The sequence below is a fragment of the Gossypium raimondii genome, chromosome 2 (genome assembly GCF_025698545.1).
Source record: "Gossypium raimondii isolate GPD5lz chromosome 2, ASM2569854v1, whole genome shotgun sequence".
NCBI classification, from domain to species: domain Eukaryota; kingdom Viridiplantae; phylum Streptophyta; class Magnoliopsida; order Malvales; family Malvaceae; genus Gossypium; species Gossypium raimondii.
Genome location: NC_068566.1, coordinates 21,813,124 through 21,885,212, shown reverse-complemented (window position 1 = coordinate 21,885,212; position 72,089 = coordinate 21,813,124). Strand labels below are relative to the sequence as shown.

The 72,089-nt window shown below is 33.0% G+C and overlaps 2 protein-coding genes across 2 annotated transcripts; one reads left to right on the top strand and one right to left on the bottom strand.

The window, feature by feature from the left end:
- Window positions 1–43,345: 43,345 nt before the first annotated feature.
- LOC105789611 (uncharacterized) lies at window positions 43,346–44,575 on the bottom strand. Its single transcript, XM_012616983.1, has 3 exons — window positions 44,513–44,575; window positions 43,854–44,419; window positions 43,346–43,793 (listed from the first exon to the last, which is right to left on the bottom strand). The coding sequence occupies exons 1-3, from the start codon at window positions 44,573–44,575 to the stop codon at window positions 43,346–43,348; spliced, it is 1,077 nt and encodes a 358-aa protein (XP_012472437.1).
- A 6,167-nt stretch (window positions 44,576–50,742) lies between these two features.
- On the top strand, window positions 50,743–53,308 carry LOC105788343 (calcium-binding protein CBP). Its single transcript, XM_012615200.2, has 5 exons — window positions 50,743–51,278; window positions 52,363–52,409; window positions 52,507–52,682; window positions 52,787–52,805; window positions 52,896–53,308. Exons 1-5 carry the CDS (start codon window positions 50,798–50,800, stop codon window positions 52,998–53,000), a joined length of 828 nt encoding a protein of 275 aa, XP_012470654.1. The 5' UTR covers window positions 50,743–50,797; the 3' UTR covers window positions 53,001–53,308.
- The last annotated feature ends 18,781 nt before the right edge of the window (window positions 53,309–72,089 follow it).

Below are 72,089 nucleotides of genomic sequence, written 5' to 3'. Positions count from 1 at the left end.
CTCACAATTTCTGATCGGAATGAACATCGGCCTAAAGCTAAGTTTGAATTTAGTGAAGTATGGATTTAATCATGCTTGGGTTAGCTATGGATTGGATTTGAATGAAAATGGTGGAAATTAGGAAGGAAAGCGAATTGGAAAGCAATTAAACAAATTTTGTAAAAACAAGGAAATGAAAATGGAATTGCTATAGCTATTCATGCATGAATTTGGAAAGGAATAAACTAATTCTTATTTAATCCAAATGAAATCAAGTGTTAAGTGTCTTTCAAGCTACCTTAAAGCTCTAATTATATACATATCACTTACTAAATTTTGCTTAACCACCCAACACATATTTAATATTTAATAAAAAAATAAAATCAGATTTTTTTCTAATTTTGGCTTTTACAAAGTCAAAAGAAATCTGATGAATCCTTGACTATTTCCATATTTTTTATTTGGCCCCATTTTATTGATTATGCAGTAAATTGGTCATTTTCTGCTCATTTTTAACTCATAGCATCCCAAATGCATCCCTGACAAGATTAAAATATAAAATTACTAATTTAGCAGGGATCAATTCAATAATTAACTAATTAAACACAAAAAAATCATACAAGTTTAACATGTTATCAAATCCCCCTACTTAGTGCATGCTTGCCCTCAAGCATATTTTACTTTCATACATTAGAAATTATTCAATAACTTATTAAAAATCAAACCTCTTTTTTGCATCCATAATCAATGTAAACAACATAGGCAAAAAATAAATAAATGCTCAAAGTACCTAGTTTGATAAAGATGTGTCATAAAACTAAAACATGTGAACTAAATCATTTCACTAATTTGAGTTTGTACCAAAAATTTGCAAGGTATTATCCTCAAATAATCATGCAGTAATAATTTTTTATTTTTTTATTTTTTATATATAGACGTGGTCAAACCTTTTTACCCGAACTAGGATGACAACCCAAGCACCTTACCCCGGTTATTCAGTCCAAATAGTGCTTTTTTAAAGCTCGGTTAGTGGAATGTTTGTAAGTTTTCAATTTGTCCCTCAAACCTTTTTACGCGAGATGAGTTGACAACCCAAGCACCTCATCCCGGTTACTAAATTCAGTCATTTTTTTGAAACCTTCACTCGTAACTTGAGCCTTTATTTATTTATTTTTCATTTTATTTATTTATGTACAAGCAAACATTTTTTTCCAAACAATCAATTTTTTATGAAACATCTAGTTACATATATCAACTTTAAAACACACATGTCGATTAATCTTGATACTTGAACACTTTAATTCAAAAATTAGCCAATTGTCCAAATTGACTAAGTAATGAGATTAAAGGCTCAATGTCAAACAAACTATCGAATAAATCTAGCATAAGATTGAACATATGCAGAAAAGCAGCATGTAGCAAAAATCGATCAATCGCATACTTACCATTTCATGCTTGCCCCCTACTTAATCTATGCTTGTCCTCAAGCATGTTTTATATGCAATAAAGTTCAGTAACTCAAACAACAAGCAAAGAGAAATGTTAAGAATACTGCCCATGTGTTTCTAATGATGTTGTCGGCTTTGGGAAATAATTGGCAGAATTTAGCATGGCGTGCCCACGCCACCATCAGTATCTGATTTTGGGAAAATTGACAACCTCCATTATGCACCTGAAAATAACTCATTAACCTAATTAAATAATAATTTGGTTATTATTCATTTTATTTTCAATTCAAATTAAACTAAAATTCAAAAAATTTAATAAATTAAAAATAAATTTGGGTTGCCTCCAAAAAAACGCTTTTGTTTAACGTCGTTAGCTCGACGACCTTAAATGTTACTCGTTTGGCTCATTGAGAATTAATTTTTCCATCTCGTGCACTTGGATGTTATTGCAGAAAGGTTTTGACCTTTGCCCACTGTCCTTGAAGCCATTCCCGGATTCCCCTATCATTAATGGATTGAGGCATCTTTGAGCTTTTCCATTCATCTTTGCATTTTTCTCTATTGGAATCCTTGTACGTTCTAGAAACAGTTTGAACTCTAATTTTGAGGCTTTTATGACAGCTTCACGTATTGGTTTTTTTTATCATCGATAATTCCTCTTGCTTAACATCGAGATCTACATTCCTGCAAGGCACGATTTGTAACTTATCTTTGGGATGTCCCATATCCTCATAAATATTAAACCTAACCACTTCACCGTCAAATTTCATGGTGAGTGTTCCACTCCAAACATCAATTTCTGTTCCCGTTGTATTCAAGAATGGTCTCCCAAGAAGTATGTCAAATGACTTGGCCGAGTTGTCATCCTCTATGTTGATAATGTAGAAGTCTGTAGGAAAGATCAGTTCGTTTACCTTAACAAGAACATCCTCCAGCAGTCCTTCCCGATGCACTACAGATCTATCTGCAAGCTAAATAATTACACCTATTTCTTTCAAAGGACCTACATTAAGTAGTTTATAAATTGACAAAGGCATAACACTAATTGATGAGCCTAAGTCACACATGGCTTTTTTAATACCGACACTACTTATTTTGCAACATATGGAAAACATACCTTGGTCCTTAAATTTAGGTGGTATTTTTCTTTGAAAAACGACGAAGACATTTTCTCCGACACTCACCTTTTCATTGCCCAAGAGCTTCCTCTTACTTGTGCATAATTCTTTTAAGAATTTTGCATACCATAGAATTTTCTTAAACGCATCAAGAAGAGGTATGTTGATTTCTACCTTTCGAAAGGTGTCAAGGATTTCCTTCTCTTCTCGCTCCTTCTTGCATTAGACAAGTCTTCTAGGAAACGGATGCGGTACTGCAAATGATTTTTGTTATGCTGACTCCACTAGAGCCTCTATGTCAAGTTTCTTGTCATCTCAACCAGCGTCATGGGCACAAATCGTGCTAGGTACGGGCTCTAAAACCTTCCCACTCCTCAACATCATAGCACTTACATTGTGTCAAGGATTAGGCTCAATTTGGGATGATAGCTTACCTTGGGACTCCAAATGGCTAACCGTGAGTGCAAGCTTGCTCACCTACTTATCTAACTCCTGTAAATGCATGTCAATTTTTTGCTGGAACTTCTTAGTACTATTGGCTAGCCTTTCCACTATGGCTTCCAAAGATGACTTTAGGGTGGTAATTGTTGATTCAGAGGTGGCCTTTGTTGGTAAGGTTGATTGAACCGAGGATTTGACCTATAACTTAGATTTGGGTGATCTTTCCACCCCACATTATATGAGTTTGAGTAGAGGTCATATTGCCTTTGGGGCGGTCTTGGAAATTTTCTGAAAACATTTGCTTGTTCTATCGAATCCTCATGTAAAATTGGGCATGAGTTTTTCGGGTGGCCTGGCTTATCACAAATTCTGCTGTAAGCAAATTTTGTAAAACTTATCAATTTTTTCTTCTAAAGATAGAGAACTTAACCCATGAACTGTCTCGTGGGTTCTCTAACCGGTCGAAATTGCTTAGAGAAAGTAGCCATTTTCGATATCAACTCCCGTGCTCTTTGAGGAGTCAAGTTAATAAGTGCCCCTCCACTTGTAGCATCTATCATTTTCATTTCCATCGGGAGCAACCTTTCATAGAAATACTGCAAGAGTCACTATTCAGTTAGTCGATGTTATGGGCAACTTGCAGATAACATTTTGTACCACTCCTAATAATTGTAGAGCGATTCAGTCTCCTTCTGACAGATTCCTACGATGTCCTTCCTTAGTTTGACCACTCGAGCTGCAAGAAAGAACCCGTCAGGAAACAAACAAGACATCTTAGACCATGTGTTGATAGATCCCGAGGGTAAATAAAGTAGCCACTCTGTAGCAGAGTGAGCCAATGAGAAAGGAAAAGTACGAAGTTTGATTTGGTATTCGATTACTCCCTGAGGCTTTGTGCTTGTGCACACCATATGGAATTTTTTTGAGCTGGTGTGCGAATTTTCATCCTGTGGTCCACGGAAGGTGGGTAGTAAATGAATCAAACCCGACTTCAACTCGAATGACGTTCCTCCCGCAGGATAGGTTATACATAAGGGTTGTTGTTCATCCGGTGCTACTGCGAGTTAGCGTATAGTATGTTTGGCCATCTCATTTGGTTCGTCAAATGAAAAAATTTCCTTGGTGTAAGATAAGGTTTCGAATCCAAGATTTGGTCGTCTACCGCGTCGAATGGATTCTCTTCACAGTTATCGGGCCAACTTCTCAATTTTTGGTTCAAACTCTAGAGTTTTCGGTTCTAATCTGGTCATAAGGTAGACAAACAAAAATTAGAAAAATATCTCCAATCCTCGGCAACGGTGCCAAAATTTGATGAGCATCGAAACCACCAAAAATAATTCCTATAATTAAAATAACTCTAAATAGTAGTAAAGAGTGGTAGTAGGGTGATGTCCACAGGGATTGATATTATAATCAACTTTTTAACTTGTGATCAGAATTTCTATTGTGTCAAAAATTGTGGCAACAATCGTGCCTACGACTCTAAACGGACCTGCTAAAAAATAAAGAAATAAATCAGGGAAATTTTGAAATGTTTAGAAATTTAAAAATTGAAACAGCATAAATAAACAGTTAAATAAATTGGAAATAAATGAAATTGGGAAATAAATTTTGATTTTGTAAACAGAGATAATAAGCATTATCCTTAGACTCAGTGGATTCTGGATTTAGAATCGATCCTCGAAAATTAGTTTTCTCCTCCAAACAATAAGCTAGTTATAGCAGTTAAAAAAGTCGAAACCGGCAATTCTTCCTCTCATAGCTGGTCCCGATACGACCTGCAAACCAACCCTTACCGATTACCTAACCGAGGTACACGCGTTCCCAATTCAAGATTCCGATAGCCTTGCGCTCTAAAGAAACCAACTCGGATTAACAGCCTCAACCGCGTGGGTCGTTAGACCTGATAACTTCTCCCTTGATTTGTTCTCGAAGATCTGAATACAGCACAATCGACTCATTTCTCCAACTGTCCGCAAACACGATTCCAACCCAACGCACTTTTTGACTTGAAATTGAGTTAACTTTAAGGGATGAGTTGTCAATCCTGATACTTAAGAAAAATGTGAATATCGATTGGAAGGTTTTTAGTACAAATACGTACCTCACAATTCTCAACCGAAATAAACACCAGCCTAAAGCAAAGTTGGAATTTAATCATACTTTGGTTGGCTATGGATTGGATTTGAATGAAAATGGTGGAAAATTAGGAAGGGAAGGGACTTGGAAAGCAATTAAACGAATTTTTTAAAAACAAGGAACTGAAAATGGAATTGTTGTAGCTATTCACGCATGAATTTGGAAAGGAAATAAAATAATTCTTATTTAATCCAAATGAAACCAAGTGTCAAGTGTATTCCGAGCTACCTTAATGCCTTATTTATATACATATCACGTACTAAATTTTGCTTAACCACCCAACACATAATTAATATTTAATAAAAAATAAAATTAGATTTTTTTCTAATTTTGGCTTTTACAAAGTCAAAAGAAATCTGAGTCCTTGGTTATTTCCACAGTTTTTATTCAGCCCCACTTTATTGATTGTGCTGTAAATTGATCCTTTTTTGCTCGTTTTTAACTCATACCATCTCAATTGCATCCCTAACAAGATTAAAACATAAAATTACTAATTTAGCTTGGATCAATTCAAGAAGTAATTGATTAAGCACAAAAAATCATGCAAATTTAACATGTTATCCACTGATGGACGTCGAAACCGCCAAAAATAATTCCTACAATTAAAATAACTCTAAATAGTAGTAAAGAGTGGTAGTAGGGTCGAGTCCATAGGTATTGGTATTATAATCAACTTTTGCATTTAACTTGTTATAAAAAATTTTGTCACGTCGATAATCGTGGCAACAGTCGTGCCCATGACTCCAAACAGACCTAATGAAAAATAAAGAAATAAATCAGGGGAGTTTTGAAATGTTTAGAAATTAAATAATTGAAACAACATAAATAAACAATTAAATAAATTGGAAATAAATTAAATTGGGAAATAAATTCAGATTTTGTAAATAGAGATAATAAGCCTTAGCCCTAGACTCGGTGGATTTCAGATTTAGAATTGAACCTCGAAAATTAATTTTCTCCAAACAATAAGCTGGTTATAACAGTTAAGAACATCCCGACCACCAATTCTTCCTCTCGTAGCTAGTCTCGGTATGATCTGCAAACCATCCCTTACAAATTTTCTAGCCGAGATACACGCGTTCACGATTCAAGATTCTGGTAGCCTTGCACTCTAAAGAACCCAAATCAGATTAACATCCTCAACCGCGTGGGTCGTTTAAACCCAATCACTTATCCCTTGATTTGTTCTCAGAGATTCGAATACAGCACAGTCGACTCATTTCCCCAACTATCCGCAAACACGACTCCAACCCAACGCGCTTTTTGATTTGAAATTGAGTAACTTTAAGGGATGAGTTGTCAATCCCGATACTTAGGAAAAATGTGAATACCGATTGGAAGGTTTTTTTAGTACAGATATGTATCTCACAATTTTCAACCGGAAAGAACACCAGCCTAAAGTAGAGTTGGAATTTAATCATACTTTGGTTGGCTATGGATTGGATTTGAATGAAAATGGTGGAAATTGGGAAGGGAAGGGACTTGGAAAGCGATTAAACGAATTTTTTTAAAAACAAGGAACTGAAAATGGAATTGTTGTAGCTATTCACGCATGAATTTGGAAAGGAAATAAAATAATTCTTATTTAATCCAAATGAAATCAAGTGTCAAGTGTCTTCCAAGCTACCTTAAAGCCTTATTTATATACATATCATGTACTAAATTTTTCTCAACCACCCAACACATAATTAATATTTAATAAAAAAGAAAATCAGATTTCTTCTAATTTTGGCTTTTACACAGTCAAAAGAAATCTATGAGTCTTTGGCTATTTTCATAGTTTTTATTCGGCCCCACTTTATTGATTGTGCTGTGAATTGGTTTTTTTATGCTCGTTTTTAACTCATAGCATCCCAATTGCATCCCTAATAAGATTAAAACATAAATTACTAATTTAGCAGGGATCAATTCAAGAATTAATCGATTAAACATAAAAAAAGTCAAGCAATTTTAACATGTTATCAGCAACATGGTCGTGTGATCTAAGTTAGTGAGTTACACGGTTTAAAACATGGGCTGAGACACGGTTGTGTGTCCACTGTTTTTAAATTTTTTTATAATTTTCCTGAAATTTTCTAATTTGTTTCAAATTAGTCCCTTAGGGTTTTAAGATGATTTGTTTAGTCCTTTAAGCTCGATTAAAGCCTCGTAAATGGAAGTTATTATTGTAATTTAATTATTTTGTTTCAGGGTTACCATTGACTCCAAAAGGAAAAGATTCGATTTGGTTTATTTTTGACAGGTTAACGAAATCAGCTCATTTTATACCTGTTTGGACTGACTATTCACTTGAGAAATTGGTTGAATTATATGTTTTAGGAATTGTGAGATTGCGCGACATGCCATTATCAATTATATCAAATGTGATCCAAGGTTTACTTCTAGATTTTAGGGTAAGCTACACCAGGATTTATGCTCTAAATTGATTTTTAGTACCACTTTTCATCCGCAAACAGATAGTCAGTCTAAGCAAGTAATACAAATTTTGGAAGATATGTTGCCTTGTTGTATTATTGAGTTCGAAGGTAATTGGGTACAATATTTTTCGTTAGTTGAATTTGTGTATAATAACAGCTAGCAGTCGAGCATAAAAATGGCTCCATATGAGGTTTTATATGGACGTAAATGTAGAAGTCCGTTATTTTGGTCTGAAATGAATGAAAAAAAGTTAACTGCATTTGATGGTCAGAAATCCTATGCCGATTTGAAGCATAAAGATATAGAATTTTCAGTTGGTGAGAAAGTGTTCTTGAAAGTCTCACATTGGAAGAAAGTGTTGCGTTTCAGAAAAAAAAGGAAAGCTCAATCCCAGATTTAACAGGCTATACAAAGGTCTAGAAAGAATCAAACTCGTAGCATATTGCTTTGCATTAGCTCCGAAACTTGACAGAATTCATAAAGTTTTTCATGTTCTGATGCTTCGACGTTACCATTCTGATCCATTGCATGTGAAGATTTGAGTTATTATGAAGAGCCTAAGAAGATTATAGGTCAGAAAATAAAATAGTTGAGAAATAAATCTGTACCGTTAATCAAAGTATTATGGCGTCGACATGGGGTAGAAGAAGCTACGTGGGAAACAAAAGAAATTAAGAAATTCCAATATCCAAACCTTTTCTCTAGGAAGATTTTCGGGGACGAAAATATCTTTAGGGGGAGAGTTGTAATATCTCATTTTTTAGTGGTGTCAAAAATAGTGGTTTCAGGACCACAATTCTGACAAAAAAATTCCCTAATTTATAGGTATTTAATGTTTTTAGGATCATGTGATTGTCGTATTAGGATTTGGTTAGTTTATTTTATTGTTTAATTAGTTAATTAAAGAAACAAGACTAAACTGTAAAAGTTGTAAAATTTAGTTATAATTGAATTATAGTGATTAAATGGTGTAAATCACATAAGTGGAATGGTTTAATTGGAAATTATACCATTCTTATTTAATATGGACGGTTTACGGATAGAATTTAGTTAAAATATATGTTTAATTAAAAGGTAATTTTGTAATTTAATAAATTTAACTTAAGAAAAAAATTAAAGTAAAACATTCATCTTCTTCCTTAGTGGATTTTTCCACTGAAAATTGAATGGTAAAACACATTGAAGGGTTTTGGAGGTTCGTCTAGCTAGTAACACTTGCATGGCAAGAATTTTTGACCTGTTTCTTGTAATTTTTATGTTTTTTAGATCATTGCATCTAGGTCCAGCTAACTTGTATCTCAGTTTTTGAAACTATGAAAGATTTTGGGTTTTTTCATTGATGAATCATTGATATGTTTTATGTTAAATGATGGATATGAGATATTTTTGTTGATTTGGATTAGTTTGTAAAGTAATTTTGATAATTTTTAGATAAATGACTAATTTGATGAAATGTTAAAATTGACATGAAATTTTTGTGAATTCTTAATAAATATGGATTTTCCTAGTATGCAAATGAATTCGCTAGTATGGGTATTTGTGAAATTTTGTTAAAATTTGGAATGTTGGGTTTAGGGACTAATTTGTTAGAAATGTAAATGTTTAGGAAAATATGAAATAATGAAAACTTAAGGGTCTTATGCATCGAATTGAGTTTGTAATGTATGTGAATTTAATAAATTAAATTTAATTACTATATAGATCAAGAACTGAGTCAAAAAGACTAATCGTGGAAAGGAGAAAATTACGGAGTAGTCCCTACGAGTTAACCAGAAGCGAATTGTAAGTAAGTTCACAGTATAGATAAATATATTTATATATTATATAACTTGTGATATTATGATTTGATTATACTGTATTCAAATTGAATTTTGATATTAAATTAAACTTGCAAAATGTTGACAATTAAGTACAAACGAGAAGTGATTGTTCTGCAGTTGATGTATAGTAGGGTTAGTTGTTATTGAAATGAATGTAATTAATTTATAGCATGTGTATGAATACGATATTGTGGAAGTGCCTCTGATATTATAATGTTAAGAAGTTTGCTAAGTGCTTATTTGAATGTAGTAATCGATTATGATACGATTGGCATGCCAATTGGGTTGACTGCGTGCTTGTACAGGTTTTCACTTCGGTGCCTCTATTTGCACTTTGGTGCCTCTGTCTGCACTTCGGTGCCTCCATTATGCATCATTGATGCCTTTGGTGTGGTGTAGCTTCCCGAGTATCCAATTCATGTTACTATAGTTCATCGGGCTATGAATCCATTGTCTTAAAACTCATTTATTTTTCAACTTTGTTGGGTAATTATATTACTACTAAATGATAAATGTTGCTATGAAGTTCTTTTTTACTAATGTTGATAATTGTATTGAGAAATTATGGATGATGATTTGGTTATGACCTTTGGAAGGTATCATTTATGATGTAAATGATTACACTAATATGGTGTGATCTTGCATTTTGGATATCAGGAATTAGAAACTTATCTTCTTATTTAACTATATTACTTGAGGTAAGTTAAATGGTATATATGTTATGAAATTACTAGGCTTCTTAAGCTTATTCGCTTCTTTTGTGTCTCTTTTATGGTTGGTATTTTGTTGACTGACTGGACGAATTGATTTGGAGCTCACACTATCCAATTTTCTCGGTAGCTTTTGTTTATCATTTTGGAATGTGGCATGTATATAAGTGGCTTGTGGTTAATATGTAAAATGTTATGTTGTGATGGTATTTTTAGTTAAGTGGTTGGTTTTGAATAGGATAATCCTTAATGTTAAGAATTAGGTGTTGGAACTTTGGAATGGTACGCTTGTTGTGTATGTTTATATTTTGTCCAAAATTTGATGGTTTAAGCATGGATGGTTGTAATGTTCAAGCTCCTTTTTAGTTGGATAATTTGGTTTATTGATTGTTGATTGTGGTGTGTTTGAATGACGTATTGGTTTAGATCTTATGGATTGAATGTAATAGTATATTTTTAGTGTGTTGGTATGTGTTTTGGTCATATTAAGGCTAATGGGGTTGATGTGTCTTGATGTACAAGTTTTAAGCCTAATTTTGCTTGTTTTAGGAGTTACACGTCCTGGGACACAGGTTATCACATAACTATATGACATTTTAAATTCAGGTGCAGGATCCATACGGTCTGGCACACGAACTGCGACACAACCATGTGACCCAACTTCAAATACACACATAGTTTGACACATGAACTGCAACATAGCCATGTGGCCCTATTTTGAATACCCATACGGGCAGACACAAGGGCTAGGACATGACCATGTGTCCAAACTTCGAATGTTCACACGGTCTGGGCTATGTCACATGGCCATGTGACCCCTACTTTCTGAAATTTTAATGTTTTTTTTCCAAAATGTTTTGATTTGTTTTGAATTGATCTTAGTTTGATCTTAAACTATTTTTACGGCCTCATAGGCTCAATTTAAGGCATACAAGTATATTTTTGCTATGATTAGATTCAAATGTTATATGTTAGTACATATTTGTATAATTAAGTCTGTAGTGAAGTCAAATGTTTTGTTTTGCTTGGTAACACTCCGTATTCCTAATCCGACAACAGAGACGGGATAAGGGTGTTACAAACTGAATTGAATTGAATTGATTGTTATACCTAATGACTAAATTGAATGTTTATGAAAAATATATATTGTTCAAATGTGAAATTGAGTTTGTAATGCGATAATTTAATGTTGCCATATGTAAATTTATATGTCTATGATGAAAATAAATGTGAAATGAGATATTGTTTGCTAATGAAAAATTAAATGGGAACCTTATTAACTATTTGGGAAAAGTCGGATATAGTCGACATGCCATAGGATAGGAAGAGTTCAGGGAGTACTCAACTACAAGTCGATGAGGCACTGGGTGCGAATTTGCTTCGGTTTAACCGATGAGACATTAAGTGTCAACTTATTTATAGTGCGTGGCATGATTATTTGATTCGGATTTATTCGATGAGGCATTGAGTGCCAAACTGGTGTGTTGGTTGGATGTGTGTATCCATCAGAGTCCGAATCATGTTAATAGGAAAATTAAATGGTAGATAATTGTTATTGAACTGGACAATGTTGGGAAATGGAAATGAAATGTGGAATGGAACATGAAATGATGGATTGAACTATGAATATTAATTGTACGTAATCAATGAACTTTTGAAATGAGAAATTGAGATGAAATGAACCATTATATTAGTTGAGTTAGCAAATGACTATGTGAATTAACCTTTTGCATTTGTATATTGCATATCATCTTTATTAAATTTATGCATAATTATGACTTATATTATGTTTTAAATGTTTAGATTATAGAAATAGTTATACTCAACGTATGGTTTTGCTTTCTTGTGCTCAGGTTAGGTACTTAACGGTTTGATTGTTGACTCAACATCCAGTGACAATCCCGAAATCAAGTGTTAGTGATGTGTTCATTTTGGTCTTGGCATGTGATGTGATTCCGGTCACATCATGTGTTTCGAATCGAATGACTCAAAATTGTCCCAAGTGCGAGGGGCCCAATGTTAAAATGAAATTTGTCAAGCGGGTGTTTTATTTGATATTCTCATGTTTGATGCCTTGATATGTCATGTGTCAAGTTATTTCATTAATCCACAGATTTTATCATACATTATATGTTTAAGTGTTTGATATGTTATTTTATTTTTATGCATGATAATGTGTAAAGTTTGATCATTATTTTATGCGTGTGAAGTGTGTGACATTTTATGTTGTCGTTTTTATCTTAAGTCATGTTATTTAGGCGTGAGTTACTTATAACATGTTGCTTGATTAAGTCATTCGTTCATATGTGGTTATGTGCGTGTGCATCTAGAGTTTAAGTCGAGTGTCTGGTGTCTTAGCTGATTGTGAATTTGATTGTTGCAAATGGTTGATGCCTATTTATATGTGTAGGTGACCATTTGTATGGACCATTGAGTGACCATTCATCTTACCAAATTCATGCACCAAGGAAGCTCCTAGAACCTTCAAGATCAGGTTTCATTGTAGGTGTATTTTAACTGTCAAATGGTGCTCAAGTTCATGTCCCATGCATTTATTAAGATGGAAGGATTCATTAACGTCCAAGGGGGGAAGTGCTACAGAAATTTAGCAAATTGAATTGTTAATATGCATGCAAAAAAGGGAGGACAAATTTACAAGATACATGCTACAAATTCATGAACAAGCCAATCATTAATGGACGTAATTAAGGGGATGCATGTGCCATGCAAGAATCATTCGGCTAAGGGGGGATGGAAAGAATTAATCACCGAACATTTAAGGAACATGGAGTTTTCTTCTCAACTAAGCAAGCATGAATGCACCAAGGGAAACAATATGTCTATTCGGCCAAAGAATGCACCCACCTTTAAAGACATGAACTAAAATGAATATTTGTGTGTGAACATGATTATGGTGTGTGTGAACACCATTAGACACCGAATTCAAATAGGCATTTTAGAGTCTATAAATAACTTCGTAATTGAACATTTGAGTAAGACCATTTTAATACAAAAACTCTATTTGTGAGATTCTTCTCTCCAAGGTTCTTAATCGAACTTAATTCAAACTTATCAAACTTTCACGAGTTTGTGGCATTCACCAATTGCCTTATCATCCCATAACCCATCCTAGGCTATAGCGACTTCGATTATACCAAGGTTCGAGTATCTGTGAAGTTTAAGCGAGTCGAGTTTGTAACATCCCGATTTTGGGCCTAGTCGAAACAGTGGTTTCGGGACCACAAATCCGATGAGGAAAATTTTATTTTTACTATATTTTTATGGCCTACAATTTCACAGAATAATTTTGTGAAAATTTCGTTCAAAAATTTCGACGTTTAGGCACTCAATTTAGTCAAAAGGACTAAATTGTAAAAAGTGTAAAAGTTGAGTTCATCATGTTAGAGGTTTCCAATTGTTATGAAATTTTAAATTGGAGGTCTTTGTATGGTAATTAGACCATTGGTTAAGTTATGGACAAAAATGGACATGAGATAAGTGAAATAGGAAATTTTTAATTAGGGGTATTTTGGTAATTTGGTAATTAAAATGAATTAAAAGGGAAAAAGATGGCAAATTGTGCTCATCTTCTTCATTTTGCCGAAATTAGCAAGGGGGGAAGCCATAGTTAGGGTTTTCAAGCTTCCAAGATCCATAATCAAGAAGAATGAAATCCGGAGTTAGACCGGGGAAAGAAAAAGGTTGAATACTAAAGTGCTAGATTTGATCATATTTTGTACCGAGGTAAGTTTACGGTAAATAAATGCAATATTTTGATAATTTTTATTAATGCTGATATTTTTCAACAATTATGTATTTATTTCATGAAAATATCTAATGTTGACTTAAGTATGGGATGACAGAGAATCAGTGATAAAAGCCCCGTTGAAACATTCGAAATGTATTGGATACAAATGTCATGACATTAAGGGAATAAGATCCCATGTAAGACCATGTCTGGGACATGGCATTGGCATCATTGAGATTATGAGATGTCCCATGTAAGACCATGTCTAGGACATGGCGTTGGCACCGAGATGAGAGGTCCCATGTAACACCATGTCTGGGACATGGCTTTGGCACCGAGATGAGAGGTCCCCCATAAGACCATGTCTGGGATATGGCATGGGCACCGATATGAGAACTCCCATGTAAGACCATATCTGGGATATAGCATTGGTAGTACAGAAAACATTCCATGTAAGACTATGTCTAGGACATAGCTTTGGCATGTATTATTAGATAAGAGACCTGAGTATCCTTAGTATTCCAAGTGACTCAATGGGATAGTAAATAGATCATGTTACATGAAAGTTTAGATAAAAGCATAATAATAAATTTAGGTAAGTTATAAGGATTAAGAATATCTCAGTTACCAGTTGAGAAAGAAATTTCAGCAAGGAAGGAGTAAGTTATAATCATGAGTTATTTAAGTAAGCAAGTAAGTAAACAAATAAGTGAGTAAGTAAAAAAGTGTGTAAAGATTCTAATGTTTGATGAAATTTATGAGTATGATTATTTATGATAAATGTTGTTATTTATTTGCTTGTAAACTTACTAAGTTTTATGCTTCTTTTATTTTCCTTCTTTTATAGTATTGCAAAGCTAATTTGGGGATCTTAAAGACGTCGGAGAGCGCTCACACTATCAACAACTCGATATTTTATGATGTTCAATGTTTGAGCTATGGCATGATAGGGACTTAGTCATTTTGAATGTATGTCCTTATGATATTGCTAAAGGATGATGTGTAAGTATGTGATAATGTTTAGCTATTAAAATGGCTAAGGAAGAATATTTTTGGTATCATGAATGCCTAGGTGATAGTTTACACCTAGAAATTATGAAAGAGTAAAAATTTGCAATGAAATACTTTTGGGACAACAGTAGTGACGTGACTTTGAAAAATCACCAAGGATAGTATAAAACGAATTAGAGAGTGAATGAGATATGTAATTAAATCTTATTGAGTCTATTTTCACACGAGAGAAACGGTGTAGGAAAAGAAACTTTATATTAGGAGATATTTGAATTTTAGTGAGACAGAGTTAGAGTTGTTTTTGAAGTCCCCTATTCTAACTTCATAAAATCATTAAAAATTGTACAGAAATAATTATGATTCATAATTTATATTTCTAGAATCCTTAGTGAGTCTATTTTCAAAAGAAACAAACTAGAACATTATATGAATTTTGTTCAATAAGATAACTGGTTTTTAGTATAGAGAGGTCGAACTGTCAAGTAGAGAAATAGGGGAGAATTTAACTAATAAACTGTACAAATTGGCTAATCCAAAAATTCTAGAAATTTTATAGTAAGAAGATATTTGAGTCTAGTTTGAATCAAAATTTACGGATCTTAATATCAAGTTTTGTAACTCGAGTTATAATTAAATTAGTGACAGCTTTACTATGAATAGTGACATAAGTTATTTTTGATTTGTTTAAGTATTCGAAAAATTTTTAGTGTTTCTGATTTGGACCCAAATTTTTTCCATTCCATGTTTTAGGGTCTCGAGGGTCATTTTTAAGGACATGTTGATTGAATGTGAGCGAATTAATTTTAAAAGCAAATATTTATGCTCCGAACTGGTAAGTTAAATCAGATAACACCTCGTGCTCGACTCCGGCAACGGTCTCGGGTAAAGGGTGTTACTTTTATTGGTATCATGTATTTTGATAGTGTGACAACTCTTGATGATTTTAAAATGTTTTCTTTTATAGTTATGGATCCCAAACGAGCTGGTACAGATGATGTAGAGAGTAACTCGCCCGCTCCTGCAGAAGGGACGGTGCCATAAGATGTTAGTGAAAGGCCCGTTACAGTTAATCAGCGGGAGGGACTCGAGAAACCTTCTTCCAAGCTATGAATGAATGGTTTGTCGAGTTTGTTTGTATGAATCCGGCTGTTAGACCTCTACCCCTTCATGATTTTCAGATCCCCCATGTAGCTCCCCCAATTACAGGTACAAGTACAGTTATAAAAGAAAGGCCACCAGTTGATAAGATCAGAAAAGAAGGGGCTGAAGAGTGTCAGGCTACTAAAGATGATGATGCAGAGAGAGCAGAATTTTGGCTCGAGAATACTATTAGAGTCTTTGATGAGTTATCCTGTACACCTTAGGAATGCATGAAGTGTGTTGTTTCACTTCTCAGAGATTCAACCTATCATTGGTGGAAGACTCTTGTATCAGTTGTACCGAGTGAGAGAGTTACTTGGGATTTCTTTCAAGAGGAGTTCCGTAAAAATTATATCAGTCAGAGGTTTATTGACCAGAAAAGAAAAGAATTCCTTGAGTTAAAGCAGTGTAAGATGACTGTTACTGAGTATGAACGTGAATTTGTCAGACTTAGCAAGTATGCTCGAGAGTGTGTATGTACAGAAGCTATTATGTGCAAAAGATTTGAAGATGGGCTCAATGATGATATCCGACTGTCAGTCGGTGTTCTAGAGATAAAAGAGTTTATTGTTCTAGTTGAGAGAGCCTGTAAGGCAGAAGATTTGTTAAAACCAAAAGAGAAGGGCAAAGTTGAAATTGAAGTGCAAGACACGAAGAAAAGGAAAATGAGCAGATCATTTCAGTCTACATCCAAGAGGCCTAGAGAGTTCTCTAGTGGATCACATTTTTCAGCCAGGTATTCTAGCCGAAACAGAGGCAGAAGATTTGATGGTCCAAGAGCTCACACTACTACAGTCGCAAGTACGGGTAGTACTCGACCACCTAGGCCAGAATGTGCCCAATGTGGTAGACGTCATCCTGGAGAGTGTAGAGCAAATAATAATTCTTGCTCTAGATGTGGTGCACCAGATCACTATATTCGGGATTGTCCTGAAACAGTTAAAAGAGAAGTAATACCGAGTACGAGATCGGGAAATGCTCCTACTAGAGGCAGACCACAGAGGAATCTGGGAGTTGGAGCAAGTAACAGGGGTATGTCCAGAGACTCAGCAGCTAGATCAAATGTTAGAACACCCGCAATGACTTATGCTATTTGCGCTCGTGAAGAGGCATCCTCCCCCGATGTGATTACGGGTACATTTTCTCTCTATGATACTAGTGTTATTGCTTTGATTGATCCGGGTTCGACCCATTCCTATGTTTGTATGAGATTGATGCCTAGTATGAACATGCCCATAGAATCTACCGAATTTATGATTAAAGTATCGAATCCATTAGGCCAGTATGTGTTAGTAGACAAAGTATGTAAAAATTGTCCTTTGATGATTAGAGGTCACTGTTTTCTGGTTAATCTCATGCTATTGCCATTTGATGAGTTTGATGTGATTCTTGGTATGGATTGGTTGACTGCCCATGATGTGATAGTGAATTGTGGAAAGAAATACATTGAGTTGAAATGTGAAAATGGTGATATTATCCGGGTTGATTCAGATGAGTCAGATGGTTCTCTCACTATGATTTCTGTTATGTCTACTCAGAAATGTTTGAGAAAAGGGTGTGAAGTTTATCTTGCTTTTGTATTGAACACTAGAGATCCAGAGATGAAAATTGAATCAGTGTCAGTAGGTTGTGAGTTTTTCGATGTGTTTCCGAAAGAATTGCCAGGTTTGCCTCCTATTAGAGAAGTTGAGTTTGGTATTGAGTTGATTCCGGGTATCGCTCCTATTTCTATTGCTCCTTATAGAATGGCCCTGTTGGAATTGAAAGAGTTGAAAGCTCAGTTGTAGGAATTAACTGATAAAGTTTTTGTAAGGCCTAGTTGTTCTCCGTAGGGTGCACCAGTGCTTTTTGTGAAAAAAAAATGGTTCGATGAGGTTGTGTATAGATTATCGACAGCTTAATAAAGTCACAATAAAGAATAAATATCTACTGCCTAGAATTGATGATCTGTTTGACCAATTGAAGGGAGTCACTGTGTTCTCCAAGATAGATTTGAGATCTGGTTATTATCAGTTGCGAGTTAAAGAGTCGGATGTTTCAAAACTGCTTTCCGGACTAGGTATGGTCACTATGAGTTTCTTGTGATGTCATTTGGCTTGCCTAATGCTCCTGCCATATTTATGGATTTAATGAACCGAATCTTTCGACCATACTTGGACAAGTTTGTAGTTGTGTTTATTGATGATATTCTGATTTATTCTCCTGATGAGACCGAATATGCCGAACATTTGAGAACAGTTTCTCAGGTGATGGTATTAAAGTAAGTTTTGGCTTTGAGAAGTCGGATTCCTTGGACATATTTTCTCAGGTGATGGTATTAAAGTTGATCCGAGTAAAATTTCAGCAAATTTTGAGTGGAAACCACCCAAAAATGTGTCAGAGGTTAGAAGTTTTCTTGGATTAGCTGGTTATTACAGACGATTTGTAAAGGGATTTTCCATGATAGCTACCCCATTGACAAGTTTGTTACAGAAAGATGTTAAGTTTGAATGGACTGAAAAATGTCAGAAGAGTTTTGACAAGTTAAAGGCATTGTTTACTGAAGCTCCTGTTTTAGTACAGCCAGAACCAGGTAAAGAATTTGTGATTTACAGTGATGCATCCTTGAATGGATTGGGTTGTGTACCTATACAGGAAGATAAAGTAATAGCATATGCTTCCAGACAGTTAAAGCCACATGAGAAAAATTACCCGACACACGATTTAGAGCTAGCTGCCATTGTATTTGCGTTGAAGATCTGGAGACATTACTTGTACGGTGAGAAGTGATGAATATTCACTGACCATAAAAGTTTGAATTACTTGATGACTTAGAAAAATTTGAATTTGAGGAAAAGAAGATGGCTAGAATTGATTAAAGATTATGAGCTAGTGATCGATTATCACCCGGGTAAGGCAAACGTTGTTGCTGATGCCTTGAGTAGAAAGTCTTTATTTACATTGAGAGCTTTGAATACTAGTTTGGCTTTATCAGATGACGGTTCTATTTTAGCTGAGTTGAGAGCTAAACCAATGTTTCTTGAAGAAATCTGTAAAGCTCAGAAAGATGACAATGAGTTGCAAGCTAAAAGAGCTCAATGCGAATATGGTGTAGAGTCTGATTTTCAGATTGGTTCTGATGGTTGTTTGATGTTCAGAAATAGAATATTTGTACCGAAGAATGATGAGCTTATTCGAAAGCTCTTACAGGAAGCACATAACAGTTCTTTATCTATTCACCCAGGTAGTACAAATATGTATAATGATGTGAAGAAAATATACTGGTGGGCAAGAATGAAAAGAGATATTTCAGAATTTGTTTCTAGATGCTTGATCTGTCAGCAGGTAAAAGTCGAACATCAGGTACCTTTAGGTTTATTGCAGCCTGTGTTAGTTCCTGAATGGAAATGGGACCGAGTTACTATGGATTTTGTGACAGGGTTACCGTTGACACCGAAAAAGAAAGATGCAGTATGGGTTGTGATTGATAAGCTCACGAAGTCGGCTCATTTTATCCTGGTTCGTATGGATTATTCACTTGACAAGTTGACTAGGTTGTATATTTCAGAGATAGTTAGAGTATATGGAGTACCGTTATCGTTTATCTCAGATAGAGATCTGAGATTTACTTCGCGATTTTGGAAGAAATTGCAGGAAGCTTTGGGCACAAAGTTAAGTTTTAGTATAGCTTTCCATCCTCAGGTCGATGGTCAGTCAGAGAGAGTTATTTAGGTACTTGAGGATATGCTCAAATGTTGTGTTTTAGAGTTTCAAGGTAGTTGGGAGAAATATTTGTCGTTGGTAGAGTTTGCCTATAATAATAGTTATCAGTCGAGTTTGAAGATGGCACCTTATGAAGCTTTGTATGGACGTAAGCGTCGTACACCTTTGTATTGGACAGAGCTTAAGGAAAATCAAATTTACGGAGTTGATCTAGTCAAAGAAACAGAAGAGAAAGTAAAAGTCATCAGAGATTGTTTGAAAGCAGCTTCGGATAGACAAAAATCTTATACAGATTTGAAAAGAAAAGAGATTGAGTTTCAAGTTGGTGATATAGTATTTTTTAAAGCATCCCCGTGGAAGAAAATTCTTAGATTTGGCAAGAAAGGCAAACTAAGTCCACGTTTTATTGGACCGTTTGATGTGACTGAAAGAGTTGGGCCGTTAACATATCGGTTAGCTTTGCCGACTGAGTTAGAGAAGATTCATGATGTGTTCTATGTGTCTATGTTATGTCGTTATTGTTCAGATCCGTCACATGTGATTTCTTAGACAGAGGTTGAGATTCAGCCAAACATGACTTACGCTGAAGAATCGGTAAAGATTTTAGCTCGAGAGACAATGCAACTAAGGAACAAAAGTATTGCACTTGTGAAATTATTATGGAATAGGAATGGGATAGACGAGGCTACATGGGAGCCCGAAGAGGCTATGCGAAAACAGTACCCAAATCTCTTCACAGGTAAGATTTTCAAGGACGAAAATCCCTAAAAGGGGGAGAAATATAACATCCCGATTTTGGGCCTAGTCGGAATAGTGGTTTCGGGACCACAAATCCAATGAGGAAAAATTTATTTTTACTATTTTTTTATGGCCTAAAATTTCACAGAATGATTTCGTGAAAATTTCGTTAAAAAATTTCGACGTTTGGGCACTCAATTTAGTCAAAAGGACTAAATTGTTATGAAATTTTAAATTGGAGGTCTTTATATGGTAATTAGACCATTGGATAAGTTATGGACAAAAATGGACATGAGATAAGTGAAATAGGAAATTTTTAAGTTAGGGGCATTTTGGTAATTTGGTAATTAAAATGAATTAAAAGGGAAAAAGATGGCAAATTGTGCTCATCTTCTTCATTTGGTCGAAATTAGCAAAGGAGGAAGCCATAGGTAGGGTTTTCAAGCTTCCAAGCTCCATAATCAAGAAGAATGAAATCCGAAGTTAGACCGGGGAAAGAAAAAGGTTGAAGACTAAAGTGCTAAATTTGATCATATTTTGTACCAGTTTACGGTAAATAAATGCAATATTTTGATAATTGTTATTAATGCTGTTATTTTTCAGCAATTATGTATTTATTTCATGAAAATATCTAATGTTGACTTAAGTATGAGATGACAGAGAATCAATGATAAAAGCCTCGTTGAAACATTGGGAATGTATTGGATACAAATGTCATGACATTAAGGGAATAAGATCCCATGTAAGACCATGCCTGAGACATGGCATTGGCATCATTGAGATTATGAGATGTCTCATATAAGACCATGTCTGGGACATGGCATTGGCACTGAGATGAGAGGTCCCATGTAAGACCATGTCTGGGACATGGCTTTGGCACCAAGATGAGAGGTCCCCCGTAAGACCATGTCTGGGACATGGCATGGGCACCGATATGAGAACTCTCATGTAACACCATATCTGGGATATGGCATTGGCAGTACAAAAAACATCCCATGTAAGTCTATGTCTGGGACATAGCTTTGGCATGTATTATCAGACAAGAGACCCGAGTATCCTTAGTATTCCAAGTGATTCAATGGGATAGTAAATAGACCATGTTACATGAAAGTTTAGATAAAAGCATAATAATAAATTCAGGTGAGTTATAAAGATTAAGAATATCTCAGTTATCAGTTGAGAAAGAAATTTCAGCAAGGAATGAGTAAGTTATAATCATGAGTTATTTAAGTAAGCAAGTAAGTAACCAAGTAAGTGAGTAAGTAAAGAAGCGAGTAAAGATTCTAATGTTTGATGAAATTTATGAGTATGATTATTTATGATAAATGTTGTTATTTATTTTCTTGTAAACTTACTAAGCTTTATGCTTACTTCTTTTATTTTCCTTCTTTTATAGTATTGCAAAGCTAATTCGGGGATCTTAAAGACGTCGGAGAGCGCTCACACTATCAACAACAACTCGGTATTTTATGATGATCAATGTTTGAGCTATGGCATGTATAGGGACTTAGTCATTTTGAATGTATGTCCTTATGATATTGCTAAAGGATGATGTGTAAGTATGTGATAATTTTTAGCTATTAAAATGGCTAAGTAAGAATATGTTTGGTATCATGAATGCCTAGGTGATAGATTATACCTAGAAATTATGAAAGAGTAAAAATTTGCAATGAAACAGTTTTGGGACAGCAGCAGTGACGTGACTTTAAAAAATCACCAAGGATAGTATAAAATTAATTAGAGATTGAATGAGATATAGCATTAAATCTTATTGAGTCTCTTTTCACACGAAAGAAACGGTGTAGGAAAATGAATTTTATATTAGGAGATATTTGAATTTTAATGAGACGGAGTTAGAGTTGTTTTTGATGTCTCCTATTCTGAATTTAGAAAATCATTAAAAATTGTGCAGAAAGAATAACGATTCATAATTTGTATGTGTAGAACCCTTTGTGAGTCTATTTTCAAAATAAACAAACTAGACTTTATATGAATTCTGTACAATGAGATAACTGATTTTTAGTACAGAGAGGTCAGAACTGTCGAGTAGAGAAAAAAAGGAGACTTTAACTACTAAACTGTACTAATTGGATAACCAAAAAATTCTGGAAATTTTATAGTAATAAGATATTTGAGTATAGTTTCAGGGAAAATTTACGGATCTAAATTTCGAGTTTTGTAACTCAAGTTATAATTAAATTATTGACTATCGCGCGAGTGGACAGCTTTACTATGAATAGTGACATAAGTTATTTTTATTTGTTTAAGTATTTGGAAAATTTTTAGTGTGTTGGGTTTGGACCCAAATCATTTTTGTTACATGTTTTAGGGTCTCGAGGGTCATTTTTAGGGACATATTGATTGAACGTGAGTGAATTAATTTTAAAATCAAATTTTTATGCTCCCAATTGGTAAGTTAAATCAGATAACACCTCGTGCTCGACTCCGGCAACGGTCTCGGGTAAGGGGTGTTACAGAGTTCCTTTATAACTTTAGTTCCTTAAAGCATTCAAGTGTTTTGGGTCAAGGTTTCCACCCTTTTTTGAACCATTCAAGACAATCCTTCCCTTCAAGTAATTTTTCGAACATTCTAAGTCTCGGGAAATCGCATCAGCATGTACCTAGGAAGAATTTTTGTTATAATGCTCATTTTATATCTTGAATATGCTTATAAGTGTAGATATATGTGTGAAGATAATAGTCTTGTTGTTGATGTTTTGTTAGTTTGTTAGGTTATATACCTAATATTTTAATGTTTGAGAAGTATCTTACTATGTGATATTTTCTGGTTGATGCTTGGATAATGAATGATGGATGCTATGCTTAGGTTATGCCTTGGAAATGATTTGGTAAGTTTGATGCTTATGCTTGTGCTATGCTTGAAATGAATTGGTAGTTCTAGTACCTAAGTTATAATACTAATATGAGACCAAATGTGAAATAGTTTGAATGATTGAATTAATGCATGTTCGGTATGGTTGAATGATATATCTTAGATCATTTTGAATTGTTGGATTGAGGTTCCCATTAGTGGCATATTAGTTATGATGTGATTCCAGTCACATCATGTGTTACAGTTCAAATGACTCAAGATTGGGCCAAGCTTGAAGGGCCCAAAGTTACAATGAAATTCATTACTCGAGTGTTTTGCTTTATATTTCACCGTTTTTGTTTTAATGTGTCATGTGTCAAGTTATTATTATTCTGTTTTATCCACAAATTTTTTATTTCCATGTGTTTAATTATGTGTCATGTTAATTATGCATTATGTGTGTGTTAAGTTGTGTTTTGTTTAATGTGTGTCTCAGTTCTATCCTTGGGTTTTTTTATTTAGCATGGATTATTTGTGAGTGTCATATGTTTGTTCTTTGTGTCATAAGTGTTATGTTGAAATGTGCTTGTTTGAAATTGATCTAATCTCTATTTATATGTGTTTTGTAGGGACTACTTGGCTAGCCATTTAAGAGCTCTTCATGAATATTTATTACAGTTGAATGCATGTATAAGTACATTCAAGGAATTCAACAAATTCAACCAATTATATTGGTGCATATGACCGTTCACAAGGAAAGGCCAATTACATTGATTCATGCACTTGATATAGTAGACGAATTCAAAGGATGAGCTAGGTGCATTGACAGTGGCAAGATGGGAGAATAATTGGTCCATTCGGTTTCCTTACATGCATGGCTACATGCATGAACGTCTAAGAGGGGGAACTGCAACATTAATTTCGGTACATTGAAGTTCCACATGCATGCACAAGTTGGAGGATTAATCTAAAAGATGCATTCAACTAGTTCATGAACATGAAAGCTTTTAATGCAAACACTTATGAAGAATGCATGTCCCATGAATATTCATGTCTGTTCAAAGGAGATGAAGGACTCCCTTGATGTTCATTCAAAGCATTTGAAGGTTCCTTCCATTCTAAGGATGTATGAATGATTCAAGGAGGAGGAATTTAACCTCTCGATTGTTCATTGAACCTACACTATACATGAATGTAATCATTGCAAGCATGAACAACCCTTAGTGGTCGAATGTGGCTTTTTAGATACCTAGTTCTATAAATAGTTCAAACCATGTCATTTGTAAGGTTAGACCAATTTTAGTATACATTTTATTTGTGAGAAATTTCTCTCTTGGTTCTTGATGCGATTTTCAAAGTCCAATTTCAGACCCATGAATGTGATGGACTCACACTACCTCAAGGCCCAACAGAAATGTCAAAGGCCATGTGACACCCCAAACTCGACTGGGACAGATCAGCCCGAATTCGAAGCGTTACTTTAGCCACCTAAGTGACTCTCTGGCTAACAACCTCCCAAGACACACCCCGATCTTATAGCACCTCAACCTTATCAATTTATTAGTTATTTATTAATGCGGAAGCAATTTGTGAACCAATTTTAAACTTTTAATAAGTAATTTAACTTAAGGGCATTTTTATCATTTTACCACCTATAGTTAAACTAACTCGAATTTAGATCTATACATTGACCAACCCTCTTTTAGTCAATTTATGTAAGCCCTAAAAAATTTAGCTTAATCCGAGTTTATTTTCTATGTCTAATTCAAGTTTTATCATTAAGGACTAAATCGTAACAATTTAAAACTATCAAGACTATACCGAATATTAAATTGAGTGCGCTTCTAACAAATTTTATCAATTACAATCTAATCCTAAAATTTTATCAAGTTTTCTTATCTTTTAAGGCTCTAATTAGACTTATCAAGTTACATGACTAATTTGTAATTTAAACGAACTACAGAACCAATTTAAAAAGACTAGAATTCAAAACCCTAATAGTCCACTACAGTTTTTTTTTTGTGCAAAAAATTTGATTTTAAACCCGATTTTGAGTATTTTAATGACCAATTAAACCCGATTTAACTACAATTAAATATCATACATATTCATACACCTTCAATTGAATTTATTAATACCAATTGAGCCTCAATTAAATAGATTTAAACATTCAATTTCATGCATACACCTACCGGTTAATTCAAACAAGTGGCATACCTTAGTCACTAGTAAACCACTCTATGGAAGCTTCATTTAAATAATGGTTAGTACAAACATCATGCCTCACACACCGTGTTATCAATGATCGTGTTATCAAGCAACAACACTGTAAATTATTCAAGAATCAAACTCAAATATGCATATATGATATTATAAAACTATCCAAAATTAAAAATGTCCAATGTCCAAGTCCAATTACAACCAAAATTAAACTAAGTCTCTGAAGTTCCACAATGCCCGATTAACATCTCTAAAATGTGTAACTAAATCTCTACCAAGCCTTAATCTCTTGGAACTCTTTTGCTCGGCTCCTCAACTCCTCAATCTCGTCAGTTAATTGCACGAATGTGAGGGTATGAGCTTAAAAAGCTCAGTGAATGTTAATAAATCGATGAGTAAATTAGCACCCAAATCGTGCTTAAATTGAAACCAATCAAATACAAATTTTCAGTCACAATATCAATCCATAATAGTCCAATGTCATATGCTCAACCATGTATCAAACGTCATAATTAATCATGGTATATAATCATCAATTTAGCATCTAACATTTCGTACATTTATATTGGCATATTCAATCATGGCTTAATCAGGTGTCATATGTGAATCATGTAACATAGCCATTTTAACATCAAATTAAATTTAGCATACCAATTACCTATTATAAATGTTCATTTACCAATTGAAATATCAATATACCATGAATCAAAGACTCTAGCATGCTTGTTTAGTTCACCATTATAATCAATCAAATCAAGCACATAAAACCACTAGATGCTCACATACCAACACTTAACAAAAATGTCATCACTTAAACATATATCAATACTCTTGCAAAATTAACCAACTAAAATTCAATTAAATATTTTCAATCAGTAATTAATCATCCAATTAAGCATAAGTAAGGGTCAATTTACCAAATCACTCTTTAATAACACTCACCACAAAACTAACTCAACCACAATCAACTGATCGACCAAGTAATTCCAAGCTTCAATTTCGATTAGTTGGATCCTCTTCAAGATTCGAAGCTTTAATAGAGATAGAATAGATATTACCACCTTTCAAACGATATAATAAACACAAATTTTTATCAACTAGGCTACACAAAATTCTCACTCAAAGTCATCTTACCAAATTTGTATCATCAAATCGAAAACCCAATTCCTTACAAAATCGATCACTCTAGCCCTCCTAATCACTTCCAAACATCAATACTAGACCACATAAACATATAATAAGCATCAAATTCACATTTCAATCAATTTAACAAAAATCCAGAAAATCGATTCATGAAGATGATGAAGTTCGAATTTCTTTAAATTACCTTACAGAACATGTTTAATCTTGATAAGTAAGATCAAAAACCTTGTAGTAAATCCATTTTGAGATGGAACATCCATTGATTTGTGGATTTCCTCTCAAAATTCAAGATCCACCATTAAAGCACCTTAAGCTTTTGAAGAAGATGGCATTGATAAAAAAAATCCTATAATTATCACTCAAATCATATAAATATGCTTCTAATCATCATAAAAATAAGTTTAGAAATAATAATTACCTTTGATTCATTCTAAATCCTTTGATTAAAAATCTTCATTCAATAATCTTAAGAAATTTCAGAATAATTTCGGCTACTTTTGTGAATAATTTTTAAAACCATGCAAAGAAAACGAATTTTATAACTCTTTAATCTGATGTAAATGGTGTGAAAAGTAGGCTAGATCCATTGTGTTTAAAACTGAAACAACCCACCAGAAATTTAAAAATTGGGAAATTTGCCCAATAGCCACTCCTACATTTCCCTTACTTTACCAATTGATCATTTCCCTCCAAAATTCCAAATTTACAGGTTTATTTACCAAATAAATACTCCAAAATTTCTCTTATTTTACAATTAAATCCAATTTAATTAATATTTAAATGTAACTCAAATTAACCCTCAATAAAAATTATTTTAAAATTCTTTTTTGACCCAAATTAATTATTTTTACTATTAATTATTTAATTACTTTGAAATTAATTTTTCAAAAATATTTTTATTTTTTGGATTATTTATTAATTTATTTTAGATGAAATTGACCTCCTAAATTAAATTAAAAATTACTATTAACCTGATAAATTCCTAAATTCACGCTCAAAACCCAAAAAATGTACTCGAAACTACTAGACCTAGTTTAGGGATATTACAGGTCAAGCAAATCAAAACAAGATTTGATCAAATACAAGTTTTGAGGACGAATCTTTTCGAGGAAAGGGGAATGATACATGCACCGATGGGGTGAAATTTATTAAATTCTATTCACCGAAGTTGCCAATTTTCAAGCTTGGGAAATCAGCATACATGTGAAAACTTTTTGGATGGGATCCTAGCATTTCTAGGTTGAGATGTTTGCGTGAAGTTTGAAGATCTATCATTTAGCTTCCAAATGCACTTTGAATCACTCGATTTTGAGTTTGGGAGCTCAAGTTATGATCATTTTAGTAAAGATTACGCAAGCAGAATTTTTGGACGGGATTGTGATGGAATTACGAGCTTCGGGCTTTTAATTCGAGTTTAAATCATATTGGGTTCGGCTTTTAGACTTAAATTTTATTATATATGAGCCTAATATTATATTTATCAGCTCTTATTATTTTATTTTTCTAAATTTTTTATAATTAGTAAGGAGTTTAAGTTATTTAGTAGTTTTATGTTAACAATAAAGTTTAGTTTAAAACTACTTCTTGTTTAGATTAAATTAGAGTTCTAGTATACTTAAGAGTTTTATTTAGATTTATTTAGCTGGCCTATATATAGGCCTTTATATTTTATAGAAATTAGACAATTGATTATTATTCAAATTCTCTTTGAGTGTTTCTTTTCAAGAATTGTTCTTGAGGTTATTTTAGAAGAGTTTTTAACAATCTTTTTAGATTGTGGGGATCATCTTCAAACTTTTTCTTGCCAAGTTTTATTTCTTGGAGGGGAAATTAAAGCCGCTTGAAGCGAGTTGTGGATTCATCGTGTTTCCAAGACTTCTTAAGACTTCTACATGACACGTTCTATCTTTTCCATCTGTCTTCTTATTTTCTTCTTTATTATTCTAATCTTTGATTTATTATTTATTTTGGTTATTTTTTTTAATTGGTTTATCTAACTTGGATTCGATTGCATTTCAGGTTGTGTTAAAATCCAAGTTTATTTCTGAACGTCTAGAGCCATAAGTCAAATCCACGACTTAGACAAACTTTATACATTCTCATTCATATCATTTGGTATCAGATTTGGGTATTTTAAGTGTTCTTTTTGTTCTAATAAACTAATTTCCAGCAAACAGCCTCGAAACAATTTTTTTTACCCGGACAATTTTCGAGAAAAAATATTTTTTAGTTGGTAAATATTTTTTAAATGATCTGAAATTTTATATATTATTTATTGACACTATTGTAAGATATAAAAAATATTTTTCACAAAAAAAGTGATCGAAAAAGTGAAAAATAGAAAAATATGAAAAAAAGAAAAAAGAAAAAATGTTTTTTGAGTTGAATTTTGTTTTGAAACTTTCTAGATCAGATCTACATTATTTGAGGAGGCTCCAGTTTAAATTTCATGATTTTTGGAAATCAGGAACACCTCGAACGAAGTTTGTCAAGTTGCTTAATAATTTTTCGAGTTTTCAGCTTTTAGCAATTTTCATTAACTCTTAGCCTTAGGTTTTTCTTTATTTTTTTATTTTTATTGTTTCTTTATGCATTCTAACACTTTATTGTTTCTTGTGTTAGTAGGTTAAAGCACATTGCACATTTCTTCCTCTGTGCAACATAATTCTTTGGTGTCTAGAAAATTTTTTACTCCTAGTGCTACTAGCTTTGCTTTGTTAGTTTGATTCTAATACATTCTAATTGATGGATATAGACACTTTTAAAAGATTCACAAGATTAATTGTTACCTCATTGAGATTTTTATTTTATTTCTGAGTGCATAAGGTGTGGTTTGCTTAATTTTTCTTTTGAGTGTTGTATTTTTCCAAGCTTTCACAATGACTCGTGACACTCATAACTGTAAAAACCATGATGAGATACCATTCGATGAAAAAGAACAATATGTTACATTTGAGAATATTGTGGGGATGGTACATTTGAGAATATTGAACGAGGTACGTGATACATTTGAGACCAATTTGACTAAGTGTCGAACGAAACTACAAGAGAACATTAATCAACTTACCAATCAAATTCAGATGCTAACTCAGGCTGTTACTCATTTGGAGACTTCTTTGAGCTGATGGTCTCATGCTTGTGGTAGTGATGATAATAGGGACAATGAACAACTTCGAATTCATTCTAATATTGGTAGACGCGAATACCATCACATTGATGAAACTTTAGGTGTTCCTGATCAAGGCCATCCTTCTGTAGCTAAACCAAAGTTCAACATTCTACAATCCCGAGGGATGTATGATCCAGATGCATATTGTGATTTGGAGGCTAAAATTTAGATCATGTTCTGTTGTTATAGATGTCCGGAGAAGGAGAAAGTTCCATTGGCTACATTGGCATTTTCGAATTATGCATTGAGTTGGTGGACTAAACTTGTGTTGAACCGCAGAAGAAATCATGAACGAGATGTTGATTCGTGAGAACAGTTGACACAAATCATGAGAAAATGTTTTATCCCACCTCACTATTATAGGGATATTAAACGAAGACTTCAACACCTTGTTCAAGGTAATCGATCTATTGATGAGTACTTTAAGGAGATGGATATGCTTATGAATAGAACAAATGCTTGAGAAGATGAAGAGACTACTATGGTGCAGTTTGTGGATGGCTTGAACGTTTCGATAGCCAATGCTCTTAATCTTCAAACCTACACTGATCTTGAGGATGCGATACGCAAGGCAATTGAGACTGAGCAATAATTTTAACAACTTTAATCTCGTCCATTTTGCGCGTACACTATTATCAAAGTACAAGTTCAACTTCTACTTTCAAGAATTCAGAACCTCCTTATGCTACTAAAAAGTTGCTGCCAAAATATGATAAGACTAAACCTTTTGAGTGGAAAAGTGGGGCTCCTACAAAACCTTCTTCTACATCTTCTAAGCAGCTCACTATCGAAACCATTTTTGGATTTGAAAAAACCGGGGAATTAAAATGAAAATTAGAGTCACCACCGATCTTTTATTAAGGTGTGATCGGTTCACCATTAAAATGATTTTGGTCTGCGAATTTGAGAAAACAAGTTCGGAAGTCGTTTACGCACGAGGAAGGGTTAGCACCTTCGTGACGCCCAAAATTGGTACCGAATCAATTGTTTAATGTCTTAGTGTCTAGAATTTGAAAAGATTTTAGAATACGATCCTTTGAAAAGAAAATTTTAATAATCGAATTGGAAAATAAGACTGACCCACTTTAAAGAAATAAATCGTCAAACTCAGTGAGTTAGAGCGCAACGATTCAATCTTCGAAGTTAGATTCGTCCTTTTTAAATTTTAAAAATTCATACATTTTGAGAAGGATATTTGGTTATTTAGATCAATCGAGAAATCAAAACCCAGTAAGTTAGGGTTCAATTTTCTTAAAATTCCTAAACACCAAATATTACCTTTATTTTAAAACGAGATAACAAAATGTCATATCCAAGAAGTTAGGATCCAACATTTTGAAATCTAAAGAATTTTATTTTAAAATGTACGTCTTAAAAATAGTTACTTGATGATATAAATTCATCGAGAAGAATTGAAGCCAGATAAGTTAGGGCACAATTCTCTCGAGAATTATTTAACACCAAGCCCTTTTTGAATTTTAAAATAAAGCGATTACAATATCTTGATGAAATGAAATTCTTACAAACAATATGATTGATTAACAACATACAAAGAAAATAATGAATAACAAATTAATTCTACAATTTGGAGCACCCAAACGTATAATGCATTAACAATGATAATTAGATAAACTAATAATCCATCTTACAAATAGCCAAATGAATAATTAATATGAAGTAATTTAATCATAAATAGACCAATTAAAATAATAGAAAAGAATAAAATTTTTAAAACATAGAATAGAATTTTATAATGACACATTTTACACACACAAATATATATATTAAAATAATTTCATATAAATCATACATATAATAATCGTAGACTATCATTGTAAAAACAAAAGGTTGAATTATATTCTAAAATGTATTGTTGAGATATATAGAGTAATATATAAAATTAAAATTAATAATAAATTGAAAAATAAAAGTATATAAAGATTTTGAAAAGGTTAGTGAATTTAAAACATATTGGTAATAATTTTACGAGAATAGAGCATCACACCTTAGAAATCACACTAATAATAAGCCTAAAAATAATATTAAACCAATAAAATAAAAAATAATGTAAAAAATAATATATAAATATAGTATCAAAACATTGAATTTTAAGAAAGAAAACTAAATTAGTATTAAAATAAAATTTATTTTAAAAATGAAGGATCGAATCAGCAATTATGTGCAAAAATCAAGGTAATTCGAATCAACTCACAGAAACGGCACCGTTTGATTTGGATCTGAATGAAAACAGAACAAAATATGAAGTACAAATTACAAAGAGATAAAAATATCGAATTGCGACTCCATAAACACGCAAGGACCCGTCGAACAGATAGACCATTTGACCCTAACACGCGGATCCTTCCCTAGATCGGGTCACCGCTCGGGTTCGGTCTTTCAGAACGCTGTCGTTTCAAAGCCATTACATTGGCTTTATCCGGCAACGTTTCAAAATCGAGATTTAAAGGCTTAAACCTAAAAAGCTCCTTACTTCCAAAACCTAAAGGGGATATTAACAGTTCCTTCACCGCTCGATGTTCTGGGGGGCAAACGAATGCCTGCCGTTTCAAACCCGTTCTCCGATGACGACAGAGAGGGCCTGAATCCCATCGCCAGGTGCGTTCTCTATTTTTTCTTTATTATTTGCTCTCCTAACTAATGACTATTGAACACAAAAAGAAAAGGAAAAGAAAACTAATACTAGCAGAGAAAAAAATGAAGAAAAAAACTCGGAATCACCTTTTAATATTTTTTCTTGTATTCTGAATGTGCGTAAATCTTTTACAGCGTTTGAATTGGTCCTCTTATAGCCCGATTTACAGAAAAAAATAATGAGAATAAAAAATTAAAAAAAGGTTGCCCTATTCTGTTCTTTTCCTATTTGTCATTGCCTGTGTGTTGTTTTTTTGCGGTATTCTACACCTGGCAGACGGAGGTGGCTATACTATGGCGCTGCGTGGTGAGGCGTGGTGATGCACTTATGGGCAACTGCGTCATGAATCTTGCCCTAGGGTTTCTGATTTTCTTTGGTGTTGGATTGGGCTGAGTCAGGTCTTGGGTTAGGTATTAGGCCAGTGTAACTGGGCCAATCAAGCTTAGTGTTTTGGTTATAGGCATTTGGGCTAATTGGGACTTTGGATTTTGTAATCGGGTTTGGGCTTTGGTTTGTAACCTAGAATGATGTTAAGGATAGTTAAAAATTTGTTTTTTTATGTTGGTTTTATTTATTTTATTATTTTTTATCGGGCCGGGCAAATTGGGCCTATTACAGCTGCCCCTCTTTGCTTATTGTCATGTAACGGGAATAAAGCAAAGACTAAAAAAAGGCCAATTTTGCCCGGTCGTGCTAGATCTTGGTAGTTCTCTTTTTCGACCAGTTGCCACATTCCATCCTACTGCATCTTCAGAGGTACAGGAATTGGTGCTTCGATCCACTCCGCTGTAATATCAGGGAGATAGGATTTGTAACTTATAACTTTTGGAAAGTAAGATTCGCCATCGTGGCTCTAATCTTTTTAACTGCAATGTCGGGAAAGTAAGATTCACCGTTGTGGCTTTAATCTGCTTCGCTGCAACGCTTGGGAAGATAAGATCTGTAATTCTTCGGTCTGTTCCACTGTAATTTCAGGGAGATAAGACCTGATGCGATCTACTCTACTGTAACTTCAGAGAGATAAGATTCTTTATCTTAATTTGCTCCACTGTAATCTCAGGGAGATAGGATTACTAGCTTCAATCTGCTCCGCTGTAATCTCAGGGAGATAAGATTTCTGGCTTCAATCTGGTGCGATCTACTCTACTGTAACTTCAAAGAGATAAGATCCTTTATTTTAATCCGCTCCACTGTAATCTCAGGGAGATAGGATTACTAGCTTCAATCTACTCCACTGTAATCTCAGGGAGATAAGATTTCTGGCTTCAATCTGATGCGATCTACTCTACTGTAACTTTAGAGAGATAAGATCCTTTATTTTAATCCGCTCCACTGTAATCTCAGGGAGATAAGATTACTAACTTTAATCTGCTCTGCTGTAATCTCAAGGAGATAAGATGCGATCTACTCTACTGTAACTTCAGAGAGATAAGATCCTTTATCTTAATCCACTCCACTGTAATCTCAGGGAGATAGGATTACTAGCTTCAGTCTGCTCGCTGTAATCTCAGGGAGATAAGATTTCTGGCTTCAATCTGCTCCACTGTTGCTTAGGGAGACAAGATCTGTAATTTCCCATATTTGTTCTATAGGGAACATGACCTGTATAATGAACCTAATTATGCCTAATGATTAGGATGGCATTATCAAAATGAATTAAATGCTCCTAACTAGGCATGTGAATAGTGTTTGCATAAATGCAGAGTTTTATTTTTTTCGAGAATGATCCCGCTTAGGTTGTCATTACTCGAAATTTATCAAGGCATTAACACTGACGTGTTACAACGCCTTCTCGCTTGACCAGCTTCTTTAAAGCATCACTTAGTCAGATTTCCCCCCACTGTAAACCTTAAAGTTTAATCAATTGGGGCCCCAAAATTTGTACCACCACTCTCCCACTATAATTAAATTGTAGAAATATGTGGCTTTTCCTCAATCCTCTCTTATCACAATTCAAGGATGCAGGATCTGGATCGTTCTGGTTTCTTACACCATTCTCGGGGTGTCGTACCAAAGACTCATGCACAATTGAAGGCTCTCTTCTCCGAGGTAACCTCTTCCCATTGCCTGATAATCATTGCTTACTCGTTTATTTAAGCTTTATCATTAACATGACATCTTGTTATTCTGTTCAATCAATGCATTTGACAACAAAATCCAAAGAGAAAGTCCAAATTTAGACTCTTCCTTCTCAAATTTCCAACCTTTAAATTTGGTGTGTTCTAAACAATAGTCCTGTTTTAGGTTCCTATATTATTTAGAAACTTTCCAGAGTAATATGCAAAACTTCATTTGTGAAAGTTTTATTAGTCCATTAATCATTATTCCAATGCAACATGCTTGCAAAAATGGTCATAACAATGGATAAGAATAAAGTTGGTTCTTGGCATAGCTCAAAATGAAATATATTTTCACAAATAGTAAAGAAGGATAATAAGGAAATTGATTGGGGATGTATATCTTGGAAAAGGAAAAAAATATTCCAAGAATCAACAAATTCAATATAAATAATAGGAGAATTGGGTCCCCCAGATATTGCAGCTTGAACTTCTCTGTACAAACTTTCTAAAGGTCATTCTGAGTTTGACATGTGTTTAGGAGATCTTCAATGCTTTGTCAATGCCCTAAGACATCTCCTATCCCTTCCTGTTGATTCAGGCATAGCAAGATTGCCACACGCCCCGATCTGATCAAGATACAAGCTACTCTAAACATTTCATGCCCCATTCTGATCAATATTTGAGCCGCCCTTTTCGGGTTTTCAACTCAAATCCCCCTTTGGCCTGAGGTGCCCCTTTGCGAGTTTTCCCCTTAGCCTCTCCATTTTTATTTTTCATCATCATCATTTTTTTTTAGGAATCAAAGTGCCCTTTGCGGGTTTTCACTTTAATCCATTTCCTTCAAGTGAAGTATTTCTTGACTGAGTCTGAGTTTACAGGATTTGGAAAGTTTTTTCCATCCATCTCACTTAGAATCAAAGCTCCACCAGAAAAGGTCTTCTTTACGACATAAGGACCCTCCCAATTTGGCATTCATTTTCCTCTAAAGTCTTTTTGTATAGGGAGAATCTTCTTCAATACCAGATCCCCTTTGTGGAATTCTCTGGGACGAACCTTTTTGTTATAGGCTCGCATCATCCGTTTTTGATACATATGACCATGTTGGATGGCTCTCAACCTTTTCCCTTCTATTAAGTTCAACTGGTCGTATCGAGACTGAACCCATTCTGCCTCATCTAATTTCAATTCAGCTAATACCCGAAGAGAAGGAATCTCCACTTCAATGGGTAAAACAGCTTCCATCCCATAAACTAGAGCAAAGGGTGTTGCCCCAGTAAAGGTCCTAACAGATGTTCGATAAGCTAAGAGAGCAAATGATAGCTTTTCATGCCAATCATTGTAGGTTTCAGTCATTTTTCCCACAATTCTCTTAATATTCTTATTGGCCACCTCCACTGCACCATTCATTTTTGGGCGATATGGGGACGAGTTATGGTGACTGATCTTGAACTTACTACAAACCTCCGCTATTGTGTTATTATTCAAATTCAACGCGTTGTCAGATATGATTCTTTCACGCATTCCATATCGACAAATGATCTCCTTTTTCAAGAATTTACTAACCACCGATTTCGTGACATTTGCATATGAAGCAGCTTCCACCTATTTGGTAAAGTAATTAATGACCACAAAGATGAAACAATGCCTATTCGAAGCCTTTGGTGATATCGGCCAAATAACATCCATGCCCCACATGGAGAACGGCTACGAAGCAGTAATAGCGTGCAAAGGTGAGGGAGGTACATGTATTTTATCTCCATAAATCTGACATTTATGACATTTATTGGCATATCTAATGCAATCCCTTTACATAGTAGACCAATAGTATCCAAATCTCATGATCTGTCTGGCCATTGTAAAACCATTTGCATGGGTTCCGCAAATGCCCTCATGTACTTCCTCCAGGATCTTCCTAGCCTCCATGGCATCTACACATCTTAACAACACTTAATCTTTCCCTCTTTTGTACAACACTTCCCCATCTAAGACATACTCAATGGCTATTCTTCTCAGCGTTCTCTTGTCATTTTTTGTAGCTTGATCAGGGTATTTTCGATTCTTCACATACTGTAGTATACTCTGATACCAAGGGTGATCATCTTTTCCCTCTTCTTCAATACTGTAGCAATGAGCCGGAACTTCGTATATGCTCATCTGAACAAGCTTCATGATTTCTAACTTGTTCACCTTAATCATCGAGCCTAGAGTAGCCAGTGCGTCAGCCATCTGGTTTTCCTCTCGTGGGAGATAACAGAAAGTGATGTCATCAAACTCATCAGTCAATTCAAGAACTAGTTCTTTATAACTGATCAACTTAGGGTCTCTGGTTTCCCATTCTCCTTTGAGTTGGTATATCACCAATGCGGAATCTCCATACACTTTTAGCACTTTGATTTTGCGTTCAATGGCCGCACGAATACCCATAATACAAGCTTCATATTCTTCCATGTTATTTGTGCAATCGAAGTCCAACTTGCTAGTGACAGGATAATGATCTCCACTTGGGGATACCAAGACTGCCCCAATTTCATTACCTATAGCATTTGAAGCTTCATCAAAATTTAACTTCCAAATGTGGTCTATTCGAGGGTTTTCTTCAGTGTTTGCCACATACAATAAGTCCTCATTTGGAAAATCAAAGTTTAAAGGCTCATAGTCTTCCAAGGCTCTGCTGGCTAGAAAATCGGCTATTACACTTTCTTTTATAGCCTTCTGACTATGTCAAATTCAGAGAGCAGAATTTGCCATCTAGCCATTCTCTCATTTAAAGCAGTTGATTCTATCATGTACTTTAAAGGATCCAACTTTGAGATCAGCCAAGTCGTATGATACAACATGTATTGCCTTAGTCTTCGAGTTGTCCAAATTAAAGCACAACACAACTTTTCAATGGACGAGTACCTCATTTCACAATCAGTGAATTTCTTGCTGAGATAGTATATTGCTCTTTCTTTCTTTCCTGTTTCGTCATGTTGGCCCAAGACGCATCCCATGAAATTGTTAAACACCGTTAGATACAATATCAATGGCCTATCTAGACTAGGTGGTGATAGTATTGGAGCATTAGCCAAGTATTGTTTTATCTTGTCAAAAGCTTTCTGACATTCCTCATCCCATTCTCCCGGATTATGTTTCTTTAGAAGGTGAAACACTGGATCGCATTTCTCAGTCAATTGCGAAATGAACCGGGCAATGTAGTTCAACCTCCCTAGGAAACCTCGGACCTCTTTCTGGATACTTGGAGAAGGCAAATCTCGTATTACTTTAACTTTATCCGGGTCAATCTCAATCCCCTTCCTACTGACTATGAAGCCTAACAACTTTCCTGATCTGGCTCCAAATATGCATTTTGCTGGGTTGAGCTTGAGCTGAAATTTTCTTAATCTTAAGAACAATTTCCTCAAGACTCGGAGATGATCCTCCTCAGTTCTAGATTTTGCAATCATGTCATCAACATAGATCTGAACTTCTTTGTGCATCATGTCATGAAACAGAGTGACCATTTCCCTTTGATATGTTGCTCCCGCATTCTTCAATCCAAAGGGCATTACTTTGTAACAAAATGTTCCCCATAGGGTAATGAATGTGGTTTTCCTCATGTCCTCAAGATGCATCTTTATTTGATTGTATCCAGAAAGGCCGTCCATGAAAGAAAATAATGAGTAGCCAGCTGCGTTATCTACCAAAGTGTCAACGTGCGGCAGCGAAAAATTGTCTTTTGGACTAGCCTTATTCAGGTCCCTGTAATCCACGCACATTCGTACCTTTCCATCCTTTTTGGGAACAGGGACGATGTTTGGTACCCATTCTGAGTACTTAACCTCCTGTAAGAACCCAGCATCGAACTACTTTTTGACGTCCTCTTTTATTTTCAACACAATATCAGGTCTCATTCTTCTGAGCTTCTGCTGAACTGGTTTGCAATCCTCTTTTATAGGTAAGTGATGTACCACAATGCTAGTATTTAGCCCTGGCATATCCTGGTAGGACCATGCGAAAACATCTTTGAACTCTCGGAGTAACTCAATGAAGTCATATTTTGTCTTTGCGGTGATATCAGTTTCGATTTTCACCTCTTTTCCTTCCTCTAGGCTCACAATTTCTAATGATTCCTTATGAGGTAGGATTTGTTTATCCTCTTGCTCCACCATTCTCAGCAAGTCCGGAGATACACCACAGTCTTCGTCATTTTCAAAATCATGAGATCCTTCCAAACACATGTCTTGCTCAAAAAGAGACTCCGTGTTTGAAACAACATCACTCATGTCATTGATATCTAAGGACCTATGGGGATACACCAAAGAAATATACAAAGTATAAATTTATGAGTAATTATTTGTACGATCATGTTATAAAAAATATTTGGAAGACAATTAATCAAATAGAAAATATTTGCTCGCTTGGAAAGAATAAAAGAATAATTGCTCGAAATGAATGCGAATATGTATTTTATTAGGATAAAGATATTCAGACTTAAGTCTATTTCACAAAGGATTTCTTATCATTCTTAGGCTAAAAACAACAATAATGTTTTGAACGTTACTCTGAATAAGCTCTAAAGACTACAGGTATTTCTTCCGCAGTCCAATTGTTTAGCTCACTCCCAGGTTCGTAAGGGCAAATCTCCAGCAAGGAAATTCTTTCAGCTGTCTCTATAGCATTGATATGAACTTTTTCCAACATCTCTTCAATTCCTTCCCTTCTAGACAACCCTCGCTCAGGGTAAATAAACCCACCCGACACATAGGATTTAGATATGTGAGGGAAGGTCAAAGGCTCCCACTTGACTTCCTCTCCGCTTAAACGTGCCCTTTCTTCTCTCCTGCCTTTTCTCCACTTCTTTTCTCCTTTGTTTCATAAATGGTTTGTAACCTAAGCCAAAACGATCAAACTTTCCCTTCAGCGTGGGTGCTTCAACCCTTCCTTGAAGGTATTTTCCCAACCCTTTTCCTGGCGAAGCTCCTCTTCCTACCAACAACTACAGACCTATCTCAGTAGTCTTGGATATCTTTGGCACCGGGATCCTATTTCCTTCAGCGATAAACGTTGCGTTCACAAACTCCAAGGACCAGAAGGAACATTCCACTGCCTCATCACTGGTCTCTACATAAGGTGCATCACTCGTTACCATCGCGATAATATCCTCCTCCGCACTTATTGTTACCAATCGACCCTCTGATATTAGCTTCACCTTCTGATGTAACGATGAAGGTACTGCCCCTTCCGAGTGTATCCACGGTCTCCCCAGTAAACAATTATAGGAAGGCTTAATATCCATTACTAAAAAGTTCACCTCATAAGTAATTGGGCCAATTCTTAATGGTATTTCAATTCTTCCTATAACCCTTCTTTCTGTTCCATCAAATGCCCTTACTATATTCTGGCAGGGTTTCATATGTGAACTGTCCACAGGTAATTGATTAAGAGTGGACAAAGGCAATACGTTCAATGTGGATCCATTATCGATCAAAACCCCCAGTAATGTGTCCCCCTGACATCGAGTAGTAATGTGTAGAGCCTTAGTAGAACCCCTACCTCCAGACGGTATTTCATCATCGTTGAAGAAGATAAAATTACCAACACTTATATTGTTGACCAAGCGATCCAATTTATTGACTGAGATGTCCTCGGCCATGTATGTTTCGTTTAGTACTTTCATCAGTGCATTTCGATGTACTTTCGAACTTAGGAGCAAAGCTAATACAGAAATGCGAGCCGGTTGTTTGTGCAGTTGCTCCACAACACTATATTCAATGTGTTTTAAAAACTTCAAAAACTCATTTGCTTCCTCTTCTTTTATTGGTTCATTTACCAATGGCTCAGATTCCACCGCCTTCCCTTTCCTCTGTTCCACCGTCGGAGTCATTTCTCTTGGCAATTCTGCTTGAGTGTCATAACGTTTCCCATTACGTGTATAGGAACCCCTTTCCTGGTATTCTTTTATCATATTGCCCTCAACTTTTTTTCCTTGGATTGTCACATTGCATCTGTAATTCCACGGGACCATTTTGTCATCCTTATATGTGAAACTTGACGGTTTCGTGATTACAATTTTTGGTGTTACCTGAGCCCTAGCCTCATTACTCTTAGGGCATGAGATAATGACTACAGGATGATTTATTTTCGAGGTCCCTGTTCCCGACTCTGTCGCGCATATGCTCCTCCCTTCTTCCGCATCTTCATAGAACCTCATCTCCTTGTTATCCATCATGATTTGAACCAAAGCCCTGAATCCTTCACATTCTTGGATCTCGTACCTGTTTTATGGTGGAATTCACAATAATTTCTCATCTCAAACCCTTCTTCCAAATCTGAAATAACTAACCCTCTTTTTTCCATCTCTTTCCAGACTCGCTTCAATGGAGTTCTTACTTCAGTGATGTCAGTCTTGACTTCTTCCCCTGTACATTTGCTCAACATGTTCACTCACTTATCATCATATTGGGCAATGGACCTTCTGTGCTGGGTGAGTCATCAAAGGGGCAATAACATGTGCATTAAATAACTTCTAGCTCTTTATATGTCATTGGAATGGGAGTGAACTAGGGATTCTTAGTATTTTACCTCATTCCCGATTCTTGTTTCGATGAGCCTTGTTGATTAGCAACCATCTTCCCTGGTTGATTCACCGTAATTGATTTACTATATGCGTTCACATTGTTTACTTCACCTTCTCTTTTCTTTGAAGCTGACCTTCGATTATTCTCCCCACCATCTATTTTTCCACTTTTAATAGCATGTTCAATCATTTCGCCATTCATGATTATATCCGCGAAACTCTTTGGGGCACTTCCTAACATGTGCGTGATAAACGGCGCCTTCAATGTGTTGATGAAAAGCATCGTCATTTCTTTTTCCAAAATTGGTGGCTGAACTTGAACTGCAATCTTTCTCTACCTCTGTGCATATTGTCTAAAACTTTCGTTCGATTTCTTTTCAAAGTTCTGCAAAGTAATTCTGTCAGGCATTATTTCAGATACATGACTGTATTGTCTCATAAAAGCCTACGTGAAATCCCTCCAAGTGTTGATTTTGGCCCGGCTCAACTAGTTATACCATTTAGATGCTGCCCCAATGAGGCTATCCTGAAAACAATGTATTAATAGCTGATCATTGTTAATGTACCCAGTCATTCTCCTACAGAACATTGTAATATGGGCTTCAGGGCAACTGTTCCCACTATATTTCTCAAATTTTGGCATCTTAAACTTGTAAGGAAGTACCAAATCCGGAACCAGACTCAGATCTTTTACATCTATTCCACGATAACTTTCAATGTTTTCTATCGCCTTAAACTTCTCTTCAATCCATTTCCATTTCTCCTCAAACTGTTTTGGTAATTCTTCCTTTTCTTTATCCTTCTCAGCTACTTCATCGAAGTCTGGGACAGTAAGATTAACTGGGTTTTCACCGAGGTTAGAACCTAATCTAGCTTGGGAGTTCATCGGTATTGGAGTATCGGCTTGAAACCGCTGAGGCCTTATTGAAACAGAGGATCTACGTGGCTGCACCTCAGTCTGAACCTGCGCATGCGGAGGTGTAAAGCTTGGAGGATAGGTGGGTCCAGTCTTGTCTTCTTCTTCATCATTGATCATAGGGCCTTTCCCCTTATTTAATCCTTTTAATAATTGCGTCAGCTCAGTCATCATGTCCTTTTGAATCTCCAGCATCTTTTCTGTCATGTCCTATTGAATGTTTTCCAATTGTTCATTCATTTGTATCTGTAACTGATCTTGCATTTCCTTTTGAAGTCACTCCAACTTTTCTAATCGTTGATCCATAATTTTTGATTTTGCACGGGTACCGTAGCGGTGTTTGGTTGATGAGTTTTTACCAGTTTCCAGATTAACTGAAGCACAATTTTAACCAATTAAAACCCCTTTTTAATAATCTTGAATGCATATGGTGACATGTAATGTAGATGCATGAAATGAATGCAAAAAGGAGCGTCAATTCTGATTCAATTTCTTTTTAGAAAACTTTATTGATAAACAAAATTCTTTACATAAAATGGATTACAGATATCGCTTTGCCCTAATGCTCAGAGCTCTAACTTCATTCAACAATGAAGCTAACTCCTGACCCCGATCCGATTCTAGTTCATACTTTACACTTAAAACATCAGCCTGAATTGCCATTGTTTGCAAATGATCAGCTACCTCCCGAACCTGAGCAATAACTCTACGCATAATGTAATCCCTGTTCTGAATTTGATTCTGCGAATGATGAAGTTGCTCCCTCCAACGCTCTTCGTTTCCTTCCAAGGATTCGATCTGTTGTCTACAACCTTGTAATGTGTACTCCAATTCTTCTATCCTCTTTTTAAATTCTTCAATCTTGCACAGACTTGTCCTTAATTCCACTACAGAATTACGACTTCTATACACAGCAAGTGATCTCTCGAGTTCCACTATTCTAGCTTTCAAGTCCGCTTGATAGTTTTGAGTTTCTAACACCTGCCGCTCTAAGGTCTCTTTCTGAACTTGAGTCTCCCGGGACTTTCTTTCCCACCAATCGGCTTTGCTTCTTTCTTCCTGGATCTCCTGTCGCCACTGCTCCAAAGTCTTTCCCAGCCCGACAGTTCTCATTGATACTCGTAACCTCTTGTAGTCCATCTTTAAGCTATCGAGATCCTCCTCTACTTTATTCTTCCCCTTCTTTAATTTTTCAGCTTCTAATTTTTGGACGTCGACGTCTAGCCTCAACTGCATCTTCTCTTCTTCCAACCGCTCTATTTTCTTTTCAAGTTCTAAATTCCTCTTTTCAAAATCTTGTTTTATAATCTCCAACTCTGATGGGATCACTTGTAGATACTCTTCCATTGGTCGAACACTCTCCAAGTTTAACTCCGGGATGTTATCATTAATCCTTTTACGTCACCACTCACCGTACTTTGGAGTTTTCATCGAACCCACAGCTAGCCTTTTCATCCTGTGAACCTGATTCCAAGCCTGAGAAATTTTCTTCACTTTTTTCTTGTAATTGTCTCCTCGGTACGAGAACTCACATTGAGCTAAACCATACGTTGTCGGCACAAACTGTCTTGAATTGTATTGCCCTAGGACCAGCAAAGGTGCATATCCGACGGCTCCCCAAATCCAAAGCAACGGAACCCAGTCAAAGCTCCCACAACGGTAGAGAATTCCATCAGGAATCAACCAAGGAGCTCTCCATTCCACATCATCCTCTTGAAGATTTTGCAGAATTGCTATCCAATTTTCTTCTGATATATCGTCCCTTCTGGAGGTAGCCACTATCTCCTTTAACGGGGAGTAATGCTCAGAGAAAACCCGATATGAAACTTTGTCAACCTTCCAAAAATGACTATGGAACCAAGCTATCAACAGTTGCGCACAGCCTATAAATCTGCCCTCACTAGCTCACCTACACGCATTCAAAGATCTAAACGTTTCAGCCAAAATCGCAGGAACAGGTGTGACCCCTTTACCCAACCGATCAAAAAGATTTGAAACAGCTTCGTCAACATGCCCCAGTGCCCTAGGGAAAATCACTAACCCGTAGATACTTAAAACAAACACATCAACCTTCTTTTTTCCATCAGGATGTGCTAGGATCAAGTCTTGCAAATTCCTCCATGGGATACATCTACACTCGTCCTTCTGTTTAATCCTGGTTGTGATCCATTGTTCACTCATTCCCGTAATACCCATTAATTTCTTCCAAAATGCTGGGACATACGCGGCTTTAGAATATGCTTTATCCACTTGAAGCCCTGGACAATGTAGTAAAGCCGTATATTCCTCCGCCGTAGGCACCAGATCTACCTTGCCAAAAGTAAAACAGCTATAAGCAGGATTCCAATATTGAGCGAGAACGCGAAATAGTCGTTCATCCACCTTGATGTTAAGTAAATATAGCAAATCCCCATAATTAGAGTAGAACAACTGCTTGGTTTCATCATCCCACCGGTCCCAAATCTCACTTAACTCCTGAAGGCTATTTTGCGTCACACTAATATGAGTGTAGTCCTAAAGCTCTGACACATAATCCTTAGCTAGACTGTCTCCCTTTTCCAATTGCACCTTCTCTGACCATATACGGACAATGGCATTATCTTCCACTTTATCAATAAAATCGTTTGCCATGACAATTTTCTAATTTGGTAACTGAACTTGAATCGACACTCCTTGAAATATGCAATGACATGCAACATATCAACAAAACACAAACAAGTCAGTATAACACCACAACAATTCAAAGAAAGTATAAGAAAACCAAGCACCTATCTGGGTAATCACTAGAGGTTGGAATAACTTTAACCAGGTTGGTCTCCTAAGTCAATTGTATGAGGTTTGGTTCTAAAGTCAAGGTACCCAAACCAGCAGATTTCCCGATCTTCACTCATTATAAGCTCATACAGACCGAGTTTGGTTCAGGGGAATACATTTCCCTATGGCTGCACGGAGATGAAAATCTCACGAAGACATAGGTACGATGTATTCCGAAAGTGATCCACTATCCTGCACGGAGGTGAAAACCTCACGAAGGAGTAGCTTCTCGCTCCCACTTAGAAGGGTAAGACTAAACAGTCTTATGCAAAATGATGCCAAAATATACGACTTAATTTACAATAATCATGCAAACAAGTGTAAAGAAAAGATCGTAATTTTTCAAATCAATTTTCGATAATAGGACAGAAAATAATCAATTTTACGGCTTGACTCTCTATTTTGTCCCCAGCGAAGTTGCCAAGCTGTCGAAACCATTTTTGGATTTGAAAAAAACAAGGATCGACTTTTAAAATGAAAACGGGAGTCGCCACCGATCTTTTATTAAGGTGTGATCGGTTCACCATTAAAATGATTTTGGTCTGCGAATTTGAGAAAACAAGTTCGAGAGTCATTTACGCACGAGGAAGGGTTAGCACCTTCTTGACGCCCAAAATTGGTATCGAATCAATTGTTTAATGTCTTAGTGTCAAGAATTTGAAAAGATTTTAGAATACGATCCTTTGAAAAGAAAATTTTAATAATCGAATTGGAAAATAAGACTTACCCACTTTAAAGAAATAAATCGTCACACTAAGTGAGTTAGAGCGCAACGATTCAATCTTCGAAGTTAGATTCGTCCTTTTTAAATTTTAAAAATTCATACATTTTGAGAAGGATATTTGGTTATTTAGATCAATCGAGAAATCAAAACCCAGTAAGTTAGGGTTCAATTTTCTTAAAATTCCTAAACACCAAATATTACCTTTATTTTAAAAACGAGATAACAAAATGTCATATCCAGTAAGTTAGGATCCAACATTTTGAAATTTAAAGAATTTTATTTTAAAAATGTACGTCTTAAAAATAGTTACTTGATGATATAAATTCATCGAGAAGAATTGAAGCCCAGTAAGTTAGGGCACAATTCTCTCGAGAATTATTTAACACCAAGCCCTTTTTTGAATTTTAAAATAAAGCGATTACAATATCTTGATGAAATGAAATTCTTACAAACAATATGATTGATTAACAACATACAAAGCAAATAATGAATAACAAATTAATTCTACAATTTGGAGCACCCAAACGTATAATGCATTAACAATGATAATCAAATAAACTAATAATCCATCTTACAAATAGCCAAATGAATAATTAATATGAAGTAATTTAATCATAAATAGACCAATTAAAATAATAGAAAAGAATAAAATTTTTAAAACATAGAATAGAATTTTATAAGCTACAAGTTATGACACATTTTACACACACAAATATATATATTAAAATAATTTCATATAAATCATACATATAATAATCATAGACTATCATTGTAAAAACAAAAGGTTGAATTATATTCTAAAATGTATTGTTGAGATATATAGAGTAATATATAAAATTAAAATTAATAATAATTTGAAAAATAAAAGTATATAAAGATTTTGAAAACGTTAGTGAATTTAAAACATATTGGTAATAATTTTACGAGAATAGAGCGTCACACCTTAGAAATCACACTAATAATAAGCCTAAAAATAATATTAAACCAATAAAATTAAAAAATAATGTAAAAAATAATATATAAATATAGTATCAAAACATTGAATTTTAAGAAAGAAAACTAAATTAGTATTAAAATAAAATTTATTTTAAAAATGAAGGATCAAATCAGCAATTATGCGCAAACATCAGGGTAATTCGAATCAATTCACAGAACGGTACCATTTGATTTGGATCTGAATGAAAACAGAACAAAATATGAAGTACAAATTACAAAGAGATAAAAATATCGAATTGCGACTCCATAAATACGCAAGGACCCGTCAAACAAATAGACCATTTGACCCTAACACGCGGATCCTTCCCTAGATCGGGTCACCGCTCGGGTTCGGCCTTTCAGAACGCTGCGGTTTTAAAGCCATTACATTGGCTCTATCCGGCGACGTTTCAAAACCGAGATTTAAAGGCTTAAACCTAAAAAGCTCCTTACTTCCAAAACCTAAAGGGGATATTAACAGTTCCTGCGCCGCTCGATGTTCGGGGGGGCAAACGAATGCCTGCCGATTCAAACCCGTTCTCCGATGACGACAGAGAGGGCCTGAATCCCGTGCCAGGTGCGTTCTCTATTTTTTATTTATTGTTTGCTCTCCTAACTAATGACTATTGAACACAAAAAGAAAAGAAAAAGAAAACTAATACTAGCAGAGAAAAAAATGAAGAAAAGAAACTCGGAATCACCTTTTAATATTTTTTCTTTGTATTCTAAATGTGCGTAAATCTTTTACAGCGTTTGAATCGGTCCTCTTATAGCCCGATTTACAGAAAAAAATAATGAGAATAAAAAATAAAAAAAGGTTGCCCTATTCTGTTCTTTTCCTATTTGCTGCTGCTTCCGTGTGTTGTTTTTTTGCAGGTATTCGGCCAGCCTGGCTATACGGAGGTGGCCGTACGGAGGCCCGCGTGGCTGAGAGGCGTGGTGATGCACGTGCAGGGGCAACTGCTGCGGCACTGGATGCTGCGTTGCTGCCCTAGGGTTTCTGATTTTCTTTGGTGTTGGATTGGGCCGAGTTAGGTCTTGGGTTAGGTATCGGACCACTGTAACTGGGCCAATCAGGCTTAGTGTTTTGGTTATAGGCATTTGGGCTAATTGGGACTTTGGATTTTGTAATCGGGTTTGGGCTTTGGTTTGTAACCTGGACTGATGTTAAGAATATTTAAAAATTTGTTTTTTATGTTGGTTTTATTTATTTTATTATTTTTTACCGGGCCGGGCAAATTGGGCCTATTACACTCACTTCTACTAATTCTTCACCAAAACAACAAAGAGCTCGTGAAATTAAATGTTTTAAGTGTAAAGGGCATGGGCACTATAGTCGTGATTGTGCCAACACAAGACTTTTGTTGATCAAAAAAGATGGTGAGTATACCTCTGATTCAGACAAAACATATTTGAATATGCCCAAATTAATTGATGATGTCGACGATGGATGTGAGTTTTATGGTGAAGAAGAGTTGGTGGAACCACTAAAAAATGTTCATTGTATAGTTGTGAGGCGCACCCTCAACATCCAATTGATGGATGATCAACTATCTCAACATTCACGTGCACGACATCAATCAAATAACAAAATAGCAACTCATTGAGATCATGAACAAACAAACATTGATATAAACCAATCTCAACATAATTGTAACATGAAATTAACAAGAAAGGTATAAGGAACTCAATTATATGTTTGGTGGGGTTCAAATTGAAGTAGCACATCCACGTTCGAAAGCTTTTTCCTCCCAATGTTTTAGCTTCCTTATGATCCAAATGTGAAAAGTACTAAAACAACTAAAGAGCAACGAGATTTCTACTAAAGAAATTAAAGTTTACAAAAGGATTTAAAGGAAATTACAAAGAAATAAAAAATACAGCTAAGAACAATACAAAAACTTTAAAGAAAAATATTGAATTCTCTAAAAGTCTTCTCTTCGAATTGAGCTCATTTTATAGCTCAAATTTTGTGAAGGTGGAAAAACCCCTTTAGCCTTCATTTAATTTCAAGAAAGCAGTGCGGGTCAATGTAATGTCTCAAAAATTCTGGTGTAGTAATGATACTTACTTGGATATAAACTATCATCTTTTGAAATAAATAATAAAAATTGAAAATACAAATATAATTCCTTGTCTTGAGAAATAGATGCACTCGGATGAGAATGAATTATAAAAAGTGATAAGAACTAAATCATGAAATAGAAAATAAAAATAAAAATAAAATAAAATAAAGAGAGAGGGAGCGAGAAGATTTTTGTTTTTTCCTAAAATCTCACAAGTGGTTCGTTAATAAGAAAGGGATAGGGATTTGGTTAAAGATTGATGAATATGATGATAGTTAGAGTACAAAATTATATTTTGGTAAAATTGGTTTTCGATATATTTGTTTATAATTTTAAATAAAATTATTTAAATTGATTGAAAATAAAAATTTAGGATTAAATTTATTCTAACACAAATAAAAATTTTGCCAACGTCATATCTTGATCATAAAGTAACACCAATTAATAGAATTAGATGGAAAAGGATAAATATGATTAATTGAACAATGATTTTGAAATTTTAATTAAAGAATATTATATTGTAAGCATGAAAAGGTTCGATCACAAATAATCTTATTTCATCTTATTAAAATAAATAAATAAATAAATAAATAAAATTATATGAGCTATAATATAGGGTTAAATAAGGCCTATAAGCCGATTTTGAAATTTATTTAGGCCTTTAGGTCGATTTTAAAATTATTTAGAGAAAATTGTCAATTTTGAGGGAAAGCACGTTTCGCTGGACAAACTTTCCATACATGTGTCAGGAAAGCTTGCGTAGTTGAATACGTTTTCCTTTTAAGTTGCAATTTTTTACTTTTTTAATATAATTAATTTCTTTGGTCAGATGATTAAATATTAGTGGTTTTGTCTTAAGTCCCAAGTTCAATTCCTCTCCCACTAATGTTTATATTTTTTATTTCATGTTGTTTTAAGCTGCTTCTTCTTCTTCTTCTTTTTAATGAATGTTTTTAACATATTAGCTTATTTAGTTAAATGGTTAAAGAATAATGATTTCATTCTTGAGACCCATGTTCAATTCCCTTTTCTAAATACATTTGTAATTTTTATTTCATACTATTTTAAGTTTTTTAATTAATAAATATATTATTTTCAATTTTTATTTTAGTTCATCTTTTAATTAATAACTCTTTTATTCATAAAATCAAATGATTATTGCAAATATGATTATTTTAGTAAATTAGTAAATATTTTTGTATGTGTATTTAAAATATTTCACATATAAACATAATGATCTTTCAAATAATTAATTGAAATATTTCACATATAAAACACTTGAAATATCATACTCATAATGTAGATGAAAAATAATTATATTTGAAATATTTAACATATAAAAATAATTATTATATTTGAAATAATTATTTCATTTTATAACTTTAGAAATCACCATACTCACAATATACGTGGAGAAAATAAATATTTGACAAAGAAATATCATATATAAAGAAAAATATATCAAAAAATTAGTTGGTGTATATATCATATATAAAGGAGTTATTAATTTCAAATATTTTAATATAATGATATATGTAAAGTATATGTTTTACTATATAATTACATATTTATTATTTTATTTTATGAATAAAAGAGTTATTAATTAAAATGATGAATTAAAATATAAAATTGAAAACAATATATTTATTAATTAAAAATTGAAACAATATGAAATAAAATTACAAATGTGTTTAGAAAAGGAATTGAAATTGGATCTTAAGGATGAAATAATTATTATTTAATCATCTAACTAAGGAAGCTAAAAAAAACTTAAAACAACATGAAATAAAAAATATAAATATGTATGGAAAAGAATCGAGAAAATAATTAAATTAAAAAATTAAAATTTACAACTTAAAGGAAAATATGTCTAATTAGATAAACTTTCTTAACACGTGTATAAAAAACTTGTCTAGCTAAACAAATTTTTCTACAAAATTAACCTATTTTTTTAAATAGTTTTAAAACGGACCTAAAGGCATAAATAAATTTCAAAATTCTCAACGAAAAAAGTTACATCCACTTGCAGTTTTCTTTTGCCAGTAATCCACTTGCAGTTCATACATACGCGGGAACAGGTAATAATTCTTTCCTTTTTAATTATAAAAACGAAAAGTCTAAACTTATCAATTAAGTCAAAGAATGGCAATCCTGCAATATTGTACAAAATTCAACCTACTTTTACAAACTATAGGTTTATAAATATCAATTATCAAACAAACTCAAGACAGAACAAATTAAAAAGCTCATTTCTGCTCGGAAATAATTCTAAACATGTCCGGTGGATACCCTCAACACCCTCCCGGCTACGGCTACGGTTCCCCACCAGCTCAGCCTTACACAGCCGCTCCATACACAGCTGGAGCACCGCCGCCACCTCAACCGTACGGTGCTCCATACGCCGCTGCACCATACGGCGCACCTTCTGCTCCCTACTCTGCCCCTCTAGGCGAGAAACCACCAAAGGACAAGCACCAGGCGCATGGCGTCGGTGGTGCTCCTCCAGTTCACAGCGGAAGCTATCCTCCCGCAGGAGGCTATGCGAGCCCGTTCGCATCTCTGTTGCCGTCGGCATTTCCACCGGGGACAGATCCTAACGTCGTTGCCTGCTTTCAAATGGCTGATCAAGATGGAAGTGGGTTTATCGATGATAAAGAGTTGCAAAGGGCGCTTTCTTCGTATAACCAAAGCTTCAGTTTGAGAACTGTTCGTTTGCTCATGTATCTCTTCACTAATACTAACACCAGAAAGATCGGTCAGTTTCCTTTTCCTTCTACTTTCATCGTAACTCTTTCGCTGCTTTTCGTCCCCAGTTGCAATTGAATTATTAGGTCAATTGATTTTGAAAAAAAAGCGAACATTGTAATACTGTAGCGTAATGACTTAAACAACCTTCTCATGTACTTGGCCAATGGGTATATGGGTCTTTTGGTTCATTTCAGGTGAGATGGGAAGATATTTTCCAAAATATCCAGTCCTTGTCCATTTCCCGCACACTGAAAAGATGACGTAACTTGTTGTCGGGGTTTTATTAATTAGTTAATTCATTTTTTGCTTCTGTTTATATTGACATTGTTGAATCGCCTTACTGACTCGTACTAGTGCTGAGTCAAATACTATCTATGAACTTTTGACACACAAATTAAAATAAAATAATCCCTTTCAAAAAAAAAAAAACTTGTCAATCATCCCTTTCAAAAAAAAAAAAACTTGTCAATCATGTTTCATATCATCACGCAGTCTTTTAACAGCAATCACTTGACTTCTCTTTGAAACCCCCCAAAAAAAACAAAAAACACTTCTCATATATATATATATATGTGTAATTTTTAATATATTATTTCGTTGGGTATAAGTGATTGATTTACTTCACATGCATTATTTTTTCAATTTGACAATGTTTGTTTGATTTCTGCGGTGGGCATGATTAGGACTGATACCTCTCGGTTCGGTTGGATTTTAAAATATAAAATTCTAGTTTTTAAAAATTGAATTGACTCGTAATGAATTTCGTTTTAAAAAATTAAAATAATCGTATAATAATTTGTAGTTATTTTAGTAATTTAAATATAATATATTTATATTGTATTATTATAATTTTATTTTCTCCTGCCCTACATTATAAAGAATTATAAATTAAATAAATATAAAATTCGGTTGGGTTTGAAGAATTAAGATCTTTTAACTTGTTAATTGAAAATAATCGAATCCGAACCGAATATTTGAGTTTGAATTGGTTTTCTTGATTTTCTTGCATAGTACAATAAATTTTATAAATGAGCATATCAGTAATTTTTATCAACATTTTAACTAGTCTTTCATAAAATTTCTGAATACAGGTCCGAAGGAGTTCACTTCAGTGTTCTATAGTCTTCAGAATTGGAGGGTAATTTCCATCAGAACTGTAGTATTTTTAAATGAAAGAACAGTATTCATCGATTGCCTTTGTGGTTTAATCAGTTAAAAAAATGGGTTTGGTGCAGGCCATCTTTGAGAGATTCGATAGGGACAGGAGTGGCAAAATAGATGCCAATGAACTGAGAGAAGCACTTCTGAGTCTCGGATTTTCAGTCTCTCCTGTTGTTTTGGATTTGCTTGTCTCAAAGTTTGATAAAACTGGAGGCAAAAACAAGGCCATTGAATATGACAACTTCATCGAGTACGACCACTATTTATCACCTTAATCGATATAGTCATATCATAAAAACTTGAACAATTTATATCTATCATAATAACTAATCTTTCTTTCTTTTTTTAATGCAGGTGCTGCCTTACAGTTAAAGTGAGCTCTCTTTTTCTACTCATCTCCTCATTTAACTTGATGGGTGGCTCAATTTCTAATCAGTGTTTGGTTCTTCGTTTCTTTGTGTAGGGACTAACTGAGAAATTCAAGGAGAAGGATACCATGTACAGTGGTAATGCGACTTTTACATACGAAGCTTTTATGCTTACCGTTCTGCCTTTCCTAATTGCATGAATTAATAGATTATGAAGGCAAAACGGTATTGTCGTTGATTATGGGTTTGCGTTTATGGAGTAAATTCCTTTAGGTATTTTAACTCTGTTTTTCTTGTTATTGAAGGTTTTTTTTTTTTAATATTATTAAAGGATTTGATTTGAATTACTTGTATTAGCACTATTTTGAAGTTAATTCTAATCGCCATGTTTATGCGGTTTTCATGCTTTGCTGTTCCATGTTCCATGGAGCCATGTTATGTGAGTTTTGGAATTTTTGCAAATTGAATAAATGCCATGTGCAAGGTCAATGCATATTGATATGTTTTACTTCTTTGCTTTTATTTAATACCATCAATCAATCAATCAATGACTTGACTATTAAGCTTTGTAATGTGATGTCAACAATTGAAAATATTTAGTTTTCAACAATCCAACCCATTATTAGCTAATAATCCTATGAATTTAAAGATAACATGATTTTAATTTTAATTTTATAATAAAATAAATTTTAATTTTAGTCAAATTTGTTTTCAAGTGTTACAAATACAAGAAAATTTTAAGTGTTATAAACTCAAAATTTAAATTTCTGAATGACTTGCTATTTTACAAAAGTTAAGTACTTCAATTTTTTTTAAATTCAAAATATTGCATTTTCTTAACAATATCTTAAGATATAAAACATTGAATGCTCATAAAGCATTGAAGTTTAAGTTTCGCTTTATGGGTGAAATGTCTGAGATAGCCTTCTAAGGCTGAGTTTGAATGAGCGATTAGGTGCAGTGCGGTGCGCTTAGATTACTTTTTATCTCACGTTACAATATCGCTACAGTATCTAATCTCACCGCCATCGCTGTTTTTACACTAATCACAGGTAAACGCACTGCCCATCAAAAACCTACCCTAAGCCCTCAAGACATTAGTCTTGTTGACTTGAGACATTTTGCTATATCCTAAGATATAAAGCTTTTTTGAAGTTAAATATTTTGCTTCATGAGGTAAAATATCTCGAGACAAAGAAGTCTTGAGACATGGTCATTATCGGGGATCGACCCGATTAAACAACAAACAAGTAAAAAATAGCGGAAGAAATTGAGAAATTGAACACAAATTTAATGTGGAAAAATCTCTCCAAAGAGGATAAAAAACTATAGACAAAGATAATTTTATTATAATGGCAAAATAACGAAGAGTACAAAAGAGGAGATAAAAAACTAAATCTCGAAACCCGAAAACAAGGAACCCTCAAAACGTAAAAACAAAATTCTCCAAAAGTGTTATGAATTTTAATATTTAATGGGTGCATTTTCTAAGGTTGTAAAAGAGCCTATTTATAGGTTAAATTCGTAGGTCAAATAATAATAAAATAATCAGAGTAATCAGAGTTCGATAGAAATAAATAAACATAGTTTAATTGGGAAATTATCTTTCAAATTTGACTGAAACATGTGGCATACTCAACAGTCATTATGTCTCGAGACATCAATCTTGTTGACATAGAGACATTTTGCTCCAATAGTTATATTTCTGTCTCAATGTATGGAGACATCCCTTCAATGCCTTAAAAAATAGATCTATATACTGCAATAAATGCACAAATCCAATACTCTCAATGGCTAGAAACCCCCTCTAGCGACTCTAAATATCTAAAAAGCAATGAACAGGTATAAATATGGATCAAGGACACTTGATGAAGATAAGAAGCAAACTTACAAAGATCAAGAACAAAAATACAATCATTTCACCTTATTATTCCTATATTCTATTGTAAACAATTGTGGGTTTAATTGTTATTCATTCTTTCAAGTGATGATTTGTATTTAAGAGAACTATTTATTTGCATATCTACCTTATGCCTATTGATTCATAATTGTATTTCTCAAATATGTGAAAGGTTACTTAAGAGTCTGTTTGTTTGGCAAGAAAATGTTTTCCGGAAAATGATTTACTTTTCGGTGTTTGGATGAATCTGTAAAATATTTTACATTGTTTGATGATTTCTTGAAAATATTTTCCGGAAAAGTTTTTTTACATAATATATATTAATAAATTTTATATTTTAAATTGTTTTTACATATATTGCAATGATTTTATTTGTAATTAAATAAATCAAATTATATATATAATAATACTCAATTATTAAGCTACAATATTAACCGTCATTAATTAAAACAACCAATATCAAATAAATTATTTGCAATTGTGTTAAAAAAAACAAAGATTGAATAATTATAAATTAGCTTGAAACCACAAGTAATACTAGAAATTAATAATATTATCCAAATGCATAATTAGTAGTACACCACATAGTAACAATATTGTCCAAGTGCATAACTAATATTACACCACATAAAAGTATCAATATCTTCAACCTTGAGAAAATTTTTGAAGCCAAATTTTTTTATGCTTCTTACTTTTAACTAAAAAAGCTTTGGCATCGGATTCATGACTCACTAGATAATCAAACACAGAACACAAGAAGTCATCATCAAATCCTTCTTCCTCCATCGACGTCACTTGTTTGTAAAGTTGTGGTGTCTTATCCGCAGTAAATTGTTCCAAAGCATTAGCAATTTTGCCAAGTTGTTCACCCACAAATTTAATTTGTTCATCAATGACACTTTCTTGAACATTTTTTCTTTTACGTTTGGATGTGTCAGATGAAGATACATTTGTTTTTACCTCTTCAGCCTCTTCATTGTCGCAGTCTACAGGCACTGAATCTTCATTACCATCATCCAAATCTATGTCAGCAAATGTTCTGGCAAAACTCCCTGTTGCCATATCTTTGCCAACAACCAAAGCCATTTCATCATAATGATCAATGCTTTTATTCAAAAAAGGTTCATACTTCTTGTGTGCCTGTTGGATATTATACACAATTAGAATAATAAGTAAAAAACAATTGAAATATACTTAACATATATATACATATATTACCATCAATGCTGCATCATATGTCGCTCTATCACATGTGATCATTTTCATGTTATCATCCCATCCAAAACCACTTTCACCTCGAATTTTGCATATAATTTGCCACTGGTTTTTTACAGTCCTTAAAGGATTTTCCACATTCTTCGCATTGCATTGGACTTGGAATCTTTCAGAAATAGCATCGACAACTCAATTAATAGAAACTGCTTTGAAAGTATTAGATGGCTTATTTCCTTTCTAGGCCTCCTCTGCTAGAATTTCAAGGAAAACATGTTCCATCGGTTTTGTCCACCTGAATTGCTTGGAGGTCCCTTCTTTGTTGCCCTTACCCATTCTACATTAAATAATTGTCATTTTCAATCATTTCAATATCCAACAAGCTTAAAACATAATAATAAATTCAATATCCAACAAGCTTAAAACATAATCAATATCTAACAAATTCAAGACATAAAATCAAAATCCAACAAACTAAAATTTCAATATCGTTATCCAACCGAGATTAACAAAAAAAAAACAATTTTAATACTAAAACACATAACATAGAAACAACAACCCTAAGCCCTAAACCTACCTAATATTTCTAGCCATATAATCAGTCCATATAGTTTGTGCAATTTCATCTCTCTTAGCGACCATTCTCTTGTTTCTTCTCTTTCTTCTCGCTACGTGAGAGTTGGTATTATCAAATCGACTCGGGCGCCTCGATAATCCTTGATTAAGTAAATCACTAGGATCAACTCCCATTATATGATTAGGAATGATACAACAAGCCAAAACTATATCTACTTGAGTTTGAAAATTCCAAAATGGTTCAAAGATCTAATACACTAAACTGCTTTCTCCAAAATCCCAAAAACACGTTCAACAAAGTGATTCGTAATGATGAATGACGAAGATTAAAGAGTTCCTTTTGCATTTTCGGGCCCTTCAAGACTAAACTCTTTTAAATGATATCGGACACCACAATATGGGGTAATATATCCATTTCGGATGCCATATCCAAGATCGACAAAGATAATATTTACCTACAATTTTACAATATATAATTAATACTAATAAATTATGAGCTTACTAGAACTATTTGCTATTTAATGATAAATATTACCTTCCAAATTCTTAATCCTCTTGGGCGTGAAAGTGCATCACTTAAAATACGAGAATCATGTGCACTACCTTCCCAACCAGCTAGAACATAGAAAATTTCAAATCAAATGTAATGACACCAATACATTTTGTGTCGTCCCCTTTTTCGACTACGAAATCTTCCTTGAATGCTAAGTGGAATGGATGCACGAATATGAGTTTCATCTAATACTCCAATACAATCTTTAAAATAAGGATAAAACCTTGGATTGTTTCTAATTTCACTAGGAGTTGACTCATCGTAATCTAATAACTAGTCTATACAATTTCAAAATAGCTCTCAATACAACCCTAAAGTAACAAAGAAACTGTCTCGGTTGATCTATAATATCTAGATCCAATCACTCGAAACCTTACATTATGACCAATTATATGTAAAAAATAACTACTTGCTCCCTAATATTGATGATTTAGATGATTGTAACAAATTATTCCTACTAAGAATATCACATAAATTAAAAAAGGCGATCGATCTCATCCTTATCACATCAATACAATGCTAGTCACCACTATATAAAATACTATTAATATAATTTTCTCTTTCATAATCTCGATTCACACGAGGGCGAGAAGCAATTTCCTTCCTAGTTTCTAATTTTTTAATCCCAAGAGCCCCAAAAGCTAAAACTGAAGCCACGACTCCGACAATTGCATTTTGATGTTGATTACGATCCATCTACACAAAAATAATGCCACACAAATATATGATCACTACAAAAAAGATGCAAGATTTTCTTAAGATCTCATAAAGTTACCATGACTAAAAGTGCATACATACATATCAAGCTAATTATAATTGCATAACAATTTTTGAGAAATTAAAGTCGCTTTGAAAGTACCACTTAAAATATATTGATTATAGTTAATACAATACTTCAATAAATGATTTGGTTAATACAATACTTATATTTGATAAACATATGAAAATGAAAGCATGACAAATGAGTTCTCTTGTAGGAAATTGTGAAAGAATTGTAACTAATTTGTTGAATCATGATAGGTTTAGGGCTTATAAATAAATTTGGGAAATTTGGAATGAAATTCATTTAGCAATCATGAGTTTGATTGGTGCAAGATTTTGTTATATATTATTAGGTTATCATTCATGTATAATTAATTAATTAATCCCTCACTATATATTTTATCAAGAATTTGAATGGGAAATTTGAATGGAATTCATTTAAAATTAATATATTATTAGGTGCAATACTTTAATATTTAACATATTATTTATAAAAATATACATTAATAGAAATTTGATTATTTATAAAAAATATACATTAATGAAATTTGATTATATATATGAGTTAGTATTTGGTACATTGGCCAAGTATTTGATTATTTAAGTATTATTTTTATTGCAAAAACATTATTAAAATTGTGATGCCTCTTTTCTAAAATATAAAAAATTAAATTATAAATTGCTATGAAGTGTGTTTTCTTTTTTTATTTCGAAATTTAACAAAAAAAATTGACAATGTTATAAATTTTATTTATTTCTATTCTTTATAATTTTTTAAATGATAAATTGATTAATTTTCATAAAAAATAAATAATGTTTAAGTGCACTCCTAATTGCTATAATATCAAATGTTCAGCATGATTTTGTTTGCTCCATTTTCAGCATGGAAGAAGCAAATGCCTCCACCTACTCAAACGAACCTTTTTGGTTTTCTATGAAAAGTGTTATTTAACTGTTTATAAAATATCAACGAAAAGAACAATCCAAGACCTTTTTAATGTGCGTAAAACATCTGATTAACAATGATATTAAACCTTAATTAATTAATTAATACATGTCATATGATATCTAAACAATAAACAAGTGTTCTATTCATGCATCAACATCGCCTTCAACATTTAAATAATTAATTAACTTAAACCAGACTTTAGCATTCAAATGTTCAATGATAATCCTTCTCAAAAAATTGAAACAAATTGAACAAAGGAAGTTTGGCAAAATCCATGTGGGGATGGCAAACTCAAATTCCAGATCTATTATAAAATCATAAATGTCAGTTTCACCCTTCAAACACAAGCCAAAGAGCTCATTCTGATGAAACAAAGGCATTAATGTTACTTAAAGACCTTCCTTTGTAGTCAAACATGCTAGATATCAAATGAACATTCATCACCCCTTTTCTCTAGCATCAAATAGTAACAGATCATTAAGTGCTAACAAATACTAACAGATCAATAAGTGCTAACCAGAGAAAGACACATATGCCAATTCATACATTAATCATACATTGCTCACTTGACTAACATTAATCATTTTTTTCATGTAATTTAGCAAATCAATCCACATGCCAATTCCATATGCTATAAATCATGCCAAAATTACCAAATTTCATGACATATGCACATATGTATTTACCTACCATCAACCAAATATAACAGCTCATCACTGCCATTTCCCAAATAATACGTAAACAAATTACAGTAAAAATGTAAATCAATAATAAACCTTACCCAAACACATCCAACAACCGTGCTTAATTCACTTGAACCGAATTATAACAACCACAAATGCATATTATACCAAATCATATATCAAGCACACCAAAACATATAACAACCACAAATGCCATGCCATTGGCGGACAGAATCAAGAAAGAAGACATTCCAAAGACGCTCAACACCAACCTCTTATGAAAATATCAACCAAGGCCACTAACAGGAGTAAGAATGCTAAGGTAGAGGCTAGGACAAGAAGAAGCTGTATAGTGGAGGTCAAGCATAAAAAGAAATTAGAACCGTTAGGAGCAATAAAAAAAAAGCACAAATCATTAATGGATTGATTTTTATTTTTGAAATTACAATATATCAATACTTAACTAAATAATTACCTCAACTCTAATTTTTCATTGGAAAGATACTCTAACTCAAACAAACAGATTTTAACTTAGAATTCTCAATACTTGTTATCAAAGGTGAAGGTGAGCATGGCTACTACAAAGGCACTGAGCATGGCTACTACAAAGGCACACATACCTTCACTGACCTTAGCCCATAATTTACTTACACTCACTAGCTAACTTATTACCCTAAATTTGAAGTCAAGCCCCTTTATTTCCTGCTTGCCAACCAGTTGCTATCAAACAAGGCAATTTGTGTTTTTGACTTAAAATACTCGACATGGATCTAAGCTACTAATCTCTATTGTATGACAGGGGAAGCTATATATTGGGAAGTAATAATATTGCAGACCCTACAAATTAGAACAAAATCTTGTGAGACTTATTACTCTATTTAGGATGAATTCAAGGCATCATCTAGAGACCTGTTTTGCCATACAACAATGCAAATCAATATACAGTTTGCAGGTAGGTACAACAAGCTTGAGAATAGCAAGATATGAAATCAACACCTTGCATTACCCAATTTTCGTGCATAAAATCCTAAAACCCTAAATTTACAAACTAATCAGTGTCAACAATGTAACTTATTACTGAACAATGCACTAACATTTTCTTATGAAATGAAACCAGACACAAGTTCGCATTTTACAGGTTGAAATTTCCTAGAAATAAAAATTGAAAATAAAACCATAAAAAATGAAATAATGTAAGGGATAAGGTTACCTGAAATTCCCAGAGATCTGACGGAAATTGGAGTGGAGATAGCAAAAAAAAAATGGTGGTCGGAAACTGAGAACGTTTGGATCAGCAATTTGGACAGATACGGAGAGGAGGGAACCGAGGAAATGAAAAACCACGGCGATAATCGATAGTGAGGAATGAAGGAATGAAGGAGGAGAGTGGGGGATTACTGGAAAATCGATAATCTCAGGGAAGTTTTCTAACGGAAATGAAGGAATGAAGGAGGAGAGTTACTGGAAAATCGATAGAGAGGAGAGCTTTGAAAATGTGTTACGGAAATTGAAAGGGTAAGACATTTTCCCTAAAAATGTAAGGCATTTTCCCGTGTTTTAGAATTCATTTTCCAAATGGAAAATGTTTTCCGACAAACAAACGCTGGAAAAGTTGGAAAACAATTTCCGGAAAATCAATTCCCACAATCAAACAGACCCTAAATTTTGGTAGAAAGCCTTAAGAAGAAGTCAACTCTATCTTGTCTAATTGAAAAGATCGAGTTGTAAAAGTTAAATATTGTCAAAAATATTTTTAAATTAGTAAATTTGAGAAATCATTAGCAATGATAAGTAAAGGTAGTGAACATAGGTAATTGGGATGGATTACTCTAAATCTTTTGTGTCATTTTTCTTAAGCTTATCATTTTAAATTTTTAAACACCAATTCACTCCTATTAGTCTAAGTTAATTATATAACACATGCAATTTGGTTTTATAAAATAAATGTTTAACATGGAAAGTTTTTTATTCAATTATTTTCTTTTAATAATTTTAGTTTTTAAAGTTAAAACGAAAGGAATGAGTAAGCATTATTAATCATGTTTTAATTTATTAATTTAAAGTAAAAAAGTTTGCATGAAAATTTTAATTTCATAATTTAGATATTTAGATATGATCTAATACTTATAATTTAAACATGTAGTGAAGTAATGTTAATTTTATTAAAACCTTAAATGTAAGGCGTAGTATGAAAAAAAGTGAAAGAGATAAACAACAAAGGAAAAGGTTGGATTATATATCATTACTAGTTTCTAGTCCCATGCAATGCATGGGTAAAATTATAGTTTTAAAATGAAAATATTTTATAGAATTGTATATAAGCTGTAAAATGGTTAAATAAATTAATTAGTTTTTTAATTTTTATGGAATTATATATTATTTTTTTACAGAATTATTTATAAGTTACTGAAAAGATATTTAATTATAAAATTTTGGCAATAAATTAAAAAGCCTAAATTAGTCAACGTAATTTGTGCAATTTAATTAGTTTTCTATGGAATTTATTTATTGCTCACATGACGCAATTTAATTAGATTTAATTTGGAAATTAATAAAATGAATCAATAAAATGTAAAATTGGGAATACTTCAAACTATCGTAAATTAATTAAAATAAGAATAAATAAATTGTTCACATTGCTTTAAACTGGGATAGTTATAAAGTTGTATTTATCTTATTTTAATTAAAAATGCGTACTCCTTGTTGATAATCTGAATATAAAATTAAATATACTATTGATATAGGAATTGGTTTTAAAATTGAAAAAATTGTGCTATGAAATTAATTTTAAAATAAAGTTAAGCATAAATGAAACTGTTAATGATTAAAAACATATTTAAGAAGAGACCAAATTAGGTAAAACTTGTAGCAGAGGAGTATGGGATAAAAAAATTGATAGATGGAATGTATCTTAATCATAGGATTTTTTAGAGGAGTCTTAAGATTTTTTTTGGTAAGTTATAAGAAGAGAGTAAAATTTTCATAGTAAATACGACTTGATTTAAAATATATTTGAGATAGTAAACACTCTAATTATTAGGTCAATATACAAATTTTAATCATAACATTATTGTAGACTTAATTTGCATCCTTAATTAAGTTTGATAACGATAATGATTACATTATATTGATATAGAATGCATTATGAAGCATATAATTATGATAAGTAGAGATGTAATATAGTCAAACGAGACAAATGAAAATATAGCAAATATAATTCATCCACATGATTTTATTGAAATTATTAAATTTTCCATCACATAGGTAATTGAAAGATGAAACCAAAATAGTCGATTTTAAGATTTATGGACTAAATCTTTTAGTTTCTACTTAAGCTACAAGTTTTTTTTTTTCAGGGCCAATATTTGCAGACGAATCAATATATTATTCTCAATTTTTTTTCACAGAGCCTTTATATTCTCAAGCTTTTCTGCTAATGTCTTTTTGACATATTTTGGCGATGCTGCTATTGTACTTGTCGAAACCACCTTTTAAAACAAAAATTTAGTTTCAACTTAAAAATGAAAATTGGAGTCGCCACCGATCCTTTATTGAGGTGTGATCGGATCACCTTAAAAATAATTTTGGTCTACGAGTTTCAAAAAAATGAGTACGGGAGTCAGTTACATACAAGGAAGGGTTAGCACATTCGCAATGCCCAAAATTGGTACCTAATTGATTATTTAACGTCTTAAGGTCGAATGTCGAAAAAAGATTAAAAAAACGATTTTCTCTTTTAAAATATTTTTTGAAATTTATTATTTTAAAAACTAAAAAGTTTGGTCATTTTGCTTCAATGCAAAAATCTCAACCCCGTAAGTTAGGGTACGGTTCTTTGAAGTTCCGATGACAATATATGAATTTACTTTTATCAAAAATCTCATCTCGAGATAACAAAATGTCGGACCTAGTGAGTTAGGATATAACATTTCGAATTCTTGAGATAAGCTTTGATTTGAAATTTTTACGTTTGGGTTGAAAAAAGGATACCCGGGTACTTAAATTCAACGAGGAAAATTGAAGCCCAGTAAGTTAGGGCACAATTCTCTTTGAAAATCTAAGATACTGAGTATTGCTTTATTTTATAAATCCTTGAATGAAAAATGTAAGGTGATTAAATGACAACATGCAATGCAAAAGGATAATTTATTATTAAATCATACATTAATCAAATGAACGGTAGATAAATACAAGAAAATAATACACATAACAACAATAATCTCATGTAAATACCCACATTGGCTAATAAGAGGAAACTTAATTAAAATCAAGCAATTTTACATAAGTACTAACAAAATATACAAATTTAAACATAATTTAAGAAATAAATATAATAAATATAAATTAAGATATTAAAATAAATTTAAATAAATTAAAAATATTGAATTAAAGATGTTAAAATATTTGAAAGATATAAAATATCTATATAATAATACTGAAACTAACAATAGATTATGTATATATGTATGTATAATGAAAATAATTTAATATGAAATATGTATACATATATAATATTATTATATAATAGTATTACGTAAAAATATATATATATATTTATACAAATCTAAAAATATGTAATGAGTGAAATTAGGAAAATATTGTAGAATAAAATAAATTCAAACAATATTAATAACAGTACATTGTAAAAAGGGTAATACATATAAGATTTTAAAAGTAACCTAAAAGAATAACACATATAAAATAAAGTAATATATATAATAGGAAAATATAAGCGAATGATAATATCAATTAGGGGTGAGCATTCGATCGAATCGAATCGAATCGAATCGAAAATTTTCGAGTTAATCGAGTTTTCGAATCTCATTTTATCATCCTAACTTTATTTGAAGTTTTCTCGAATCGAGTCGAGTGAGATGGAATTCGAATCGAATCGAATCGAATATATTTGTTCGAGTTAAATTTTAAAAATAATTTTGGGTCCTTGTAACCATTGTCACCCATCGTAATAAAATTTGTCCACCTTAATCAATTTTTTTATTAACTTTCATCACCTCATAATTTATTTATTAATTTTTATATCTTGGTTAGCTTATTTGTTTGCTTAGTTGTTTCAATTATCTTGGATTCTTGTCACTATGTATTTTGGAATTAAAATATATTAAATATAAAAATATGATTTTAATAAAATTTATTTTAAAAATAAAATTTGAAATTGATACCAATATAAAATTTTAACACGAATATTTTATGGCATAATTAAGAATTCAATTTTAATATAAATATTCAATATGACTAAACAATTCAATAATATAAATAATATAAAATGTGAAATTTAATTTAATAATATAAATAGTATATATAAATAAAATTATTACTATTTATGTTTAGTGATTTTTTGGATAATTTTGATTTTTATTTGAGAGTAAAGGGTGAGAAGTAAAAGTTTAGGGAGAAAATAAAAGTTTTGGGGAATAAAAGTTTGAGGGAAAGTAAATAGGGGAGTAAAATTTTGGAGGAAAATATTAAAAAAAATTGGAGGGTGAGGGTTTGGGGTAGATGGGAGGTGGGATGGGAAGAGAATAAAAGTTTTAGGGAAAAGTGGGAGGAGTAAAAATTTTGGGGAAAATAAAAGGTTTTGAGGGTTTTGGGAGTAAAATTTTGAAAAAAATGAATGGAAGAGTAAAATTTTGGTGGGAAATGGATTTTGGGTAGATTGAGGGTTGGGAGGGAGGAGTAAAAGTTTTGGGGAGAAAGTGGGAAGGAGTAAAAGTTTTGAGGAAAAGTAAAAAATTTGGGAGTTTAGGGTAAAAGCGTAAAATATTATAGTTTGATATTGAATTATTGAATTATTCGAGTTATTCAATTGAAAACTCAACTCGATTCGAACTCGAATTGAAAAAAATTGAGTTGATTCGAATAACTCGATTAACTCGAATAAGTCGATTCGTTTAACTCGAAATTCGAATTTTTTTTCGATTTTTTCGAGTCGAATCGAATTTTGCTCACCCCTAATATCAATAATAGCAATAATAGTAATAATAATGAAAGTAGTAATAATAATATTAATAATAAAAATAAATAAAAACAAGGACCGTTTTGAAAATAAAACAAAATTTCAAGGGAGACTTTGAAATAAGTATGACAACGACCGAATTGAAAATCTTGAATACCAGAGGGACTATTACTGCAATTAAGCGCATAAATCCAGGCATTCAAACCCAATCATTGAAAACGATGCCGTTTAACCATAAATCTAATTAAAGGAAGACTAAATTGAAATGAAAACAAATCGGAGGGGCTTGTTGCGCAAATAAACCATCAAAGGAAAATGCGCGGGTCTCTCGTGGGTCGAGTTACGCACACGGGTACAGGCCTATACGACACCGTTTTGGAACCACTGATCAGGCTCCAAACGGTGCCACTTTGTATGCTACATAAAGGCCACTTAAAAACTAAATAAAAAAACCTAAGCCATTTCTCTCCTGCGTGCGCCGTTTCTTCCCAAAACCCCTCCATTTTCCTTCATTTCGCACAGAACAGGGAAGGGCTTCGAGAGCACATCACCCAGGTATGGTTTCCCCTTTATTTCTTTTTGATTTGCGAAGAAAAGAACAAAGGAAAACAAAAGAAAAAGGAAAGAAATCGAAAAAAACCCTTCAAATTTCTCTTTGATTCTCTATTTTTTTAATAGTTTTTGATATAATCTCCGTAACCCCTTTTACAGATTTTATTTGGCTTTATATAGCCGAAATAACAGAAACAAAAAAAACTTTCAAAAACTCCTCACTTTTACATTTTTTTCGTATCTTCTGCTATTATTGCCTCTCGCTTGCTGTTCGTGATTTTGTTGCAGGTGGATACGGGCGAGAAGACGTACGCGGCTGCTAACTGCTTAGGGTTTCTGTGTCTGGGCTAATTCGGGCTAGTGGTATTGGGCTGAATGGTATTGGACTGAAGTCTGTATTGGGTTATTGGGTTTAAGTTAGTGGGCTTTGGACTATCATTGGACTTTAATTATTATTATATATTTTTTGTTTATTTATTTGGGCCCGGGCATATTTGGGTATTACAGTACTCATTGTATTTGAACTTCTTGAAAAAGGAATAAGGCATAATTTAAAAAACAAATGGGTAAATTATCTAGTTTATCATTCAATTTTTTGTGTGTTTTTATTTTGACCTCTCAAATAAAAATACTTACAACTTAATCACCGTCGTTAGAAAAAAATTCATTTTAATTACCCAACTAAAAATTTTTAACTGTAACTAAGTGCACACCATATCTTATTTTTTGATCCCATTATTGTTCATCATCTTCTTCCCTCCACCCCATCCCTACTTCACCATTCTTCTTCTTTCTTTGTTCCCTGCTTCCAACCACCACTCCATCTCATTTTTAAAGGGGACAAGATTTCAACTCTAAAGTTTCCAAGTTGTTCCAATAAACAAAGAGAAAAAAACTGACTTCTAAGGATTGTAGTAAGATAGGGAAACTAAACCAAAAACCTAGTAGTAAAATCTCAAAAACAAGACAACCCAATCAACAATAATGAGTCAACAACAATACTAAAAGAAAATTCTCTATCCAAAAAACCAAGACTTTACTTCAAATACTAAAAAGGAACTCGACTGCTGTTTATCCATTAATATGAAGAAAATAAAAAATTGATCTGAAATCAAACTATATATATATAAAATAATCAACAAACCTCAAAAAATTCAGACAACCCTAAAAACCAAGGACTTCAGACAACCCCAAAAACCAATGACTTCTTTTGGTTAGAATCGTAAATCAAGATATGATATAAAACTTAATAAATCATAAATTAGGATCTATCATGTCAAATCATCAAGAACAAAACGATAACAGAACTAGATGCGGAAGCGTACCTGAATTCATCGATTCTTGAAATCTATGGATCTTGGAGTTTTAATCTTCCAAATTAGCACACAATAAATTTAGAGAATATTTGCTCCATTTTTCCTAAGGATGAGATATTAGAAAAGTTATATTGTGTATAATTTGGGGACCATAAACCTAATATATAACTTTGGCACATTAGCCCTAACTTCTAATTAGCTCATCATCAATTAGAAATTAGATAATAGAGTATCTACACATGTTTGACCTATATTTTATTTAATAATTAAAGCCCAATAAAATTTAACCACATTAGATCACTTTTAATTTGGGCTAACCTATTATGATAGTAAATAATAACATGTAATTACCCTTGTTATATATGTAATGTCCATATTTTCCAACAATCTCCTACTTGGACCACATATATATATTAATTACTCTATAATTACATGTCATTGTAAAACCTCATGAGCTCAAAATTTTACTATCATATCCAAAAGGTATTCCGAACAAACTCATCCATTAATTATGTTAACATAGAACCAATACGACTTTCGTTACATATGTCATAACTAAATCCATCTCCAATCACGTATATTAACAGAACCAAATGACATAGATCAAGTATAGATGTGTAGCATGAAAATTATACGTAATATGATTGTAATGACCCATTTTCAGTAAATCGGAATAGTGGTTTCGTAACCACAAATCCGAGTTAGAAAGAAAATTTATTTTGATATTGTGATATGGTCTATATTATGATAGGAATGTTGCATGAAAATTTTGATAATAAAACTTTATTGATTATATGGTAAAATTTATTTAAATAGATTAAATAAAAATACATTTCGGGACTTTGTTCCTAAGAATCGATTTGTAAATATTTGTTATAAATATTTACTAAGTTAGTTGTGTGTCTAATTATGTTTTGACTAGGAGAATTTGATGTAATTAGAAGTAATTAGGAAAAAGGGATTAGATTGAAATAAGTATGAAAGTTTAATTATAAATTAAAGAAAGTTAAAAGGACCAAATAGGCAATTATGCCTTTTTCTAAAATTGAGTGACATAACAAATGAAATATCTAAGATATTTTTTAATTTAAGTTATATATATTATATTATGTTATTTAATTAATAAGTAAGTTATTATATTATATTATTATAATATTATATTATTATTATATACATAAAACAAAAGAAAAATAAATGAAAAGAAAGAAATGAATACAATTGAAACGGACAGGGGAGAAACAGGGAGAAAGAAAGAAAGAAAAGTAAAGAAGAAAATTAGGGATTTTAAGGTTCAATTTCAAATTGGTAAGTCAAATTAAGTCCCTTTCTTGAAATCTTTGAGTTTTTATGATTCTAGATCAAAATACTAGCAAGTATATGTTGAAATTTTGAAAGTTAGTAGAATTTTTTATGTAGTTTATATTGAATTAGTGGATGAATTAGAGGTTGAGTTGATGGAAATTCAAACTAGGATTGGGAAAAGATTAAATTGAGAAATAAGTTATAAGTTTAATGTAAAATTATAAGAAATTGAAATGAAGGTTTATTAGTGAAAATTTGAGAGTTAAGTCAAGTTGTAAGTAGAATTTAAGTAAAAATAATGTATAGATTGTGATAGAAATGGAAATAATTTTAGTTATGAATTAAATTGAAATATTAGCTAAGGTAAGAAATTATGAAATTATTATATCATATATGTTTATTCTTATTAAATCATATAGGAAAGTTATTTGATTGTTTTTGTAATATATAAATGTTATGTGTTTTATATGAAATTGAAGAAAAGGAAAAGAGAAGGCTAAGGAGTGAAGGAAGATATCATCTCAACCTTTTGTTGTAAGTACTACAAGCTTATTTTTTAAAATTATTTTATTTAAATGCTTATATTATAGTATAGAATTATTTGGAAATTAAATAAAATAAAGTAAAATAAAAGATTATGGAATTATGAAGTTTGTAAAGAAAATTATAGATGGAAAGTATGTAGTGGTATATTGATTGAACATTAAGTAAATATTGTGACAAAAGTGTATATATGTGAAAATGGTGTGATAATTGTGAATTGTGAAATGTGCACTAAATTGTAATGATGGAGAAATGAGAAATATTTTTCGAAATAATTCTATAAAGTATTTAATTGAATGAGATTCAGTTTTAATGCCCAAGTAGATGGAATTTAGAACTACCAGGATATTAGTGGCATGCCATTAAGGAACTTTAGCGCGCTCTCTGATTATTAACAATTGGTGCTCTCTGACTACTAGCACGTTGGTGCTCTCTGATTATTAGCACGTCAGTGCTCTCTGTTTAGCACATCTGTGCTCTCTGTATAGCACTTTAGTGCTCTCTGTTCATTAGTGCATATCAATGCACCTCTGTATTTGTTCCATATATCCGGTGTGTTCTATAAAATCTACTTTGGGCTAAGATTATGATTTGTAGAAAAGCGAATCATTAAAATGCTAAGGTAAGTTTTATGAAGCTTATACGTACGTAAATACGTAATAACAGAATGAGTTTGACATATTTTGTTTAGATTTATTTATTTGTTTATTCTTGTAGTGCTTACTAAGCCTTCACCGGCTTAACGCGTTTAATTTTAACGCGTAGGTACAATTTGAGTCGAAGAGGTAAAGTTAGGAAAGAAGATCCCTCATCTCATCACATCTTCAAGAGCTTCAGAAGTAGGTACCATATTTTGAATTAAAATGGCATGTACATAGACAGTCAGTTATGCTTCCATGTGTTAGGAATTAAAATGTAAACTCTTGGACTTCTATCTATTTTTAGGTATTTTACATATTTTGATATATATATATATATATATATATATATATAATGAATTAGTAAAACTATATGTATCTTTGCAAATATGGTTGGTAAGTTATAATGCTATGTATAAATGTTTTGTTTAAACAATATCTAGCCATAATCGTTTTGGCACCAAATGTAATAGTCTTATACCGGGTCTGTATGGTTAGATCAGGTATAGGGTTGTTACAATGATCTAAACATGTCTATTTCTAATTGGTCCTCCTTAACCCTAATGATATCAAACTTTACCAAAATCAGGGTGTGAAAAAACCAAATAAACTTTATTTTTGCAGAAAATAAACTCAATATTCATAAATTAAAATAACTGAAAATGTGTCTATAACATAAAAGCATTTAAAAGTACAAACTCCCACTAAAACCAAATATCCTTAAATGACATTACACCTGTAACAGCCCGTTTTCAGTGAAATCAGAACAGTGGTTTTAGAACCACAAATTCGAGTTAGAAAGAAAATTTATTTTAATATTATTGCATGGTCTTCATCATGATAGGAAAGACGTATGAAAATTTTGATAAGAAAATTTTATCAATTTCATGTTTAATTATAGAAAGGACCAAATTGCATAAAATGCAAAAGTTAAGTTCTAGTAGCTATAGGTATCAAATAGCTATGGAATTCAAAACTTGAGGTCCTTATATGGTAATTAGACCATTAAGTGGAGTTAGTATATATTTATGATGAATCATCCATGGAAAGTTAGAAGAAGAAAAGGACTAAATTGGAATTTGAAATAAATAAAGATGATAATAACTTAATATCATCTTATTTCATCATCTTCCCCAAATATTTTCTATGGAAACCCTAGCTAAGAGAGAGAGATTCAATTAAGCCTAATCGAGTACGTAATCATGTCCCATTTTTAGTAATTTTTATATTTTCGAGATCGTAGTAGCGTAATCTATCTATTTTGGGGATCAATTTGTAAATATATCAAAGTGTTGAAATTTTTCCATGGATGAGTATGCTGAAATTTGAAGTTTATGGTAGAAAATGAAAGGTTGTTGATAAATAAACAACTTTTGTAAAGGAAATTTAGATGAAATTGAGATTTAGAGACTAAATTGTAAAGATGTAAATTCATGGAAAATTTTTTATTTTGTGAAATAAATGAGTCAGTAAATGTTATATAAAAAATTCAACTAGGCTTGGAATAAGGATTGCATTGCATGAATTTCATTTTCCGAGCCTAGGAATGAAATTGGAATCAATCAAAAGTATAGGGAAAAATGGTAATTTTGCCTAGGACGTGAATTGAATTGAATTGAGTATGAAATGAATTAAATTGATAATTAAATTCATTTATATAGATCTGAAAGACCTAGTACTGAGTTGGATCGAGGAAAACAAAAAGTGTCGGATTAGTAGATTCTCGAAACGAACAAGTATCGAGGTAAGTTCGTGTAACTAAATTGTGTATATATATATGTGAATTGTTTAATTTCTATGTATATGAAATTGATTACATATACAATGCCCGGCAAATGTTAAATCTCGTTTGAATACATGAAATTCGATTGGATATTGGGCCCTGTATTGGTTGTGGTCTAGCATATGTTGCGGACACACCATAGCCCGAAAGAACATTCCGATATTAGCTCTTATGAGCTTCCTGTTTAATGGTTCTTGCGAGCTTCCCGTTATAGCTCTTTGGAGCATCCCGATAGGTTGTGATCCTGTAACATCCCGATTTTAGGCCTAGTCAGAACAGTGGTTTCGGGACCACAAATTCGATGAGGGAATATTTATTTTTACTATATTTTTATGGACTACAATTTCATAGAATGATTTCGTGAAAATTTCGTTCAAAAATTTTGACGTTTGGGCACTCAATTTAGTCAAAAAGACTAAATTGTAAAAAGTGAAAAAGTTGAGTTCTACATGTTAGAGGTGTCCAATAGTTATGAAATTTTAAATTGGAGGTCTTTATATGGTAATTAGGCCATTGGATAAGTTATGGACAAAAATGGACATGAGA

Bases quoted from the DNA above. Each gene is read 5' to 3' on its own strand.
- LOC105789611 (XM_012616983.1), bottom strand. From the start codon at position 44,575: ATGGCAAACGATTTTATTGATAAAGTGGAAGATAATGCCATTGTCCGT. The intron at 44,420-44,512 runs GTGCAATTGGAA...AATAGCCTTCAG, and splicing joins TCCGTATATGGTCAGAGAAG to GAGTTAAGTGAGATTTGGGA. The intron at 43,794-43,853 runs GTGAGCTAGTGA...TTGGTTCCATAG, and splicing joins AGATCTTTGAATGCGTGTAG to TCATTTTTGGAAGGTTGACA.
- LOC105788343 (XM_012615200.2), top strand. From the start codon at position 50,798: ATGTCCGGTGGATACCCTCAACACCCTCCCGGCTACGGCTACGGTTCC. The intron at 51,279-52,362 runs GTCAGTTTCCTT...TTCTGAATACAG, and splicing joins TACTAACACCAGAAAGATCG to GTCCGAAGGAGTTCACTTCA. The intron at 52,410-52,506 runs GTAATTTCCATC...GGTTTGGTGCAG, and splicing joins ATAGTCTTCAGAATTGGAGG to GCCATCTTTGAGAGATTCGA.